Here is a 72,089-nt window from a genome sequence, read left to right as displayed (position 1 = left end):
TAAGGGAATTCTTCGATAACCCGAACCAGAACTTTGGAGGCCGAACTTAAAACATAAGTTTGCTCAACACTATTCACTGGTTCATTCGCAGGATGCTTTTGCACATAGGTTTTGGATGGTGTTCTTATGCACTTTTTTAGTGGTGTTTGCTGCTCCTGCACAAAACCGCCACCTCCAGATGTTGGCTGAAGGTCTATGTGAAATCTAAAATGTAGGACACACAAGCATTTTGTAGTTACTAGCTTTTTTGTTAATTAGGTAAAGTTTTTTGGCATCTTTTCAAAGACATAGCATCATTATCTGTGGCGGTTTTTCCAGGTGTTTTCACATCACCTTCTATAGGGTAAAACACTGTGAAAAAAACTCCTAAAATCCACCACTAAAAACGTGGCAAAAAATGCATGTGGGCAAAAAAATGTAAGCAATTATTTTAGGGTTTTTAACGCCCCCAACAAACACCACTGCAAATTTGTGTGTGTAAGGGTCCTAAAGCCTCATTCACATGTCCGTGATGTAATCCGTGATAAGATGGTTGTTGTTCATCCGTGAAGGATCCCGTTGATCGGCCGTAACTGTATTGTGGCCCGCAAACAGCGGGTCCACAATAAACCGGCACTGGCCATTTGTGCACCACATGAAAGATGCTGACCCATTCAATCCAGAAGGAGCAGTGTGGAACGAAGGCACATGTTCTATTTTTTTGCGGTGCAGATGGATAATTCAAGTTGAATGGGTCTGGATCCGTTGCGGCAGCTGCACAGTTGTTACCCGTGCATTGGGACCACAAACTGCAGTCCCAATACATGGAATGGCTGGGCAACGGCCGTGTGCATGAGCCATAAAAGTGTGTGTGACTACAGACACTGCGGGCATATCGCTGGACTAGCCTTCAGTGTCTGATCCCTGGGGGGCTGACCCCTAGAAAAAAAGGGGATGCGCTAGTCAATTGCTGACACAAAGGAAAGCATTATGCAATATTTCATCTTTTGTGGTGTTTTTTGTTATTGCATTTGTGGAGCTTTTTTGTGGAAAAATGTCAGCATCAGATGCTAGCTAAAAGTCTATCTATGGGAAATATGAAATGCAGGACATACTGTACAAGCATTTTTGGCTAGTGCCATTTTTTTCAATTTGGTGCCTCTTTTTGAAACTGCTTATGGCATTTTCTTTTTAGAGTCGTTTGCCCATTTCCCTTTACATATGACAATAAAAAAACACTGGGCGACAGGGCGGGCGGCTCTTGAGCCGCCCCCAGCGCCGTTACAGGGGGGCCAGGAGGTGGAGGTCCTTCTTAAATATGGCAGAGCAGGCATCTGCTTACCCTGATGACAGGTGCCTGCTCTGCCAGTAAATTACCGGAGGAGAGGAGGCGGGCAGCAAGGGAGGCTGTTCTAGCAGCTCCCCACTCCTCCCTCGCGCGCCCTCTGTGATGCCGGAATATGACGTCATTCTGGCCCCGGCATACTAAACGGCGCGCTGGAGGACTGAGGAGTTGCACCACACTGGACCCCAGGGAGGTGAGTATTTAAGTGTTTGACTGAGTGAGTGTCTGCCTGTGTATTTATGTCAGTGAGTGTATGTATGTCTGTCTTTCTGTCAGTAAATATACAGTATGTGTGTCTGTCATTGAGTGTCTGGGTGTGTATGTCAGTGAGTGAGTGTGTGTCAGTGAGTGTGGATGTCGGTCGGTCAGTAATTGTCTGTGTGTTTGTCAGTGAGTATGTGTATGTTTGTCAGTGAGTATATGTGTGTGTTTGTCTGCCAGTGAGTGAGTGAGTGTCAATGAGTTTCCGTGTGTGTGTATGTTTCAGTGGGTAGGTGTATGTCAGTGAGTGTCTGTCAGTGAGTGAGTGTGTGTCTGTCTGTCAGTGAGTGTATGTGTGTCGGTCAGTGAGTGTATGTGTGTCTGTCAGTGAGTGTATGTGTGTCTGTCAGTGAGTTTCTGTGTACATCATTCAGTGAGTGTCTGAGTGCGTGTCTGTCTGTGTGTGTGTATGTCAGTGAGTGAGTGACATGAGGGGGCGGCGAAATGGATCTTTGCCTAGGACGGCAAAAATCCTTGCACCGGCCCTGCAAAGAGCCCAACATCTGAAGGTAGGAGACGCATACAGCAGATGGTGCAGTACTACGCAGGAAGGGGTGCACCTAGCCTTTCTGCTGCCTGAGGCTAAAACTGAAACGGCGCCCCCCTCCCAATGCCAATTTCTTAACCTACCCTTTTGTCACAATGAAAGCGCTCATTGCCCGTGGCCCTTCCACTGCCCCCTCTTGCCCCTACCTGGTGCTGCCTGAGGAGATTGCCTCACCTGGCCTCATTGGTGGGGCACCCCTGTACGCAGGAGAGACTCAAATATTGTACCACTGCCTCAGCGGATGTCTCCGCTGCGGCTCTGATTTGTAACTTTGGTGGAAGGTGAGAACCCAGCAACCCTGGAGGTACCCTTTAAATATTAGAATTGCCAGAACAACATACAAACCGGATTCCCAAAAAGTTGGGACACTAAACAAATTGTGAATAAAAACTGAATGCAATGATGTGGCGATGGCAAATGTCAATATTTTATTTGTAATAGAACGTAGATGACAGATCAAACGTTTAATCCGAGTAAATGTATCATTTTAAAGGAAAAATACGTTGATTCAAATTTTCACGGTGTCAACAAATCCCAAAAAAGTTGGGATAAGTAGCAATAAGAGGCTGAAAAAAGTAAATTTGAGCATAACGAAGAGCTGGAAGACCAATTATCACTAATTAGGTCAATTGGCAACATGATTGGGTATAAAAAGAGCTTCTCAGAGTGGCAGTGTCTCTCAGAAGCCAAGATGGGTAGAGGATCACCAATTCCTACAATGTTGCGCAGAAAGATAGTGGAGCAATATCAGAAAGGTGTTACCCAGCGAAAAATTGCAAAGACTTTGCATCTATCATCATCAACTGTGCATAGCATCATCCGAAGATTCAGAGAATCTGGAACAATCTCTGTGCGTAAGGGTCAAGGCCGTAAAACCATACTGGATGCCCGTGATCTCCGGGCCCTTAAACGACACTGCACCACAAACAGGAATGCTACTGTAAAGGAAATCACAGAATGGGCTCAGGAATACTTCCAGAAACCATTGTCAGTGAACACAATCCACCGTGCCATCCGCCGTTGCCAGCTGAAACTCTACAGTGCAAAGAAGAAGCCATTTCTAAGCAAGATCCACAAGCTCAGGTCTTTTTAACTGGGCCAGGGATCATTTAAAATGGAGTGTGGCAAAATGGAAGACTGTTCTGTGGTCAGACGAGTCACGATTCGAAGTTCTTTTTGGAAATCTGGGACGCCATGTCATCCGGACTAAAGAGGACAAGGACAACCCAAGTTGTTATCAACGCTCAGTTCAGAAGCCTGCATCTCTGATGGTATGGGGTTGCATGAGTGCGTGTGGCATGGGCAGCTTGCATGTCTGGAAAGGCACCATCAATGCAGAAAAATATATTCAGGTTCTAGAACAACATATGCTCCCATCCAGACGTCATCTCTTTCAGGGAAGACCCTGCATTTTTCAACAAGATAATGCCAGACCACATTCTGCATCAATCACAACATCATAGCTGCGAAGGAGAAGGATCCGGGTACTGAAATGGCCAGTCTGCAGTCCAGATATTTCACCTATAGAGAACATTTGGCGCATCATAAAGAGGAAGGTGCAACAAAGAAGGCCCAAGACGATTGAACAGTTAGAGGCCTGTATTAGACAAGAATGGGAGAGCATTCCTATTTCGAAACTTGAGAAACTGGTCTCCTCGGTCCCCAGACGTCTTTTGAGTGTTGTAAGAAGAAGGGGAGATGCCACACAGTGGTGAAAATGGCCTTGTCCCAACTTTTTGGGGATTTGTTGACACCATGAAATTCTGATTCAACATATTTTTCCCTTAAAATGGTACATTTTCTCAGTTTAAACTTTTGTTTCGTGATTTATGTTCTATTCTGAATAAAATATTAGAAGTTGGCACCTCCACATCATTGCATTCAGTATATATTCACGATTTGTATAGTGTCCCAACTTTTTGGGAATCCGGTTTGTAAAAAGCCTCTTTGTGTGTATGGCACAAGTATATGCTTCTCCGGATCACAGCATCTACAGCACACAAGGCCAGCTGTAGGAGAAATGAATTTTGAGTTCAGGTTTCAAGCGGCTTGGGAAACTGAGAAAATACTGAATTTCATAACAATTTTCTAAATGAAGCATATGATGCATTTTCTTCATTTATTTTCTTGTCATGACTTCTGCTATTAGTTTTATCACTCAGACTGTAGATGTACATCACATGCTTAAAGGGGTCTTCATGCTTGCTTCCCCATCCTATAAAATAATCATTTATGAAGGTAGCTGTAATTTGTAATGTATTTCTTTTACCTTTATCTCCCCTATCTTCTGTTCTGGGCTGTGGTCACATGACCATGTCCATGCAGGATTTTCTTATTTCCTTAGGGTGGGGCAGTGATAGGGGAGTGTATATGTAACTAGCTGGGTGGGAGGAGCTATAAACTAGCTGTGTGTTGTTAGTTGCAGTGATAGGGGAGTGTCTATGTAACTAGAAGGTGGGAGGAGCTACAAATTAGCTGGGCATGGTTAGGGGCGGTGCAGGAGCTGTGGTAGAGAAAGGAGAAGTGCATCATGGGTTCGGTGGGATACAGCAACAGGATGTAAACCAGCCAGAGTGATCTGTTTACATGGTGAAAACGAGTCAGGAGAATACAAATTGGAAAAAAACAAAAATGCATAGAGAAGATGTACATGGGGTAGGCAACTACATGAGCATATCTGTTAAAAAAAACATAGTAATGCTGTAAGTCTAAAGGTCCATTCACACGTCTGCAATGTGTTTTGCGGATCCGTGGATCCGCAAAACACAGACAGCGGCAATGTGCGTTCCGGCACACATTGCCGGCACTAATAGAATATGCCTGTTCTTCTCCGCAATTGCGGATAAGAATAGGACATGTTCTATTTTTTTCATTCACATTCTGCTGACCCATAGAAATGAATGGGTCTGCAATTCCGTTCCACAAAATGCGGAACGAAATTGCGGATGTGTGAATGGACCCTAAGAGGGTCATTTCTTTTCCAGAAATATGCCTATATTAGGTTAGTTGTGCTGCAATCTGCAACTTTTTCTCTCTGACGCCAGGTCCAAAAAAGTGGGTGGGGAAGAGGAGGGGCAAGCAGGCTCATCTCATTCATCATTTTCTATGCCTGTTTTAGGTGTAGAAAATGGTCTAAATTTAAGCAAACAAGGAAGCTGGTGTAGATTTAGACCAGTGATGAATGCGCCAAAGTCCATCGCCAGATATTTGGGTTATTAAGACTGGCGTCTATAATGCTATTGATGCATTTCATAAGCTAAATTACCTAAAGTCAACCTTGTCAGGGGACAGTTTTGGGCATATAAAGGGACAGACTGGCTATAGACCCTACAGGGAAAACTCCTGTGGGACAAAACCCAGGAGGCCATCTGAGCCCCATTCATTGCTGCTGACTGGGTACATAAAGATCTAATGCTTCCAGTGGCATTTAACACTGGGACCATAGTAACATAGTATATAAGGCTGAAAAAAGACATTTGTCCATCCAGTTCGGCCTGTCATCCTGCAAGTTGATCCAGAGGAAAAAAATACAAAAAACCTGTGAGGTAGAAGCCAATTTTCCTCACTTTAGGGGAATAAAAAATTCCTTCCCGACTCCAATCAGGCAATCAGAATAACTCCCTGGATGAACGACCCCTCTCTAGTAGCTATAGCCTGTAATATTATTACACTCCAGAAATACATCCAGGCCCCTCTTGAATTCCTTTATTGTACTCACCATCACCACCTCCTCAGGCAGAGAGTTCCATAGTCTCACTGCTCTTACCGTAAAGAATCCTCTTCTATGTTTGTGTACAAACCTTCTTTCCTCCAGACGCAGAGGATGTCACCTCGTCACAGTCACCGTCCTGGGAATAAATAGATGATGGGATAGATCTCTGTACTGACCCCTGATATATTTATACATAGTAATTAGATCTCCCCTCAGTCGTCTTTTTTCTAAAGTGAATAACCCTAATTTTGATAATCTTTCAGGGTACTGTAGTTGCCCCATTCCAGTTATTACTTTAGTTGCCCTCCTCTGGACCCTCTCCAGCTCTGCTATGTCTGCCTTGTTCACAGGAGCCCAGAACTGTACACAGTACTCCATGTGTGGTCTGACCAGTGATTTGTAAAGTGGTAGGACTATGTTCTTATCACGGGCATCTATGCCCCTTTTGATGCAACCCATTATCTTGTTGGCCTTGGCAGCAGCTGCCTGACACTGGTTTTTGCAGCTTAGTTTGCTATTTATTAAAATTCCTAGATCCTTTTCCATGTCAGTGTTACCGAGTGTTTTACCATTGAGTATGTACGGATGACTTGCATTATTCCTTCCCATGTGCATAACTTTACATTTGTCAGTGTTAAACCTCATCTGCCACTTCTGTGCCCAAGCCTCCAATCTATCCAGATCCCTCTGTAGCAGTATACTGACCTCTTAAGTGTTAATTACTTTACACAGTTTAGTGTCATCTGCGAAAATTGATATTTTACTATGCAAGCCTTCTACAAGATCATTAATAAATATATTGAAGAGAATAGGGCCCAATACTGACCCCTGAGGTACCCCATGTCCCGAGGGTGTCAAGAGCCACGCCTGACTCCGTTGTACCCGGGGTCAGGAGGTCGCAGCGGTTGGCTGCACGCTCTATGTCAGATAGGGAAGTTTCCTTATTGTAGCTTTCTGGGTTTGCTTTACAAACCCTTTTGGCTCACTCGGGGATCCGTAGCTCCTTCTCTCAGCTGTTCCTTGTCCAGCACTCCCAATCCTCCTTATATTCCCCTCTCACACTTCTCTGGTTGCCAGATATAGAGCTTCCTGCCTGGACATCTATTCTGACCCACTGGAGCTGTGTTGCTGCGTTCTCTGAGTGTTGCCTTAGAACGCTACCCTCCGGATCCCTGTTGGACCTTTGTGGACAATTGTTGCCGTCCACCTGGGTGTTTGTGTTTGTCTGTGTTTGTCTGTCCTCTCCCTGGTGTTTCCCTCTTAGTGCAGTGGTGAGGACTAGCGATCCCACCGGCCCGTTCATTATCTAGGGCTCATTTCAGGGAAAGCCAGGGTTTAGGCACGTGATCGCCGCACGGGTGAGGAACCCGTCTAGGGACGTCAGGGCAGGCAGGTGCCAGCTGCAAGGTGAGTTAGGGGTCACCACCTTTCCCTCTCCCTTGGGCAGGGCTTTCCCTGTTTTCCTCCCTGTGCGTGTTGCCGGTCATTACATTATATCTGGCCCTTATTTTTGTGTAGGTAAAAAATAAAAATATATATATTTTTTTACCTACTTAGAATCCAGTATGGATCCAATTGCTGCTCTGTCCGAACAATTTCATGGCCTGTCTTTGGAGGTGGCAGGATTGAAGGCGTCGGTCCTCCAGCAACAGCAGCAATTACAACAGACCGCAAGCCCAGCGGTTGCTACTGGTAACCAGGTTGTTGCGGAACCCAAGGTCCCTCTCCCTGACAGATTTTCTGGGGGAAGGGACAAGTTTTTGACGTTCCGTGAGGCCTGTAAACTATACTTTAAACTGCGTCCTTACTCCTCTGGTAATGAAGAACAGCGGGTGGGTGTTGTTATTTCCCTGCTGCAGGGGGACCCGCAGTCCTGGGCGTTCTCTTTACCTACTGATTCCCAGGCTCTTCGGTCAGTGGATGAGTTTTTCGGGGCCTTGGGTCTCATATATGACGACCCTGACCGAGTCGCACTGGCTGAATCAAAATTACGGAGACTCCTACAAGGAGAGCGGCCGGTAGAGGAGTATTGCTCTGACTTCCGTAGGTGGGCTACGGATACCCAATGGAACGACCTGGCTCTCAGGAGTCAGTTCTGCTCTGGGTTATCCGAAAGGGTTAAGGATGCGCTTGCATTGTATGAGACCCCCTTTTCCCTTGATGCAGTTATGTCCCTTTCTATCCGTATAGATAGACGCCTTAGGGACAGGTTGAAAAAACCGGCGCCATTGGTAACCCCTCCCAAGCAGCAGTTAGTCCTGTACGGACTTAGACGAGCCTATGCAGCTAGGAGGAACTACTCGTCAGGTCCGTCCTCCTGAGGTTCGCCGTAGGCGTGGGGGTTGTTTTTTTTGTGGGGAGAGGGGTCATTTCATTAACGTCTGTCCTTTTTTCCTCAGAAACAAAAAAACCGTCGGAAAACTACTAACCCCAGGCTGTGTGGAGGATGTCAGCCGGGGGGTATACGTTTCCTCCATACGTACATCGCAATTTGTGTTGCCAGCGGTTATTGTTTTTGGTGATAAGACAGAGACTGTTTCTTTCTTTCTAGACAGTGGAGCAGGGGTAAATTTGATAGATGCCCATTTTGCCCGCACTATGGGTTTGTCTCTCTGTACGTTACAGAGACCTATTCCCATATTTGCTATAGATTCTGCTCCTCTGTCTCAGAGAAACCTCACCCACATCGTTCATAATTTACACCTTCGGGTAGGGGACCACCATAACGAGATGCTCTCATGTTATGTTCTGGAGGGGCTTCCCACTCCGGTGGTGCTGGGCCTTCCCTGGTTGGTAGCGCACAATCCAGTGGTGGATTGGCAGGCCAGGGAGATATTGGAGTGGAGTGAGCCGTGCAGAGAAAATTGCTTAAATAGCAATTGCTTAGTCGCCTCCATAACTACCCTACCTACATTTGTTTCGGACTTTGAGGACGTTTTTTCTGAAAAGGGTTGTCAGAAGTTACCACCTCATCGTCCTTATGATTGCCCGGTTAACCTTATTCCTGGCGCAAAATTACCCAAGACCAGGTTATATAATCTTTCAGGTCCAGAGAGACAAGCCATGAAGGATTATATCTCCGAGAGTTTGGCTAAGGGACACATCAGACCCTCTTCTTCACCCGTGGCTGCAGGGTTTTTCTTTGTTAAAAAGAAAGATGGGGGCCTGCGTCCTTGCCTAGATTTTCGTGAATTAAATCGGATAACCATCCGAGACCCATACCCTCTTCCTCTCATTCCTGACCTGTTTAACCAGATTGCGGGTGCTAGGTGGTTCTCCAAACTCGATCTTAGGGGGGCCTACAATCTGATTCGTATTAAAGAGGAGGATGAGTGGAAAACAGCTTTTAACACCCCTGAGGGGCATTATGAAAATCTAGTTATGCCTTTCGGCCTGACCAATGCTCCTGCCGTCTTTCAACATTTCGTTAATGACATTTTTAGTCATCTAATCGGCAGGTTTGTGGTAATATACCTAGACGATATCTTAATTTATTCGTCTGATCTGAAAACACATGAGGAGCATGTCAGACAAGTACTACAGGTCCTACGGACGAATGAATTATATGCTAAAATTGAAAAATGTGTTTTTGCCGTTCAGGAGATACAATTCCTAGGTTATTATTTATCTGCGTCAGGTTTCCGTATGGATCCTAGGAAGGTCCAGGCAATTTTGGATTGGGATCTTCCTGAGAACCTCAAAGCACTACAACGGTTCTTGGGCTTCGCGAATTTCTATAGGAAATTCATTAAAAATTATTCGGTGATCGTAAAACCCCTTACTGACATGACTAGGAAGGGGACTGATTTTTCTAAATGGTCTGACGCCGCTAAAGTTGCTTTTTCCTCTCTAAAAGAGAGGTTTACCTCAGCACCTGTACTAGTCCAACCTGATGTCTCTCAGCCTTTTATTGTTGAAGTCGATGCATCAGAGGTGGGAGTGGGGGCTGTGCTGTCTCAGGGTCCGTCTCCTGGCAAATGGCGTCCTTGTGCTTTCTTTTCTAAAAAACTATCTGCAGCAGAACAGAACTACGATATTGGCAATAGGGAACTGTTAGCTATTAAACTTGCGTTTGAGGAGTGGCGTCACTTTTTAGAGGGGGCAGTCCACCCCGTTACTGTGTTTACGGACCACAAAAATCTCCTGTACCTCGAATCAGCTAAGCGTCTCACCCCTAGACAGGCTAGGTGGTCGCTATTTTTTACCAGGTTTAACTTTGTGATTACCTATCGTCCTGGGGTAAAGAATACCAAGGCTGATGCACTATCTCGTTGTTTCCCTGGAGGGGGTAATGTGAGTGATCCGGTACCCATTCTACAAAGAGGAGTGGTTGTCTCTGCGGTACACTCTGCTTTGGAGGGGAAGGTGTTAGAGGCCCAGGGGGACGCCCCGGTCTCTTGCCCCTCAGAGAAATTGTTTGTACCGTTGAACCTACGTCTCGAATTATTAAAGGAACATCATAATTCGGCACTTGCTGGGCACCCGGGTAGTAAAGCAACCTTAGAGCTATTGTCTCGTCGTTTTTGGTGGCCAAGGTTGCGTCAGGATGTATTGGATTTTGTGTCTTCTTGTTCTACCTGTGCGCGCGCAAAAGTTTCACATACACGTCCTGCAGGGTCTCTATTACCACTCGTCATTCCCAATAGACCATGGACACATCTGTCTATGGATTTTATCACTGACTTACCTTTGTCTGCGGGTAAAACAGTGATTTTGGTAGTAGTGGACAGGTTTAGCAAAATGGCACACTTTATTGCGTTACCCGCACTACCTAATGCTAAAACTCTTGCTCAGGTATTCGTCAGTGAGATCGTGAAGCTTCACGGGTCCCCTCCGATGTTGTTTCGGATCGGGGAACCCAGTTTATTTCTAAATTTTGGAAAGCTTTTTGTTCCCGTTTGGGGGTTCACTTGTCCTTTTCCTCAGCTTTCCATCCTCAGTCGAATGGACAGACTGAGCGTACCAACCAAAACCTGGAGACATATCTAAGATGTTTTGTGTCTGAAAACCAAGAGTTGTGGTCGTCATATTTACCGTTAGCTGAGTTTGCCATAAATAATCGCCGTCAGGAATCCACTGGCAAGTCACCTTTTCTTGGTGCATATGGTTTTCATCCCCAATTCTGTACTTTCAAAGAGGGGGGGTCTTCTGGGGTTCCCGAAGAGGAACGGTTTTCGTCATCTCTTTCATCAGTATGGCAGAAGGTGCAAGCTAACTTGAAAAATATGGGAGGTAAATACAAATGCATGGCTGATAAGAGACGGTCGCCAGGTCCGGACCTAGGAGTGAATGACTACGTGTGGTTGTCTACTAGGAATATCAAGTTGAAGGTTCCCTCTTGGAAACTGGGTCCTAGGTTTATTGGTCCTTACAAGATTGTAGCCATCATCAACCCCGTGGCTTTTCGCCTGGAGTTACCTCAGACTTTTAAAATCCATAATGTCTTTCATAAGTCGTTACTCAAAAAATATGTTCCACCTCTAGAACCGTCACCGCTGCCACCCCCTCCTGTTGTCGTGGATGGTAGTTTGGAATTTCAGATATCCAAAATTGTTAATTCTCGTCGGGTCCGCCGCTCTCTCCAATATCTGGTGCACTGGAGAGGTTACGGTCCCGAGGAAAGAATGTGGGTTCCTGCGTCTGAGGTAAACGCCGACAGGCTAGTCCGGATTTTTCATGCCTCTCATCCTGAGAGACCTGGTCCTGAGTGTCCGGAGGCCCCTCGTAGAGAGGGGGGTACTGTCACGAGGGTGTCAAGAGCCACGCCTGACTCCGTTGTACCCGGGGTCAGGAGGTCGCAGCGGTTGGCTGCACGCTCTATGTCAGATAGGGAAGTTTCCTTATTGTAGCTTTCTGGGTTTGCTTTACAAACCCTTTTGGCTCACTCAGGGATCCGTAGCTCCTTCTCTCAGCTGTTCCTTGTCCAGCACTCCCAATCCTCCTTATATTCCCCTCTCACACTTCTCTGGTTGCCAGATATAGAGCTTCCTGCCTGGACATCTATTCTGACCCACTGGAGCTGTGTTGCTGCGTTCTCTGAGTGTTGCCTTAGAACGCTACCCTCCGGATCCCTGTTGGACCTTTGTGGACAATTGTTGCCGTCCACCTGGGTGTTTGTGTTTGTCTGTGTTTGTCTGTCCTCTCCCTGGTGTTTCCCTCTTAGTGCAGTGGTGAGGACTAGCGATCCCACCGGCCCGTTCATTATCTAGGGCTCATTTCAGGGAAAGCCAGGGTTTAGGCACGTGATCGCCGCACGGGTGAGGAACCCGTCTAGGGACGTCAGGGCAGGCAGGTGCCAGCTGCAAGGTGAGTTAGGGGTCACCACCTTTCCCTCTCCCTTGGGCAGGGCTTTCCCTGTTTTCCTCCCTGTGCGTGTTGCCGGTCATTACACCCCACTAGTGACAGTGACCCAATCTGAGTATGTACCGTTAATAACCACCCTCTGTTTTCTATACCTCATCCAGTTACTTACCCACATACAGACGTTTTCTTCCAGTCCGAGCATTCTCATTTTATATACTAACCTTTTATGTGGTACAGTGTCAAATGCTTTGGAGAAGTCCAGATATACGACATCCATTGATTCGCTGCTGTCAATTCTAGAACTTACCTCCTCATAGAAATTGATAAAATTAGTTTGGCATGACCGATCCCTCACGAAGCCATGCTGATATGGCGTTATTTGCTTATTTCCGTTCAGATGCTCTAACATAGCACCTCTCAGAAAACCTTCAAACAGTTTACCCACAACAGATGTTAAACTTACCGTCCTATAGTTTCCAGGCTCTGTTTTTGGACCCTTTTTGAATATTGGGACCACATTTGCTATGCTCCAGTCCTGTGGTACATTCCCTGTCAGTATAGAGTCTGCAAATATCAGAAATAAGGGTCTGGCTATGACATTACTTAATTCACTTAGGATCCCGTCAGATTAATACTTTTTAAAATTTATATATTTGAAGAACATTTTAGGGTTAGTTTTACTCTCTTTGGCAATTAATCTCTCGGTCTCTAGTTTGGCCACTTTTATTTGTTTTTTACATGGTCTATTTTTTACCTTATAGTTTTTCAGTGCTTCCGTGCTACCCTCCTGTTTTAGTGATTTATATGCTTTCTTTTTGTCATTTATTGCTTTCTTTAAAGTTCTATTTATCCACATTGGTTTCTTTTTGTTCCCTTACCTTTTATTCCCATACAGTATGTACCTTTCACAATTAGATTTTAGGATGCTTTTAAAGATATCCCATTTTGTGGCTGTATTTTTATTTTTGAGGACTTTTTCCCAGTTAGTTAGGCCTATGACCTCTCTTAGTTGGCTAAATTTAGCTTTTTTGAAGTTTGGTATTTTTGTTACTCCCTGTAGAAACACTCTTTTGAATGATAATTGGAAGGTTATTACTTTATGGTCACTATTTCCCAGGTGTCCCCCAATCTGCACGTCTGTTGTTCTGTCCAGCCTATTGGTTAATACTAAGTCCAGTATGGCCGTCCCTCTAGTCGGGTCCTGAACCAGTTGGGAGAGGTAATTGTCTTTGGCTATTGCCAAGAACCTGTTTCCTTTATGAGATATACAAGTTTCAGTTTCCCAGTCTATAGCTGGGTAGTTGAAGTCCCCCATAATAACCACCTCATTTCAAATTTTCGGCCTCGTCTATCTCATTTAGTAGTAGATTTTCTGTGGACTCTGGTATATTAGGTGGTTTATAGTAAACTCCTATTAGTAATTTATTATTGTTTTTTGCTCCATGTATCTCTACCCACAGTGACTCCACATGTTCATGTCCCTCACTTATATCTTCACGGACTGTGGGCTTTAGACAGGACTTTTCATAAAGGCAGACTCCTCCCTCTCTCCGGTTTTGATAATCCTTTCTAAACAGACTGTAACCTTGTACATTAACTGCCCAGTCATAGCTATCATCCAGCCATGTTTCCGTTATTCCCACTATGTCATAGTCCTCACACATTACTAATTCCAGTTCCCCAATTTTATTAGTCAGGCTTCTGGCATTAGTATACATACATTTGAGAGGTTTATGTATATTTTTTACCCTACACCTTTCCTTCTGAACTGTTCTAGTCCCTCCTTCCATTCCTCCCCCAGTCCCACTACCTTGCCCCCATCCTCTATCTGCACTATCTTCCCGTCCTATAATGTAATTTCCCTCCCCCCCAGTCCCTCGTTTAAACACTCCTCCAACCTTCTAGCCATCTTTCTCCCCAGCACAGCTGCCCCTTCCCCATTGAGGTGCAGCCCGTCCCTACGATAGAGCCTGTAGCCGATAGAGAAGTCAGCCCAGTTCTCCAGGAACCCAAACCCCTCCTTCCTACACCAATTCTTGAGCCACTTGTTAATCTCCCTAATCTACCGCTGCCTTTCTTGTGTGACCCGTGGTACAGGCAGTATTTTGGAAAATACTACCTTTGAGGTCCTTGCCCTAAGCTTTTGACCTAAATCCCAGAAATCATTTTTAAGGACTCTCCACCTACCTCTAACTTTGCAATTGGTTCCGATATGGACCATGACCGCTGGATCTTCTCCAGCCCCTCCCAGTAATCTGTCAACCCGATCCGCGATGTGTCGAACTCTAGCGCCAGGAGGACAGCACACTGTTCGGCGATCACGGTCTTTCTGACAGATTGCTCTATCTGTTCCCCTAATAATTGAGTCTCCCACTACCAGCACCTGTCTGGCCTGCCCTGCTCTCCTGGTCCCCTGCTTACTGGAGCTGAAATTCCCCTAACTGGCAGAGGAAGTGTCTGGTTGCGGCAGTGCCATCCCTGGACTGACATCCCCCTCATCTGCCAAACGTGCAAACTTGTTGGGGTGTGTCAGATCAGGGCTAGCCTCCCGTGCACTCTTCCCTCTACCCCGCTTTATAACTGTTACCCAGCTAGCTACCTGACTTTCCTGAGCCTCCTCGCTACCACCCTCCCCCTCATCTACCCCAAAGAGTGCTTGCTCGGTGAGAAGCAAACTCTTTTGTCATCTCCTAAGCCCCATACTCCATATCTTAATTAGAGACAACTGGGGAAGGAGGAGGACTGAACGTGGCAGCTATTGATGACCACAACAGTGGGACAGCTTCTGGGGAGGTATTTTGTGCTGCACTGTTTGGTTCTGCTGAGGCAGTATTTTGTGCTGCACTATAGTATTGCTGATCCCGCTATTGATGCCCCTAGCCACTTCTGTTGGACCCCCCACTTGTGTTGCCCGCATTCTGTCAATTTAGACCCACATTATAACATTTCGTATAACATTGAGGCTACTTTTTGTTTTTTTCCGGAGCCACTTGAAGTTCCCAATCTGCGCCTGGGCACATAGCATTTTTAGAAATAAGACCTAGCATCAAAGAGAACCTGTTTTTATTGTCAGGGAGTAAGCCAACACCATCGTAATCTAGTGTAAGACCTTTCTATTCACACCCCTGTTAAATTCAGTACCTTTCTTTATGCTGGATAAAAAGAACTTACAACACACGCACGCACCGTGCTGGCAGAAGTCCGCTCTGGCCCTATTCATTATAATGGGGGCGGGCCGAAGGTCCGGCAGCAGCACGACAAACGTCCCAATAGGCGGCCGGAATAAAACTACAGCATGCTGTGGTTTTTGTCTGGCCGGCTCTCGGCATATTTGTCCGGCCGCCTCTCAGCAGAGCGGACTTCCGCCAGCACGGTGGACTTCTGGTCGCATGGATCCGGCACACTGCAAATGTGAAAGAAGCCTAAAACGATGCTTATTGTTATAGTTAGTGGAATTTGAATGCCAAAAGACAAAAATGACCACAACATTTTTTTAAAATGGCAGGCTTTTATTGAGGTGTTCTCAACTGATTAGGAAATACATATGATAGTATCACCATTTCGACTGTCAACATGGTACCAGAGAAGCAATCTAGCACTCTGGGTAGACTTCAGTTAGATTGACGGCGATACCTTATCCACATATCACTAGACAGTGGGCAAGCTGGACACGCACACACTATCTGCCACGCAGTGCATGCGCATCATTCACAAATAGGATTCTTGTAGTAGATCAATGAATCAGTAGGCCTAATGAGGATTAAACTAATAGAAGAATCTCAAGATACAGTAGACTCTAGTGGAATACCTGTGCTGGGAGAGAGAGAGGGAGGGAGGGAAGGGAAGGGGGGGATGTTAACCGGAGCAAGTGTCATATGTTCTTTTTTATTCCTAAATGATAATTATACCTATATTATGACTAATTATGACTAAAATGTATGTATACATATGATCTGCTTTGTAAACAATAAAACATTTTTAAAAAAAACAACAAAACAGGTGGTCTTGTATTATTTGAAAAAGTTTTCATATTAAGTAAGCAAGAACTTACAGAAATGGTTTATAACAATGGGTGAAGAAGATGTAGTTACTACATTTGGTATATAATAGAATCATAACTGTGGGTATTCAGCTTTATTTCAGTGTTACAATTATAGAATAGTGCAGGTGATGTACTATGTCGTGAAATGTGTGTTAAATTTACTTTTGTTTTAGCTTTTTTTATTTATTTTTTATCCCTCCATTGGTACCTGAGAGATAAAGCACTCCTGGTCCTGATAGGCAACTTTTTCCTATGCTAGGGCGGACACTAAGGCCCCTGTGCATCAACAATTAGTGGGACCACTTCCCACATAAAATACCTGCAAATTACCGTACAGCTTCAAAGAGAAAATATTCTAAGCATAACAGCTGGATATTCATAATCCCTGGTATTCTTGGGTAGTAAAGGTATTATTAATAACTTCCCTGATGGTCTAGGGCAGTGAAGGTATTATTAATAACATCCCTGGTGTTCTAGGACAGTGACAGTATTATTAATAACCCCCCTGGTGGTCTAGGGTAGTCAAGGTATTATTAATAACATCCCTGGTGGTCCAGGACAGTGAAGGTATTATTAATAACATCCCTGGTGGTCTAAGGCAGCGACTGAGCTAATAATAAAAAAAATTCATGAATAGGTCCACCTCCAATCTACAAAAAATGCAGATTGGATGGGGGAGAAAAAAAACAACAACTTTTGTTTGCATGGTCTATTTTTATGAATTGGAGCATTTAGATTTTTTCCCCAATCTCTAGAACCCTTAAAGTGAGCCAAATAAACTGGATTTTCAGAAGATAGAAAACATCTATTGCTGAAACAAAGGCACATCTACAAATAAGGTACTTACTGGTCCACGTATCTGTGGTTATGTGGACCTTGCCTCAGATGGCGATGTGCAGTGCACACCTGATTTTGTCCGCCACTTGGTTGTGCAGGGCAGGGGTGGCTCGTCTGGAAAAGTTGTGGCGGCTGGGAACCACGTACTGTGGGATAGCCACCCCCACAAGGTTTTTAAAAGTCTCAGCATTTCAAAGGCCAGGAATCTTTAAATGCTAGCATTCTGGGCCAGGGATTGCTGGTGGGTAGGGGGGTACTTCCTCTTTCTGTCCAGTGTTTGGGGGATGAACAGCTGAATGCTTCCATGGGACAGTGTGGAGATGCTTGTTGACGGTGATGGCGGAGGAGGTGGTGGTGTTGCTGCCACATCCTGTTTGCGGGGTGGCAGGTGCTACTGTCACTCCAGAGGGGGAGGAAGAGGCTGAGAATGCAGTAGAAGAGGGATCAGGAGGAACCTGAGATTTTTTGTGGTTTTTAAGGTGTGTACTCCACTGCAGCTCGTGCTTTGCATTTAGATGCCCGGTCATGAAGGTGGTGCTCAGGTTTAGAACATTTATGCCTCGCTTCAGGCTCCGATTGAACAGTGTGCAAACCACTCGCATCTTCTCATCAGCACATTGTCTGAAGAACTGCCACGCCAGGGAACTCCTTGGAGCTAGCTTTGGTGTGCTCAGTCCCTTTGTGCGGTGGGCAGTAGCAGGCGTACTGGCTAGGGGATGGACACTCTGCTTTTGCACCCTGCTCCCTCTTTTGCTGTGCGGCTGGTGCTGTGTGACCACCACCTCTTCCTCTGAACTGCACACATCACTCGCATGACCTTGATTCCATGTGGGGTCTAGGACCTCATCATCCCCTGCCCTCCTTGCCGGTCTGCACATTGCAGAAAGCTGCAGCAGTTAGCACCTGTGTTTCACCATCATCAGAGACGTGCTGCGGTGGTCCTCCCATATCGACATCCTGAAACATAAGGGGTTGGGCATCAGTGCACTCAATCTCTTCCACTTCTGGGGCAGGGCTAGGTGGATGGACCACGGAAACCCTGCTAGCAGAGTCATCAAAAAGCATAAGAGACTGCTGCATGACTTACGGGTCAGACTGCTTGGCTGATTTGCAAGGGGTTGAGGTGAAAGACAGATGCCCTTGGGCTGCCGGTGCCAACTCTGGACTTTCAGCAGGGGAACGGGTGGGAGACAAAGTGAAGGAACTGGAGGCACTGTCAGCAACCCAATCTACTACCGTCTCTGGCCCTCTACATGTGGCCGCCGCACATCAATGAACCGCGCTGCCACACTCCCTTCTACTGATGAAGGTATGATAACAACTGACTGGCTCTGATTATCATTAAAATTGTGACTTATCAATTTTAAATAGCCAATATGTTTCTGGTGAATATTATTAGCCCGGGCACTTTGGTTAGACATTTGTATTTTTATTTTTTTATTTTAGGCAAACCCCTGTCCCCTGATGATTCTGGGGTGATGAAACGCGCCGGTAAATTTGGTATTGAAGACATCTATCTCTCAATTTGAGTTGAGTCAGATACTTTCAACTAGATAGGAGATAGATAGCCTATCATTTTTCCTCCCCCTGACAGGGATGTGTAGGGACTAATAATAGGGACAGGTTTCAGGTGGGGCCGCTCTTCTCAGGGCGATGACTCTGCATTAGTTGGGACATTCAGGGTGTAATAGTACTGAGAGGGCCACATAGGGACAGGATACCTATTACATTAAATACCGTACCTTCCCCTTCTGGCCCATGTCCCCGTCTGCCCTTGTTAGTTGTGTACTATACCCGACCATCAGGACACCAAGTGAATAATCCATGCGGTGTCATCCATTTTTTTTGTGTGTTAAGTGATCCATTATTTTAGATTATTCTACGAAAAGTGAAGTTTTAGGTTCTATATTCTTTTCCATTTTCATATATATTTTGATCTGAATTCAAAGGGATCAGTACGAGTATTTTTTGTACTTATATCACCCATATGTGTTTACACAGGTTACTGGCTTGCAATGAGGTTTCACTGGCTTGCAATGAGGTTTCAAAGGTGAAAGAAGCTTTTCACACACTTGGAAAGGATATACGGGAGGTTGCATCAACTGTTTCATTCTCTGCAGTTTTGTCTGTGCATAACCTTCAGCATGACAGGAAGATGCGCATTAAGGAATTCAATGTATGGCTTGGTGAATGGTGTCTGAACCAAGGGTTTGGCTTTGTGTCTCATGTTAGCTCTGGTTGGAATGGAAAAGAACTGTACAAGAAAGATGGGTTGCATCTTTCTCTCAAGGGAACGAATGTCCTCGGTGAACAAGTATTTGCTAAGGAGCAGTTAAACTAGGAAAGGGGGGAAAAAGAGTGATAATCCAGCAGTCCGACTGCCCCCCGGAACAGGTTAAGAAATGACAAGCTCAGATTCTTGTCTACAAATGCTTGCAGTTTAGGGAATAAGATCAATGAACTTGAGGCTATAATGGCATCTGAGAATATAGATGTAGTGGCTGTTACTGAGACGTGGTTCAATGGAAGTAATGACTGGGATATAACAATACCAGGGTTCTCTCTATACAGGAAAGATAGAGAAGGCAAAAAGGGGAGGGGTGGCCCTGTATGTGAAAGATAGCATAAAATCTAATTTGATGCAAGTTAGCGAGAACAATTTAGAGGCAGTTTGGGTAACCTTGCAGCTTGATAATCATAAGATAACTCGTGTAGGTGTGATATATAGACCACCTAGCCAAGTCAAAGAATTAGATGATCTACTAGTTGAAGAAATAGCTAAAATGACATTGAAGGGGGAAGTTATCATTATGGGAGACTTCAAGCTTCCTGATGTAAACTGGAAAACCAAAATAGCTAGTTCTGCCAGGAGTACAGATATTCTAAATTCCCTACTGTGATTATCTCTACAGCAAGTAGTTGAGGAGCCAACCCGGAAGGAGGCCATTTTAGATTTAGTATTCACAAATGGGAATTTGGGATCTGATATTACTATAGGGGAAAGCTTGGGATCTAGTGATCACCAGTCAGTGTGGTTTACTATAAGTACAGTACACCACACAAAAACAAAAGTTTTTGATTATAGAAAAACGGACTTTTCTAAAATTAGATTAGTGGTATACGAGTCCCTATCAGACTGGAACAGTTTCATTGGAGTCCAGGAGAAATGGGACTACTTAAAAGTGGCACTATTGAAGGCAACATAAAATTGTATTAGGCTTGTCAGTAAAAGCAAAAAAAGGAAGAGACCACTGTGGTACTCAGCAGAAGTGGCCAAAATCATTAAAAACAAAAAGATAGCATTTAGGAATTATAAAAAAACCAAAAAAAAAAACGAGGATGACAGGCAAATTTATAAGATTAGGCAGAGATAGGCCAAACAAGTTATAAGAGCTTCTAAAGCACAGTCAGGGAGAAAAGGCGATAAGGCATTCTTCAGATACATAAATAAAAAAAGGAAACTAAAACAAGGAATTACAAAATTTAAAACAAAAGAAGGAAGGTATATGGAAGAAGATAAAGAACTAGCGGACTGCCTCAATGAATACTTCTGTTCAGTTTTTACAAAGGAAAATGAAGGAAAAGGACCTCAGTTAGGACGGAAGACTAATGAATCTTTTGATGCATGTGTCTTTACAGAGGAAGAGGTTCTAAGTCAGCTGTCTAAAATTAATACAAATAAGTCACAGGAGCCTGATGAGATACACCCAAAGCTATTAAAAGAGCTCAGTGGTGAACTAGCAAAACCATTAACAGATTTATTTAACCAATCACTGGCAACAGGAGTCGTCCCAGAAGATTGGAAATTAGCAAATGTTGTGCCCATTCACAAGAAAGGTAGTAGGGAGGAATCGGGCAACTATAGGCCAATAAGCCTGACATCAATAGTGGGGAAATTAATGGAAACCATACTTAGATTATAATCTAACTAATTATATACAATCATGAACTACTAAAAAGTACCTTAGATGTATTCATTTACTGGTGTGACGGATGGTTACCTCATAATATACACACAAAGATGCCGCATGCTAATGAGCTGATTTGAGTCCAGCGTGATGTCAGTGAGTCCAGCGTTTATTTAATTCAGAGATATAGCCACTCCCCTGCCCACCTGCTGCTGATTCATATGGAAAAAACTGTCAATCAGCAGCAGGTAGGCGGGGAGAGTCAGGAGCTCATAAATATTCATGACTCATCATTATCAGCTGGAGCTTTTCAATACAAGATGTTGGCAGATTGACTGGGTCAATTAAAGAAAGTGACCCAGCATTTTGCTAAGAGAATCAGTCACTTATTTATGTTGCCCTTAGTTAGGACACCATAAAACTGGTGACAGGTTCCCTTTAAGGAGAGGATTGTGGAACATCTAAAATCCCATGGATTGAAAGATGAAAAACAGCATGGGTTTACTTCAGGGAGATCATGTCAAACTAATCTTGATTTTTTTGATTGGGTAACTAAAATAATAGATGGCGGAGGCAGTAGACATCGCTTATCTAGACTTTAGTAAGGCTTTTGATACTGTCCCACATAGAAGGCTTATCAATAAATTGCAGTCTTTGTGCTTGGACTCCCATATTGTTGAATAGATTAGGCAGTGGCTGAGGGACAGGCAACAGAGGGTGGTAGTCAATGGAGTATATTCAGACCATGGTCTTGTTACCAGTGGGGTACCTCAGGGATCTGTTCTGGGACCCATATTGTTTAATATCTTTATCAGCGAAATTGCAGAAGGCCTCGATGGTAAGGTGTGTCTTTTTGCTGATGACACAAAGATTTGTAACAGGGTTGATGTTCCTGGAGGAATACACCAAATGGAAAAGGACTTAGGAAAACTAGAGGAATGGTCAAAAATCTGGTAACTAAAATTTAATGTTGATAAGTGCAAGATAATGCACCTGGGACGTAAAAACCCAAGAGCAGAATATAAAATCAGTGATACAGTCCTAACCTCAGTATCTGAGGAAAGGGATTTAGGGGTTATTATTTCAGAAGACTTAAAGGTAGGCAGACCATGTCATAGAGCAGCAGGAAATGCTAGCAGAATGCTTCGGTGTATAGGGAGAGGCATTACCAGTAGAAAGAGGGAGGTGCTCATGCCGCTCTACAGAGCACTAGTGAGACCTCATTTGGAGTATTGTGCGCAGTACTGGAGACCATATCTCCAGAAGGATATTGAAACTGCTACAAGAGGACATCGTTTTAAATTAGAGGGTCAAAGGTTTAAAAGTAATATCAGGAAGTATTACTTTACTGAGAGAGTAGTGGATGCATGGAATAGCCTTCCTGCAGAAGTGGTAGCTGCAAATACAGTGGAGGAGTTTAAGCATGCATGGGATAGGCATAAGGCCATCCTTCATATAAGATGGGGCCAGGGGCTATCCATAGTATTCAGTATATTGGGCAGACTAGATGGGCCAAATGGTTCTTATCTGCCGACACATTCTATGTTTCTATGATTGACGATGGATCGAAGGTTAGATATTCATTCTCATACTTGTTAGAAAATTTTAGCCACTTACCTATCATGAAGTATAAAGAGGTGTAAGTCTTCCTTATGCATACTGATGATGGAGGTGCAACTTATGTACGTCAATGGTTATGAATAGTAAAGCATTTGTAACGTCACATGTTATGTATCATAATGATGTAATTTAGGTGTGTCACCATTCACTCCTATGGACTGTGGTACACTGCGACAAACCTGAATTATAATACTAATTATTCCTTTGTTTTCTGGGGTATAAAAAGAAGCGTATTTGGGGACATAAACACACACACAGCACGGCCATTTTTCTTCTGTTGCTTCACAGTTCCATCTATCTCATGTCATATTCGGCCTGACTTTTATATTTATTTCAATGCTGTCTTGCTGCTCTTGTCTCTGAATAAACAAAAGAATCTTCTCAAGAAGAAATTGTCTCAAGAAGTTTTGTGTTGCTGGGGCCAATTTCCAAAACCCTTTCCAATATATGCATAAATGTCCGCCAAATGAGTGTTCGCCAACAGTTATCTAATGGCCGCCCTTAAAGTCGCCGTCAGTAAGCAACTATACTTTTCTCTGCATCTCCCTCGTTTAGATATATGTCAGGGCTGCAGGATGTGGCTGACAACACCAGTTAGCTGAGCCTTTGCTGACAACTATGTGTGTCACTTGCACTTTGAAATCTCTTATCCAAATTTTACTTCCACTGTAATCTGAATACTGACCTTCCCAACCAAAGCCCACTACTTACCACTACTTACCTTTACCAAAGGGAGTCCTTAGCATGGTTGGTGCTGTTTTGGTGTTGGTCGAAGGTCTCACGCAGTGTCGGACTGGGTGACTAGGGCCCACTGGTAAAATGTATAATGTGCAGCTACATGCAAATGCCACCTGTTCACACAGCAGCAACATGCTCAAAATGATTGATTATGGGGGGTCGCTGCAGCGATTCTGAGAAGGCAGGTCATGAAGAAAAAGGATACTGGCTGGCGTGCCTCTGTACCCAGAAGTTATGTTAATAAACTGCCCATCTATATGTAGTGGTACTGTGCCTCTAGTGCAGAGAGTGGGGACTAAGGCTACTTTCACACTTGCGGCAGAGTGATCCGGCAAGCAGTTCCGTCGCCGGAACTCCCTGCCGGATCCGTCAAAACGTATGCCAACTGATGGCATTTGTAAGACTAATCAGGATCCTGATCCATCTTACAAATGCATTGAAATGCCAGATCCGTCTTTCCGGAAAAACGGATCCGGCATTAATGTTTTTCAATTTTTTTTCGATCTGCGCATGCGCAGACCGGAAGGACGGTGCCGGCATTGCGGTATTTTGAATGCCGGATCCGGCACTAATACATTCCTATAGAAAAAATTCTGGCAAGTGTTCCATTTTTTTTGACCGGAGATAAAACCGTAGCATGCTGTGGTATTATCTCCGTCCTGAACAGTCAAAAAGACTGAACTGAAGACATCCTGATGCATCCTGAACGGATTACTCTCCATTCAGAATGCATGGGGATATACCTGATCAGTTCTTTTCCAGTATAGAGCCCCTGTGACAGAACTCTATGCCGGAAAAGAAAAACGCTAGTGTGAAAGTACCCTAAGGGCCCACCTTACTCAGGGGCGCACTGGGGGATTCACCAGTTCTCCTGTGGGCCAGTCCAAGCCTAGTCTCACGTTATAACAAAAAAACTCTCCGGTATCACGTATCGTAAGTGCGGTAGCAATATTCCTTGCAGACTAATGGATCCAAAATCCCGACCTGGAGCGCTTTAGTCAATAAAACGCATTCGTAGATCCCAGGTATTATTTTTTTTTTTTAAATAATTGATACTTTATTGATGAGCGTTAACAACACATATATTGGGTGCAGTAATAAAAAGACCAAAAATGTTGATTACGGGTTCACACAAACATGTAAAAATGTATTTAGCTCCAATACGTTGTCTATGGTATGCTGCAGAGATTCCCAAAAGTGAAGTGGGTACAAGTCACAGTTCAGTACATGCATTTTTGTGGGACCGCGCGTTCCCTATCCAGAAGAATAAAACCTCTTCAAAGCTTGACCCATCCAATTCTGGAGACATAAGCAAATTATCTGGTTCCACTATCACCAATCCAGGGTTCCTGACGAAGCGTGGAGCGAAACCCGGGTCGGGCAGGATTGTTGCGATTGCTCTGACTGTTTGTTATCATCTTGCGTTTGTGAGTATATTACATCTTTTATACGCTGACCTTGCGAGCGGTGCTTTACTATTAGAGCGATTAAATGTCTTTTTAACGGTGGTGAAAAGAAGACTAAAGATAAGAAGGAAAGCCTTGGAGGTTGTGTGATGTGCCTGTATATCAAGCTGCGCTTGTGAGTATAGCTACGTGAAAACTATTGCTGGTGACATACAATACAGTACTTCACTATTGGCGTATTTTCTGACACCCCACAGGAACCCTGGATTGATGATAGTGGGACCTGATAAATTGCTTATGTCTCCAGAATTGGATGGGTCAAGCTTGAAGAGGTTTTATTCTTCTGTATAGGGAACGCGCGGTCCCACAAAATTCACACAAACATGTGCCTACTCATAGCATAACAATCAAAAGGCATAATGGTGGATTTAAAGGGCTTTTGATATTGATGACCTATCCTAGGGTGCAGGGGTCTGACACCCAGCACCCCGCCGACCAGCTGTATGAGGAGAGGGCACACGCCGTCTCCTGTCTCTCTTCCTGCTCGCCGCTGCTCTGTCTATGGCAAGAAGGAAGATAGATAGGAGATGGTTCGCATGGCTGTTGGACCCCCACCAAACTGATATTGATGACCTATCCTATTATGTATATAATAGATGGCATATATCATTGTATGTATATAATAGATGTCGAACATAATATATGTAATGGTATATACATAAGAGATGGTATATATAATTGCATGTATATAATAGATGGTGTGTATAATGGTATATGATCGATATTACATATAATGGTATGTATAGAATAGATGGTAAATATAATGGTATGCATATAATAGATTGTGAATATAACTTTATGTATATCATAGATGGCGTATATAATGGTAGGTATAGAATAGATTATATATAATAGTATGTATATATAATTGCATGTATATCATAGATGGCGTATATAATGGTATATGATCGATATTACATATAATGGTATGTATAGAGTAGATGGTATGTGCGCTCTCAGTCAGTTTGTACCGACAGCTACTTTCACACTAGCGGCAGGACGGATCCGACAGGCTGTTCATAAGGGTACATTCACACGACCGTATTATTTTTTCCGCGTCCGATCTGCATCCGTTCCACATTTTGCGGAATAGAAGCGGACCCATTCATTCCTATGGGTGAATAAAATGTGCGGACAACATTCAGTATGTTGTCTGCATCCGTGTGTCCGCATTTCTATTCCTCAAAAATATTAAGCATGTCCTATTGTCCGTACAGATTGGTCCGCAGCACCATTCAAGTCAATGCATTCGCAAATCGCTGATGAAATACGCAATGGTTTCCATATGTCATCCGTTTTTTGCGGATCCGTTTCCGTATTTTTGAAGGCCATAATTCTTTTTTTTCCTCTTTTTTTTCTTCAGTTTTTTTGCGGACCGTAAAAAACGGAAGACATACGGAAGACACACAGTTCCGTTATTTGCGGACCGCAAATCGGAAAGGATTACACACGGTCGTGCGAATGTACCCTTTTATGGGGACGGGGCGGAGCTCCGGCGCAGCACGGCAGTTCGCGGTGAGAGACTAAAAAGTCGGACAGTCCGGCAGCCTTTCGCAGTGCACCGCTGTACTGCGCCAGAGCCGCGAAATAGCAGCAGGACGGATCCGACAGGGTGAACAGCCTGTCGGATCCGTCCTGCCAAAAGTATAGTCTGTAGCGCCTGTAATCAGGATGACGCCATCCAGCACAGCGTTACTTGGCTCCTCCCCGTCTCCCCCTCCAGTCACGTGATGAGGACTGACTTGTGTAACTTTCGGTTTCTTGAGTCCCCGTCAGCTGAGGGGCTATTGATGGATATCCGGACACGACGACGGGGACATGGGGAGTCCATTTCTGCTGCTGGTAGCTGCACACCTGGTGAGCGGGGCAGGGGGCGGAGTCTGCCCGGGCCTGGGGACATTGGTTTTTGCTGTGGTCTATGCCCTGCTGTGTAGATGACACATACCGGAAGCAGTACCGTGTCTGCTGCCTCCTGCACTGTGTCCTGGGGGACATTTCCTGATCTAGAAAAGTTGTGGTTTTCAGCAGGAGCCGCATTTGTGCAAAACCTTGAGCTCTGAGTACGATGCATGACGTGCTGGTCTGAGCTGTGTTCAGCTACCTGTCCCAGTGCTGTGTCCTCCACACTGCGTGTACCTACCTACCTGTGGTGTGAGGGCTTTCTAGTCTAGTGCTTCCAGCAATATTTAATCTGGCCGTCCTCTCCGTTTCAGTTTGTAAAGCTGCAGAGAGCAGAAGGACACATACCCAGTGTATACGGAATTCCATGTGCTTTATATATGAGGAATGAGCAGGATATACAGGAATGAACACATGTAGCGCCTCGAAAAAGTATTCACACCCTTTGAACTTTTCTACATTTTTTTTACACACCGGCAAATTTGAATTGGGACTTTATGTGATGGATCCAAGTTAGGCACTTTCCTTGGGACCAATTCGCATTCTTTTATTCCCTGCACAGCGCGTACGTATCGCTGTATAAATATAACCTGATCCACACAAATCAATGAGAAATTGCCTGCTGACGTGAAACCGCCGTACACGTTATACGAATGATACGTATCCTCCGTGGAGCGGAAAAAAGAATGTGAATTTGTCCCAAGGCAAGTGCTCATGCACACGGCCGTTGTTTTGCGGTCCGCAAATTGTGGATCTGCAAAACACAGATACCAGTCTTGTGCATTTTGCATAACGGAACGGCTGGCCCCTAATAGAACTGTCCTATCCTTGGCCGCAATGCGGACAATAATTAGAGATGTTATATTTTTCTACGGAACGGATTAAAAGTGAATGGTTTCGCACACAGGCCACAATAAAAACGAAACGGACACGGGGAAAAATTACTTTCGCGTGCATGAGCCCTAATTTGGATGTATTGTATTGTCTTCTGTTGAGCACTGAGCACCCATGGACATTGTGGAACCACAAGTCTCAGGATAGCCATTGAGGTGAGCGGTAGTGCCGGCTGTAAGTCTTTTTACTGGATTTTATGTGATAGACCTACAGAAAGTAACAAGTGTGTGTGTGTGAAGTGAAAAAAGTTACACCTGGTTTTCAAAATTTTTAATAAATAAAAATCTGGAAGGTGTGGCGTGCATTTGTATTCAGCCCCCTGAGTCAATACTTTTAGGACCACCTTTCTCTGCAATTACAGTTACAAGTCTTTTTGGATATGTCTCTACCAGATTTTTACACAATTAGGCCTCATGCACACAACTGTTGTTTGGGTCCGCATCGGATGTGGACCCATTCACTTCAATGGGGCCGCAAAAGATGCAAACAGAACGGTCGTGTGCATGAGGCCGAACTCTGATTTCCACTTGGGCTGTTGTTTCATTAACCTCTTAAGGACACGGTTGATTTTCCATGTTTTTTTGTTTTTTTCTCCCTGCCTTCCCGAAGCAAAAACTTTTTAATTTTTTAATTCACGAGGGCTTGTTTTTTGCCGGACAAGTTGTACTTTCTAATAGTACAATTTACGGTAATATTTCATATGATGTAGTGGGAAGATGGCATAAAATTCCAAATGGGGTGGAATTGGAAAAAAAAGGCAATTACACCATAGTTTTGTGGGTTTAGTCTTTACTGCTCTCCCTACACAGTAAAACCGACCTTCATTCTACAGGTACCACATTTATATAGCTTTTCTTGTATTTTATTACTTCGCATCGCCATATTTTGACCCCATAACTTTTTCATATTTACATCTGGAGCTGTGCGAGAGCTCCTTTTTTGTGAGGCGATCTGTAGTTTTTATTGATACAATTCTGGAGTGTGTACGACTTTTTATTACTTTATTTTGTTGGGGGGGTTTGAAGCAATGAAAAAATGGCAAATTGGCCATTTAGATTATTTTTTCGCTACAGCGTTCACTGTATGGGATATTTATATTTTAATATTATGGGCATTTTAGGACATGGCAGTGCAAATGATTTTTATTTTACTTTTATTTTTATTATGGGGGAAGGAGGTTATTTGATTTTGTAAAGTATTAAGGCCCCTTTCACACTGGGGAGTTTTCTGCGCGGGTGCAATGCGTGACGTGAACGCATTGGACCCGCACTGAATCCGGACCCATTCATTTCTATGGGGCTGTGCACATGAGTGGTGATTTTCACGCATCACTTGTGCGTGGCGTGAAAATCGCAGCATGCTCCTCTTTGTGTGTTTTCCACGCATGCAAGCCCCATAGAAGTGAATGGGGCTGCGTGAAAATTGCAAGCATCCGCAAGCAAGTGCGGATGCGGTGCGATTTTCACACACGGTTGCTACGAGACGATCGGGATGGGGACCTGATCTTTATTATTTTCCCTTATAACATGGTTGTAAGGGAAAATAATAGCATTCTTAATACAGAATGCATAGTACAATAGCGCTGGAGGGGTTAAAAAAAATAATAATAATTTAACTCCACTTGCTCGCGCAGCCGGCATCTTTTATGCCTGCACAACATCTAACCCAAACCCGAACTTCTGTGAAGAAGTCCGGGTTCGGGTCTGGGTACCAAACATTCAGTTTTCTCACGCGCGTGCAAAACGCATTACAATGTTTTGCACTTGTGCGGAAAAATCACGCATTTTCCCGCAACGCACCCGCATCTTATCCGGGCCACAAACATGACCCGCATCTTTTTCGGGCCTAAGTCTCCTTGCAGGACTTTAACACGTGATCTGATAGCTTCTTCCATACCCTGCAATTAGAAGTCATTGCAGTCTATGGGAGTTTCATTATGCTGCTATGGAACCCTTAAATGTCATAGCGGTGGCAGTCGTCCGAGCCTTTAAAGGCTGCCATAGCAACCAAACGGCTCCCTCGATGACTGACTGAGCGAGGAAGCCATTCTGGTCTTGGGAGCTAAGCCCTCCTGGACAAAGCCCAAGGAAGTTGGGCAATGTGTTTTGGGGTGTCTTTTTACATATACCCGTGCTAGGTGAGCGAAATATCTCTCTAAAATGACAACTTTGTATAAAAAAAATTGAAAAGTTGACATTTAGAGAGATATTTCTCTCACCCAGCATGGGTATATGTAAAAATACACCCCAAAACACGTTGCTCTACTTCTTCTGAGTACGGCGATACCACATGTGTGACACTTTATTGCAGCCTCGGTGGGCAAAGGGGCACAAATTCTAAAGAGCACCTTTAGGATTTCACAGGGCATTTTTTACACATTTGGATTTCAAACTACTTCTCACGCATTAGGGCCCCTAAAATGCCAAGGCAATGCCACAAGTGACCCCATTTTGGAAAGAAGACACCCCAAGGTATTTCGTGATGGGCATAGTGAGTTCATGGAAGATTTTATTTTTTTGTCACAAGTTAGTGGAATATGAGACTTTGTAAGGAAAAAAAAAAAAACAATAATCATTTTCCGCTAACTTGTGACAAAAAATAAAAACTTCTATGAACTCACTATGCCAATCAGCGAATACCTTAGGGCAGAGGTGGCCAACCTGTGGCTCTTTGCTTCTTCAAGTGAGGCTCTAGCTGTGAAGCCAGGAAGCAGTCAGGCGGCTCACTCTCCACCCCAGGCTCAGATCTCTTTTCCTGATAGGGCACTGTTACTACTTTGCAGTTCCAGCTTAATCTTCACTATGTCCTGATGCACACAGTGTGTGAACGTAGTATGTGGAGACACGCACTATGACCTGACATCGTGCTCATCAGGTCACAGTGGAGAGCGTGTCAGACCTGCAGAGTAGCAGGAGCCCAGTGCCTGAACAGAAGGGAAGATATCTTTTTTTAAATTATAGAACTGAGCATGGGGGTCTGATCTTAGCATGGGAGGTTCTGATCTGAGCATGGGGGGATCCTGATCTGGACAATGGGGGTCTGATCTGAGCATGAGTGGGACGATCGGAGCATGAGGGTTCAGATCATGGGGGTCTTGTTTGAGTATGGGTTGGTCAGGTATGTTCATGGGAGGGGGGATCTAAGCACTGGGGGTCTGACACAGAGTCTGATTTGTGTTGCCTGATCCAAGCATTGGGGGTCTTATTTTGGGGGTCTGATTTGGAGGTCTGATGAGGTTTAGGGATCTTATTGTAGGTCAGATTAGGATTGGGGATCTGATTTAGGAGTCTGATCTGAGGTCTGAAAAATTATATTTTTTGTATTTTTCTCTTCTAATGAAAAACAAAATATTTTAGCAGACCTCAGATCGGATGAAAAATATTTATTTTATCTTATTTTTCTTTGTAAAAAACTAGGTGCATCTTGTAGGGCGAAAAATACGGTGACTCGTGTGTAATTGTATAGCTTGTGGCTCCTGGTAGTCATATGTTGTTGTTTTTTGGCTCTTTGTGTATGTAAGGTTGGCCACCCCTGCCTTAGGGTGTCTTCTTTCCAAAATGGGGTCACTTGTAGGGTAGTTATAATGCCCTTGCATTTTAGGGGCCCTAATGCGTGAGAAGTTTGAAATCCGAATATGTAAAAAATGCCCTGTGAAATCCTAAAGGTGCTCTTTAGAATTTGTGGCCCTTTGCCCACCTAGGCTGCAAAAAAGAATCACACATGTGGTATCGCCGAACTCAGAAGAAGTAGGGCAACGTGTTTTGGGGTGTATTTTTACATATACCCATGCTGGGTGAGAGAAATATCTCTCTAAAAGTCAACTTTTCACATTTTTTTTATACAAAGTTGTCATTTTAGAGAGATATTTCTCTCACCCAGCATGGGTATATGGAAAAAGACACCCCAAAACACATTGCCCAACTTCTCCTGAGTACGGGAATACCACATGTGTGACACTTTTTTGCAGCCTAGGTGGGCAAAAGGGCACAAATTCTAAAGAGCACCTTTAGGATTTCACAGGGCATTTTTTTACACATTTGGATTTCAAACTACTTTTCACGCATTAGGGCCCCTAAAATGCCAGGGCAGTATGACTACCCCACAAGTGACCCCATTTTGGAAAGAATAAAAAAATATAAACTTCTATGAACTCACTATGCCCATCAGCGAATACCTTAGGGTGTCTACTTTCCAAAATATGGTCATTTGAGGGGTGTTTCTACTGTCTGGGCATTGTAGAACCTCAGGAAACATGATAGGTGCTCAGAAAGTCAGAGCTGCTTCAAAATGCGGAAATTCACATTTTTGTACCATAGTTTGTAAACACTATAACTTTTGCGCAAACCAATAAATATACACTTATTGCATTTTTTTTTATCAAAGACATGTAGAACAATACATTTAGATAAAAATGTATATAGGAATGTAGTTTTATTAGAAAAATTTTACAACTGAAAGTGAAAAATGTCATTTTTGGGCAAATTTCAATTAATAACAAAAAAAGTTAAAATGTCAGCAGCAATAAAATACCACCAAATGAAAGCTCTATTAGTGAGAAGAAAAGGAGGTAAAATTCATTTGGGTGGTAAGTTGTATGACCGAGCAATAAACGGTGAAAGTAGTGTAGTGCAGAATTGTAAAAAGTGGTCTGGTCATTAAGGGGGTTTAAGCTAGGGGGGCTGAGGTGGTTAAGGACCAGGCCATTTTTTGCAAATCTGACCAGTGTCACTTTATCTGTGAATAACTTTAAAATGCTTTTACTTATCAGGGCCATTCTGAGATTGTTTTTTCGTCACATGTTGTACTTCATGACACTGGTAAAATGGAGTAAAAAAAAAACATTTTTATTTATAAAAGAAATACCAAATTTACAATTTTTTAAAAATTTTTTGCAAATTTCCAAGTTTCAATTTCTCTACTTCTATAATACATAGTAATACCTCCAAATATTGTTATTAATTTACATTCCCCATATTTTTACGTCATGTTCTGATCATTTTAGGAATGCCATTTTATTTTTTGGGGACGTTACAAGGCTTGGAAGTTTAGAAGCAAATCTTGAAATTTGTCAGAATTTCTCCAAAACCCAATTTTTCCATTTCATCCACCATGACGGCCCACATTGAGATTGACCCTTGACCTCTGTAGGGGCAGGAACACATAGAGAGTTTAAGAACCCCCCACCCCTCCACCTCCTCAGTGCTTTCCTGCCCCTACAGGGGCCAACAAGTGGAGAGGATCCTCCTCAAGGAGGATTACATCGTTTGTTTCACTTTGCAGGTTCTCCAGCTGGCCTCCCGCGGCATGGGCTAAGGCTGGCCAGCTTGGAGCATCGAGGACCCTCGTCTCGGCCTATGCTGAGGCCTGTGGTCCTCCCCCATACCTCTCGTACTTCCTTCCCTCCTTAGGGAAGCAGTCGGGGGTGCCGGATTCGCGGGCGCGCGGTGTGCGGTGTGCGGCGTTCCTCCTCCGCATGCTGTGGGCTTGTGACCGGCTGGGGGAGCAGGTGCGGCGCATGGAGCGCTCAGGAGGCAGGCCGGACGCTGCACGCATCCTCTCATAGGCTCGGGAGGCGCCGGCTCTTGCCGTCACTAGGGGGCGCAGCTTGATGACGTCAGACGCCGGGAAATTTGAAAAGGGTTGTAGACCGCGGTTCCCTCCAGCTCTTGCCTGCTGCACCGCGATGTCTGAGACACCTGCTCCCCGCCAGGAAGGCCCTGATCCCACTACTGCCAGTACCGTGAGTCCCCTTCTGGGGGGTATATATTTCAGTCTTTGGTCATTGAAATTCTAATTGGCATATCTGGTTGCTTCCTCACTCCAGGGCAGCAAGGAGTCAAAGCCAAAGTCCAAACTCCTAAAATGCTGCGCTTGCTCTAAGCGTCTCCCTGAGAACTACAAAAAAAGGTTGTGCAAATCTTGCACATCGGAAATTTGGAAAGAAGAACAACCAGATATTCTGTCGGAAATGAAATCTTTTATTGCGGACGAAATTAAGTCCTCTTTAGCCACCATGACAGCCCCCGCTAGTACTCCTATCCCCTCCAAGAAACGCAAGTTGTCCGCTATCTCCTCTTCTGAGGGCGAGGATGTTGAAGTGGCTTCCACCTCGTCCAGACAATTTCCTAATGAGGAACCCTTGTCTGACGGGGAAATTCCGGACGAGGATAAGAAATATTTCTTCTCCGCTGATGAGATGGAGGAGCTGCTGAGAGCAGTTAGATCCACAATGGGTATCGAAGATACCCCTAAACCTCGTACGGTACAAGACGAAATGTTTGGGGGCCTTAGATCTAAATCCTCTATAGTTTTTCCCATTAACGAAAATATAAAGGAGATGATAATGGAAGAATGGTCAGACCCGGAGAAAAGGTTAGGCGTTCCTAAGGAGTTCAGAAACAGGCTCTGCTTTGATCCGACCGAATGTAAACTTTACAATCAGACCCCTAAAGTGGATCTACAAGTGGCTAAGGTAGTAAAGAAGACCGCCCTACCCTTTGAAGACTCCTCACAATTGAGCGATCCTATGGATAGAAAGGCGGACGGGCTCCTAAAAAGATCCTGGGAATCAGCCATGTTTGGGGTCAAGACTAATATCGCTGCTACTTCTGTTGCTAGGGCAATGTATATATGGCTAGGGGAATTGGACGTACACCTGAAAAATAAAACCCCAAGAGAAGAGATCAGAGACTCGCTCCCTCTTCTTCGCTCCGCCACAGCATTTCTGGCCGATGCTTCTGCAGAGTCGATCCGCTTCTCAGCCAAGGATGCGGCTCTTTCTAATGCAGCCCGTCGGGCGTTATGGATGAAGGCCTGGTCCGGGGACAAGGCTTCCAAGGCTAAACTCTGCTCCATCCCCTTCTCAGGGGAATTTGTCTTCGGTCCCACTCTGGATAAGATCCTAGAGGGGGCAGCCGACAAGAAAAAGGGGTTCCCAGAGGAGAAGGATTCTAAAAAGAAGCCCTTTCGTCAATTCCAGCCTCAGCAGAGATCCTACAGGGGGAAAGGGAAAACTGGCCGATGGAGCTATCCCAAAGGAGGGAGAGGAAGAGGCTTCATCCTCAATCCCCAAAATAGACCAAACAAACAGCAGTGACGCCAGAGTAGGGGGGCGACTGATGGGTTTTCTATCTTCCTGGAAACAGGTAACTTCAAATCCCTGGGTTCTAAATGTAATCTCTCAGGGCTACAAGATAGAATTCACATCAGTCCCCCCAAGAAGATTCTGCATCTCACCCCAGCGCAGGTCAGAACTTCCAAAAATTTGGCAGGGCGTCCAAGACCTCTTGGACCTAGGGGTGATTCAAAGGGTCCCTATCCCAGAGGAAAGGAGAGGGTTTTATTCCAGCCTTTTTCTAATAAAAAAACCAGACCAATCCTTTCGCACCATTATAAACTTAAAACCCCTAAACAAGTCCATTCTATACAGGAGGTTCAGGATTGAAACAATCCCATCCATAATTCCCCTGATCCAGAAGGGGGCGTTCATGTCATCGATAGATTTAAAGGACGCCTACTACCACGTCCCCATTCATCATCTCTCTCAGAGGTATCTAAGATTCGCTATAAAGGGTCAAGACGGATCAATCCATCACTTTCAATACGTGGCCCTTCCCTTCGGTATCTCCTCGGCCCCCAGGGTCTTCACAAAAGTAGTAGTAGAGATGGTGGCCTATCTTCGTCAAGAGGGAGTTACTATCATCCCATATCTCGACGACTTCCTGATTCTGGGCAAGACAGAGTCCGAGAACCTCCGAGCAACGCAAAGATTCTTGGAATTCTTAAACAATCTCGGCTGGATCATAAATCTAAAGAAATCCACCCTAATCCCATCCAGGAGAATAAGGTTCCTGGGAGTGGAACTGGACTCATCCCTGTTAAGAACTTTCCTCCCTCAGGACAAGGCCATGACTCTAACGGAAAAGATCCGAGCATTCCAGAGGTCTCGCAGTTGCTCCATCCGGAAGGCCATGAGTCTCCTGGGCAGCCTAACAGCCTGCATCCCTTCGGTTGCCTGGTGCCAAGGCCACACAAGGGTGATCCAGAGTTGGATCCTAGGCATCTGGGACGGGAAGCAGGTAAGTCTGGACAAGACTTTCCGGATCCCGCAGGCTGTAAAAACAGACCTAGACTGGTGGAAAGAAAGAGGAAGACTGCTTGGAGGCCTACAGTGGCAGAACCATCCGGCCGTTCAGGTTATCACGGACGCAAGCCTCGGAGGCTGGGGTGCAAAGATTGGAGACCATCTTCTACAGGGCTCCTGGCCAGCCGAGATACGAGTCAAATCCTCAAACTACAGAGAGCTGTATGCAGTCCTGGAGGCGTTATTAAGGGGAGAGAGTCTCTTAAAAGGGCAACACCTAAGAGTAATGTCCGACAACACCACAACGGTGGCCTATCTGCGACATCAAGGAGGGACAAGGTCACGGCCTCTGGGTGCGTTAGCAAGAAGAATCTTCTCCTGGGCAGAAGAGAACGTCTTATCTCTCTCCGCCATCCACCTAAAGGGCTGCGAAAATACGATAGCAGATTTCCTGAGCAGGAGGACGATAGATCCAGGAGAATGGTCTCTGAACAGGGACATCTTCCGGAAGATCTCGGAAAGATGGGGCCATCCGGAGGTAGACTTGTTCGCCTCCAGAAAAAATGCGCAGGTGGAATGCTTCTGCTCCCTAAACCGGGAGGACAGACCCTGGGCAATCGATGCCCTATCGATTCACTGGAATTGGAACCTGGCCTACGCCTTCCCCCCAATACCTCTTCTTCCCAGGGTCATCCAGAAACTCCTAGGGGAACCAACTACTCTGATCTTAATAGCCCCTTTGTGGCCAAAGAGGAGTTGGTTCTCCACTCTAAAACAGCTATCGCTGGAGGATCCATGGGAAATCCCTTTCCAGAAAGATGTTCTAGTCCAGGGCCCTCTACTTCATCCAGACCCCGGGATATTCAAACTGTCAGTCTGGATCCTGAGAGCGAGACATTAAGAAACAGGGGTCTTTCAGAAAAGGTGATATCTACCCTAAGGGCCAGTAGGAAAAATGTGACGTCTGCCATCTACCTAAAGATCTGGAAGAGATACTGTTCCTGGTTAGGAGTGGAGCGCCCAGACACCTCCTCCCCTCCCATCAATAGGATCTTGGACTTTCTGCAGTGCGGCTTGGAATTGGGCCTAAGACCTAGTACCCTGAAAGTCCAGGTTTCTGCTCTCAGCTCCTTTTATGACTGCAGCCTAGCTAGCCACAGATGGATCAGGAGGTTCTTTAGAGCGGTTTCAAGATTGAGACCCTCTCTGAAATCGAGGGCTCCTACTTGGGACCTTAACATAGTCCTTGAAGGCCTAACAAAACCTCCCTTTGTACCGTTATCAGAAATCTCTTTAAAACACCTTTCCCTAAAAACTGCCTTTTTAATTGCTATCACCTCAGCCAGACGTATTGGAGAGATCCAGGCCCTTTCTTGTAGGGAACCCTACCTCCAGATCACCCAAGATCACATCCGTTTAACTCTCGATCCAGGTTTTCTCCCAAAAGTAGTCTCCCCCTTCCATCGGGAACAGGAGATCTTTCTACCTTCCATCCCCAGATCTGAATCTTCAGGGTCTAGTGTTAATTTACATCTCTTAGATGTCAGGGATACAGTGATCCAGTACCTGGATTCTACCAGGGATTTTAGGGTTGATGGCAATCTCCTTGTTCAGTTTTCGGGGAAAAATAAGGGAAAGAAACTAGCTAGGTCTTCCATAGCCAGATGGATCAGATCCACCATTGAATATTGTTACAGGTTCCAGAATATACCCAGTCCTGATAATGTTAAGGCCCACTCTACCAGGGCCACTGCCTCCTCTTGGGCTGAGAAAGGAGGAGTCTCGCTGGACCAGATTTGCAAGGCTGCAACCTGGTCAAGCACCAATACTTTCGTAAAACATTACCGTCTTAATCTTCCGGATTCGAATGAAACTCTTTTCGGCCGGAGGGTTTTACAGGCGTTATCCCCACCCTTTTAGTTATCTGTTATGTCTCAATGTGGGCCGTCATGGTGGATGAAATGGAAAAACCGCAATTAGACTTACCGGTAATTCCGTTTCCTTGAATCCACCATGACGGCCCATACTATTCCCCTTCCCAAAAAAAAAAAAAAAAAAATATATAAAATTAAAAAAAAAAAAAAAAAAAGGGGGAGATATATGCTTACGAATATATATTTTCATATATACGTACTTTAAGATAAATAGGAGTTTAAGGGTATGGATTAATATCCTTTTACTTTTGTTCCACCTTTTCGGGTAATTGTAAAGCACTGAGGAGGTGGAGGGGTGGGGGGTTCTTAAACTCTCTATGTGTTCCTGCCCCTACAGAGGTCAAGGGTCAATCTCAATGTGGGCCGTCATGGTGGATTCAAGGAAACGGAATTACCGGTAAGTCTAATTGCGGTTTTTCCAAAGCCCCCAGTCTTCTTAGTGCCAGCCCAGCAGCCAGATTCATCAGACCACTGGCTGTGTCTATGGGGGCGGCAAGAAGTGGCGCAGCAAGCAAGGAGAACCTGCTTCCAGCTCCATAGTAAATTTTAATGGTGGACAGCAGTGAAGGGCAGTGGGCACTCAATCAGAGCAGCAGTGGCAGAGAGACTCACTGAGGCCAGCAGCAGCCATTTTAGTCTGATTACAGCCACTCTGCAGCTTTGGCTCTAATCTGACTGAAATGGCTGCTGCTGGCCTCAGTCTCTCTGCCACTGCTGGTCTTCCTTTTTTTTCACAGATGCCACTGCCCAGCACACCAAGTGTGTCTGAGCATATGGGCGGTCATCTGAGCATATGGGCGGTCATCTGAGCATATGGGCGGTCATCTGAGCATATGGGCGGTCATCTGAGCATATGGGAGGTCATCTGAGCATATGGGCAGTCATCTGAGCATATGGGCGGTCATCTGAGCATGGGGCAGTCATCTGAGCATGGGGCGGTCATCTGTGCGTGTCTTTTGCGCTGGGCTTATACCTGCCGTTATGTGATTATGCTTGCTCTCTTGTCCTTCATTGTTGCTAGGTCTGTGGGAGAATCCGGTTCTTCCATGTCTTGGATGAACCAGTTTTTTTTCTCCTTACATTATCATCAGGGTGAATCCGGGTATGAGCCCTCCCACCATCAGGGTTGGCTCATACAGTCAGGAGGTCAGGGATTGTATTTAGGGATGCATAGGAGGTGACCTGCTCCCTTTTCCTGGCTTCCAGGCCTAGTGGCATGGTTTATATAGACATTGTTTGGTGGGGGGTTTTCCCCCACTCTCTATCGTAACAGGTAACCCTTGACAATTTTCTCAAGCACAGATGAGGTTCTCCACCACCTGAACCTGCTCCGTGTGTTCATGGTGCAACTTGCAGAAGAGAAAATAGAGGGTGTATTATCCAGTAACCTCTAGATCAGACCTTGTGATAGAAGGTGCTGCCATACAGTGGGATGTCTTCTGCTCCAGTTGTGGCAGTATAACAATAGGTTAGTTAATACTTTATCTAATCCATTTTCTCTTTTGTTTTTTTAGCTCATTAACGTGGAGATGTTGGCATGGGCCTGTCTTCCAGGAGAATATCAAACCAACAACATCTGCTGTCCAATGTGCGATAAAGGTGGGTGGGTAGACCCCACAATTATATTTTTTGTATTTTTCCGCTTGAGAGAGCACATCTCTTATACTGAAGACACCTAGCCAGCAGGCCTCTCCCCCCTTTAGACATTCCAATACATGGGTTTTGCCAGAAGGAATATTTTTCTTCTTCCACAGATGTATAATGTCTGATTGCTGAGGGATCCCTGGCCCCACGGCTCAGGGGTTATGTGTCCCCCTATAGTTTCATATCCACTAGCACAGCGAACAGTAAATCTGCACCAGTTAGATTTCTTTTATCAAAGGTGCCATGATGGTGCTTAAAGGGGTTCTTCTGGGAATTAAGAAAATAAAACTACCTAAATATTACTTTATAATAAATAGATTCCCAAATACCTTTCATTAGTTATAATGTCTATTGTTTTGTGTGGGGAGCAATCAATAGGAGAAATAAAAAGGCCTCCTTCCTATTAGTACACACAAAACCTGTCCTGATCACACAGGAGGACAAGTTACTTCAGAGCAGGGAGCTAAAGAGCTGCCTCATCCTCTCTACTCTGCTTGTCAGGGATTATAATCCTAAATACAGCTGATAAAATCTTCAAATTAATCTCTGTGGGAATGGAGTTCATGAGGAGACATGAACTACAGAGAGGACGGACAGGATAGACTGTGGTAATGGAGACTGCATACAAGTGCTTCTGCTCATCAGATACATCCCACCTCCTCTCTGTACTTCATGTCTCCTCATGAACTCGAACTCCATTCCTACAGAGAGTCAGCTGAAGTTCATATCAGCTGTTTTCAGGATCATAATCCCTGACAAGCTGAGAGGAGGATGAGGTATCGCTTTAGCTCAGTGTTCTGAAGTAACTCGTCTTGCTGTGTGATTAGGACAGTGTGATTTGTGTGTACTGATAGGACGGCAGCCAACCAACAAGCCTTTATAACTAATGAGAGGTAATTGGGGATATATTTATAAAAAAAAATTAAAAATAGTTATATTTAAGTATGTTCATTTTTCTTAATTCCTGGGTAACCCCTTTAAAGGAAATGTGTAACCAAAAATGTTATCTGCCAGTTAAAACCAGTTAGCAGCACATCTCCTTTTTTCCATCCTGTTTTTATTTTCTGATTGCGTATTGTTTTTTTATTTTCTGAACATGGTTATGGGGGCAGCCATCTTGCCTGAGCTGTTCTTAACAGCATTTAGAAAGCATAAAAAGAATTGCTTTACAGCAGCCCCATGGTCCATAGACACAACGGTCTGGAGCTGATCCTATTGACTTCTAGGGAAGAGTTTTCAAGGCATGCTCTGTGACCTGTGCAGAGGTCATTGTACAAGGAACGAATAGAAAAGCTTTGACAAACACCATTCACAATAGGTGAATCATGTCATATCTTAACACATAGGTGATATCATTACAGGCAGGATTAGAATGATAGATAAGCAGATAACTGCAGTAAAGTGATCTGTACAGACCAATAAGTGGAACCTATTTTTAAGCTTAGTGGCCAGTGCGAAAACTGCAGGATTTTATGGTTTTGGTTTTAATATATTTTAACATAAAAACATAATTTAAACAACATGTCATTTTCTGATGACACATTCCCTTTAATGTAACGCAGTATCAGTGTGATTAGTGCCACCTCTACCTTTTTATTATTATTTCTATAAAGAGGTTTTCCAGGTTCATGTGTTTCTACATTTCTTCTTGGCCCTCTGTTTACGATAAATGTCCTCCCTACTGACCCGTCATATCTGGCACATTATCCGGGCGTACCTATGACCAACTCTCTCAGAAAAGTTTAACATTTTCCAGAAACATCAACAATTGACACCCCCATCCCAACACTAACCCAAGCTGATATGTTCCACTTGTAGAGTAGATTTTCTCATTATTTTCTGCCAGATTTAGGGCTCATGTACACAACCATATGTATTTTGCAGTCCACAAAAAAAGGATCTGCAAAAAATACGGATGACGTGACTGTGCATTCCGTATTTTGCAGCTGGCCCCTAATAGAACAGTCCTATCCTTGTCCGTAATGTGGACAATAATAGGACATCTATTGTTTTGTGGAACAGACATACGGAAACGGAATGCACACGGAGTAGTAACTTCAGTTTTTTTTTGCGGACCCATTGAAATGAATGGTTCCGCATACGGTCCGCAAAAACGGAACGGAAACAAAATACGTTTGTGTGCATGAGCCCTTAAGGTGGCTTTCCACAGGGCTGCTTCAATGCATCTGCCATGTGCAGCCAAAACCCCACCCAGGCGAACGAACACATGAATTTGAAGGTAAGGCCTCTTTCACATTTCCATGTCAGTGTCATGTCCGTGAAAAAAGTCTACGTGTTTCATCCGTGAAGGATCCATGGTTGGTCCGTGTGTCCGTTTTTACCATCTGTGTTTCATCTGTAGATCACTGATGTTATTCAGCTTAAAATTAATTTCCAAAGAATCTCCTATTAGTCATCAGTGATTTTCATGGACCCATAGACTTCAATGGGCGTACTTGGTCCACATCACGGCTTAAAGTAGTGCATGTCCCACGGTCAGTAAAAAATGACAAAATTGTGAACAGACATATTTAAATCAATGGGTGCGCGTGCTGTCCACAGAAACTGAAATGTGAATGAGGCCTAAGGGCTCATGCACACAAACGTATTTTCTTTCTGCTTCCGTTCCATTTATTTTGTGGACCGTTTTCTCAACCATTGACTTCAATAGGTCCGCAAAAACAACAGAAGGTACTCCGTGTGCATTCTGTTTCCGTATTTCCGTTCCGCTAAAAAGTAGTGCATGTCCTATAAGTGTCCGCAAATCACGGTCCGAGGCCCCATTCAAGTCAATAGGTCCGCAAAAAATACGTAACACATTCGTATGTCATCCATATTTTGTGAATCCATACTGTAGAAAGGCTATGCCCAGCCCATATTGCTCATGTGTTTGGTGATTAATAAGTTACTGTTTCCATTTCCGATCCGCAATTAACGGATCGCATACTGAAACGATACAGATATGTTTTGTGGAATAACGAAACGAAAGAGGACTTAAATCAGAGGGAAAAAAAACTCCGATACGGAACAACGGATCCGTGAAAAACGGACCGCAAAACAGCAACGGTCATGTGCATGAGCCCTAATACTCACAAATTCACGTTGTTGTGGGCGGGTTTTCAGATTGGAAACCTAGCCTGCAATTGGTGCAGTTTTGCGATGTGGTAAACATGATAGATAAACCTATAAAAACCTTGTAGGCAACATCATCATTATGATCACATTGCAAAACTGCTAAAAATTAAAATCAAAATGTAGGAATACCGACGAGGATTACCGCTTATTTCCTGGCCACACCTATTCTTGTAACTTAAACCCGGGCAGGTGCAGTCCAGCAGCTAGCAGCTGTCCACATGCAGTGACCGCAGGGTTACTACACACTGTCCAGCCACACCGAAAATTACTACTAGGTCTAGTATCTGCATTCAGAACATAGGTTATAGTAAGCAGATTCAAAGCACAACGGTCACACTATAGGAAAAAATTTCAGCCTCTCTGGTGGCCGGGACCGTGGGAGCTCACGTAGGTTGGTGTTTTTTTATAGTATGCAAGCACGGCCACCACTGATGAATTGCAGGGTGGTCGTAACCATGGAAACGAGCAGCGTATAATGTGATGGAAAATTTAATCCAGCCAGCAAAGGTAGCAATATTGGTAATAACAATACATTAGTAAGTGACTTGTATTGACTTTCTCTACATGATAAATGCCACTTACTGAAGTGAGACAATCCCTTTAAAGAGTATAGAGGGACTTGGGTCAAAAATAGGGACTATCCCTCCAAAATAGGGAACATTGGGAGGTCTGGTGTAGAGATATCTTCTAAGAAAAGCTGTCAGTTTACGTTATGTGATCTCCGCTAATAGGAGACTGTCTGATGTCTGCCAGTAAGCTTGCTGACTGTTTCAAGTGTCAGCAGTGTAATTGTAGATCTGTTCTATAACACAGGTGACTCTGTCTTATTAGTGGTGTTTGAAGGTTTGTGCTTTGTTTGCTTCTGTTTCCTGTAGGTCGCTTTGTAAAAGCTCATTGCACTCTGGAGTCAAGTAGCAGTACTTGTGTTCTCTGTGCGCCTTCCACATATATGGATCATGCGAACGGCCTCACTGAATGTTTCAGATGTAAAGAATGTGATCTTGGTAAGTGCAGCACCGTGATGTTTTTTTTTTTTTACTGGTATACTCCGCAGCGCTTTACACACATTACCGTCACTTGCTGTCGTCAGTGGAGCTCACAATCAAAGTTTCCTATGAGTTTGGATTGTGGGAGGAAGCCGGCACAAACACGGGGAAGAACATACAAACTCCTTGCAGACCATGTCCTTGGTCAGATTTGAACCTAGGACCCCAGTGCTAACCACTGAGCCACCATGTAGTTATAAAATTCTTACCACTGAGGATTCCTGCACACCTCGCAGGACTGTGCCACCACGCCAAAACACGACTAATGTTTGTAAGGAGCATCTGCCCTGAATTTGCTATGCTAGAATTTTTTTTGCTGTTTATTCCTTAAAGGGTTTGTGCAGACAGTATATATTGATGGCCTATCCTCAGAATAGGTCAACAATATCTGATCGGCGTTGTGCAGGCAGTATATATTGAAGAGCTATCCTCAGAACATCTGGGTTCCCCGCCGATCAGCTGTTTGACAACAAGGCGGCGCTCAATGCGATTGCGGCTTCCTGTTCACTACACTCATCTCGGAAGCGTAATTACTCTGCACTGCTGAGACAACAGGCAGTGTAGTGAACAGGAAGCAGCGTCCCATCGAGCGCCGCCTCCTCTTCAAACAGCTGATCAACGGGGAATCCAGGTGTCCTGAGGATAGGTCTTCAATAAATACTGCCTGCACAACCCCTTTAAATTTGCAAATTAACACTATTAAAAAGTATTGGAATGGATTCCATATTTGGATTTTGTCATTTGCCGAAACAAAACCATCACTATAGTGACTCTGGGTGAACAGAGTGGCTATAGCTGTTGTTTGTGTTGGCATTGGGTGTGTTAATTTTTATTTTTGGATTGTAATTTTTAAAAATATTTTCCATATACCGGTATATTATTTTTTACATATAATAAAGACCTAGGGCACATTCATTCTTTAGAGTTTTTTATTTTGCAGTTTTTCATTGTAACAGGGGCATCAATAGGAGGCTGGTTGCAGGGTAAGGCCCCCCTGTGATGAGTCACTAGCATTGGCAGCCTGGGTCTGCTGTGCCATGCCTGGCATCATGTCATCCAATAGCGGATCACCACTGCCTATGTTCACTGGATAGCGTTCACTGAACATTATGTAGACTGGAGAAGAGAAGACCTAGGCGGTTATAAACGGCTTCTGTCTTATCTCGGGGTCCGACCTGCTCCTGCTAGACTCTGTACATTCACAGGGGCGCAGGTTTAGATCCTTGGACCACTGTTCATTCACAGTGCAAGGTCTCCTACAGGTTAAGTCTACATTGACACGACCGTAGTGTTTTGCAGATCCACGTATTGCGGAACTACAAAACACAGATACAGGCCCGTGTGCACCACACATGGCCACAGCTCCATAGAAAATGCCTATTCTTGTCCGCAATTGCGGACGGAACAGATGCGGACTCATTCATACGGTCGTGTGAATGTGGCCTAACTCTGAAAGTGTTCAGCGGCAGAAAGACTAATGTTGTTGTGTTATTCTTTAGGGGCTGGCCTGGTCGCAAAAGTAACTTGCACGATTACGTCAAATACAATCTGCGAGTGCACAACCGGTCAGTTTTGTCTAAATGAAGACTGTGATTTATGTCACGATCACCTACGGTGTCCGCCCGGTCAATATGTAAAGAAACCCGGTAAGAAGATTGGGATGTGTGAGTGCAGTAACTGTCAGCGCGTGTGTCATGTCATTACACAACTAATCATTGCGCAGGACTGGCGATATCCTGTATGATAAAATCCTAAATAAAAAGCCCCGCTCCGGTTTCACTTTCATGTAACTATATTCCTTTCACTTTCATTTCTGCTTTACTGTTCCATCAAATGTGACCTCCTCTGGTTGAAGGGTAATGCAAAAAAATGGTGGATTCCTATGGACTTTTCCAACTGTTTTGCTGCTGATTATGACTGCTTCATCCATTAGGCTACATTCCGTTTTTTTTTTTTTGTATGAGAACCCATTCATTTCAATGGGTCCGCAAAAAATGCAGACAGCACATCGTGTGCTATCTGCATCCGTATGTCCGTTCCGTAGACCTGCAAAAAAATAGAACATGTCTTATTCTAGTCTGTTTTGCGGACAAGTATAGGCATTGTTACAGTGGATCCGCAAAAAAAAAAAACAGATGCCATACAGACGTCATCCGTTTTTTTTTTGTGGACCGCAAAACACATATGTGTAGCCTTAGTTCCATAATTACTTCTGTCAGTTTTTCCCCTGGCCTGGAGTGGCTGATATCAGGGAACAATAGATTACATTCTATAGCAAAGCAAAGACAAAGATCATGGCTCTCACCAGCATCTTACTCCAGACAGACAGAGTAATCAGATGCAGGGCGCCCCACGTCTGACTACCCCAGGGGAGCACCCAGGAATTTTGTCTAGGGGGGGTCCGAAAGGCAAAAAAATGTGGCATGTGTAGTGCGCTGTGCTAATTAAATTTTTCAAAGCCCCCTTTATATTTAAAAATGCAGGGAAGGGGTGTAGTGTGTTGCACTGATTCTTTTACTTGGCGATTCTAAAAGCTCTGTAGGAATTATTTTTGGCCCCGCCCATTATTAAAAGCCCCTCCTACATATAATAGGCCACTCCCAACAAACACTGTACAGCTGACATTCTATAGTTGCGGTCTGTCTGTACACATCATACGGAGAGAGGGGAGGTCTGTCCTGGCTGCACTGTCTGCTTCACATTATACAATAGACAGCAGGCTACAGCCAGGAAGCTCCTCCGCTCTCCTCCCTCCCCAGATCCTGCTCAAGGCCTGTGGTTCCCCCCACCATCTGCCACCCGCCCGTGGCCTGCTGCCCCCTTTGACCGTCCTCACCCAGCTCTGAATCCTCCTTCTGCAAATGGCAGGGGGAGGAGCCGGAGCATCTCCTCTCCTACATAGCGCCACCTACCTCTTACATCCAGTGATGTCACCTTTGTTGTAGACGTTCTCTTTCCTCATCTTCTCCATTCAGATCAGACCGCCATAATGATTTTTCAGCCATCTCCCATCTCTGCAGAGGTTAACAAACAGACATTAGTTTCCCACATTTCCATCATCTTCACATCTTCTCTACACCCTTTCCTGCCACCCCCAATACTGTGCCCACTGTGCCCGCTGTGCCCCAATACTATACTGCAGAAACAGTCCCCCTGAAAATACTGTTACCACACAGATAGTGCCCCAATACTGTGCCCGCTGTGCCCCCAATACTATACTGCAGAAACAGTCCCCCTGGAAATACTACTACCACACAGATAGTGCCCCCCTCAACAATTATTGGCACACAGTGCTCTAAAAAAATAACTGCGCCCAAACACTAATAGTATAAAGATAATGTCCCCCAAAAATTATTGTGCTAAGCTGATACAGTGGCAGGGTGCCCCCAAAGTAACAGGGCTCCCCAAAATAGAAATCATTCTCTGCCAGAGCACACTTAGTAGTAATAATGCCCCTATAGTGCCCATACTAGTAATCATGTTCCTCATAGCCCCCCAGTATTAGCAAAGCTCCGTATAATACCTCCTAGTACTAATAATTCTCCCTAGAATATGACAGTACATGAAATACCCCCGCTTAGTGCCCGCTGTTGAGCTAATGTCCCCATAATGTATGCCAGTATAAAATACCCCTATATAGTGCCCCAGTAAATGCCCTCATAGTGCTCCTCTCCCCCTTCCCCATAGTGTCCCCCATAATATGCCAGTAAAAAATGCCCCTTCTAAGTGCCACCATATGCCCCAATAGTGCTCCTCTCCCCCATAGTGCCGCTCTCCCCTATAGTGCCTACCATAATGTGCCAGTAAAAAAATGCCCCCTTAGTGCCACCAGATGCCATAATGCCCCCATAATGTGCCAATAAAAAAAATAAAAACATATGCTTTTATTGTCCTGACGAAGAGGGCTGTGCCCCCTTGAAACGCGTTGACAAAAAGAATAAATAAGCTATTTTAGTTTAAAAAAAATATTCTATAAGATCTTGCCTCCTGTTTTCAGCGCCACAGAAAAATGGTTAAAAAAACCACCATTTTTATCTCAATAATAATAAAGGCCCCTTTAGAGCCCCCACTTCCCCTTAGTGCCCCCAAATATTGCCCCTATAGTGGCACCAGATGCCCCATAGTGCCATTCTCCCCTATAGTGCCCCATAATGTGTCAATAAAAAAAAAGCCCCTTTAGACCCCTCAGATGCCCCCATAGTGCTCCTCTCCCCCATGGTGCCGCCCCATAATGTGCCAGTAAAAAATGCCCCTTCAAAGTGCCACCATATGCCCCAATAGTGCTCTACTCCGCCCTCCCCTATAGTGCCTCTCATAATGTGCCATTAAAAAATGCCCCCTTAGTGCAACCAGATGCGATAATGCCCTCATGTGCCAATAAGAAAAGAAGGCCCCTTTAGAACCCCCACTTCCCCATAGTGACCCCAAATAATGCCCCTATAGTGCCACCAGATGCCCCATAGTGCCGTTCTCCCCTATAGTGCCCCCTATAATGTGTAAAAAAAAAGGCCCCTTTAGAGCCCTCATAGTGCTCCTCTCCCCCATGGTGCCCCCCAAATAATGCCCCAATAGTGCCACCAGATGCCCCATAGTGCCGTTCTCCCCTATAGTGCCCCCCATAGTGTGTAAAAAAAAAAAAAAAAAAAGCCCCTTTAGAGCCCCCATAGTGCTCCTCTTCCCCATGGTGCCCCCCCCCCCCATTATGTGCCAGCAAGAAGTGCCACCCAAAAAAATGTACCACCAGATGCCCCATAGTGCCGTTCTCCCCTTTAGTGTCCCCATAGTGCCAGCTCCCCCCTCCAAAAAAAGAATAAAAAATACACTGATACTTACCTCCATCAGCAGCGATGCGATGCAATGCAGGCCTCTTCCCGCCTGTGTCCCTGCTGTGTGCTGCCCGGCTCAGGCGGCGCGATGATGACGGAATCGCGCCGCCTGAGCCGGCCTCTGATAGGCTGCAGGCATTAGTGCCTGCGGCCTATTAGAAGAACAGGGGAGGGACTCACCTCTCCCTCCCCTGCTCTGCCGCAGCACAGGCATCTGTATCACTGTTCTAAGGACGGCGATACAGATGGATTAGATATGGAGATGAGTGCTTCCACAATGGAAGCGCTCATCTCCTTCTGCCCCCCCCAGCCCCCCACCACCACCGCCGCAATTACATCCAGGGCCGCGCCGCCTGTGGTGATCGGCGGTGCGGCCCTGAAGGATAAAAAAAATAATAATTTTGGCTGGTTGTTCTAGGGGGCGTCCAGACCCGCTGGACCCCCCCTGTAGGTGCGCCACTGGACTACCCTGTGTGTTTTTATGTTTTTTGCTGGTGATTGCCATGACCATTTTCTTTGGATATATTATTGGGACTTGGTTCTAGCATAGAGCACCACCGCAGCAACTATACAACACAGACTCCGTGAGCAGCGCAATTGCTCTTGTGCATATGTTTGACATATCCGCTCCGAGCAGTGCCGATCACTGCCTTCTTTGTTTTTAGGCTTGTTTCACATTTGCGCGCAGCAGTTTTCATCCGGCCACCTCTCAGCATATTTGCCGGGTAGCAGCCGAATCTCTGCCAGTCCCCATTATAGTGAATGGGGCCAGACGGTATCTTGGCAGCGCACAGTAGCGCCCGGTATTCACGGATCCCAGCCGGAACAGCCTGCCAGATCTGTTTTAACGCAGATGTGAAACCTGGCCTTACTGACATAGATCACATTCTGCTTGTACAGTAAAGGCATATCATTTAAAATGAAGGACTCATGGACAAAATCATATATTTCTTCAGTGTGCTATCCATTTTGAAGACCCATACAACTCACTGGAGCCGGGCAGACTTTTTTTATTTTTCATCCATGTGGGATGGTCATCAGGAAAAAAATTATCAAGGATCGAAACTCTAATATGGCTGTGTGTATGAACCCTAAGGTTTAGAGTCATTTAAAGAAGACCTGTCGGCTCTCCTATCACTTCTGTTTTACAGTAGCTTAGGCTGGGTGCTTAACCCCTTCAAGACCAAGTCAGTTTTCACCATAAGGACCAAGCCACATTTTGCTAATCTGACATGTTTTACTTTATGTGGTAATAACTCTGGAACGCTTTTACTTACCGTATTTTCCGGAGTATAAGACGACAGGGCGCATAAGACGACCCCCCAACTTTCCATTTAAAATATAGGGTTTGGACCTTTACTCGCCGTATAAGACTACCCCTGCCTGCCCAGCCCTCCCTGTCTCCAAGACAATCTTTTCCAGTCCAGGGAACTGACCATGGCAGCCAGGGCTTCAGTAGCGTCCTGGCTGCCATGGTAACATATCTTTTTCATTTCACATTCTTAGTTTCCCACATAGAAACTACTAGGGGCTGGGGAAAGATGGTGGGTCCATTGCCATGGGGGATCTGTGGATGGCACTGTTATGGGGAGGGGGATCTGTGGATGGCACTGTTATGGGGAGGGGGATCTGTGGATGGCACTGTTATGGGGAGGGGGATCTGTGGATGGCACTGTTATGGGGAGGGGGATCTGTGGATGGCACTGTTATGGGGAGGGGGATCTGTGGATGGCACTGTTATGGGGAGGGGGATCTGTGGATGGCACTGTTATGGGGAGGGAGATCTGTGGATGGCACTGTTATGGGGAGGGGGATCTGTGGATGGCACTGTTATGGGGAGGGGGATCTGTGGATGGCACTGTTATGGGGAGGGGGATCTGTGGATGGCACTGTTATGGGGAGGGGGATCTGTGGATGGCACTGTTATGGGGAGGGGGATCTGTGGATGGCACTGTTATGGGGAGGGGGATCTGTGGATGGCACTGTTATGGGGAGGGGGATCTGTGGATGGCACTGTTATGGGGAGGGGGATCTGTGGATGGCACTGTTATGGGGAGGGGGATCTGTGGATGGCACTGTTATGGGGAGGGGGATCTGTGGATGGCACTGTTATGGGCAGGGGGATCTGTGGATGGCACTGTTATGGGCAGGGGGATCTGTGGATGGCACTGTTATGGGCAGGGGGATCTGTGGATGGCACTGTTATGGGGAGGGGGATCTGTGGATGGCACTGTTATGGGGAGGGGGATCTGTGGATGGCACTGTTATGGGGAGGGGGATCTGTGGATGGCACTGTTATGGGGAGGGGGATCTGTGGATGGCACTGTTATGGGGAGGGGGATCTGTGGATGGCACTGTTATGGGGAGGGGGATCTGTGGATGGCACTGTTATGGGGAGGGGGATCTGTGGATGGCACTGTTATGGGGAGGGGGATCTGTGGATGGCACTGTTATGGGGAGGGGGATCTGTGGATGGCACTGTTATGGGGAGGGGGATCTGTGGATGGCACTGTTATGGGCAGGGGGATCTGTGGATGGCACTGTTATGGGCAGGGGGATCTGTGGATGGCACTGTTATGGGCAGGGGGATCTGTGGATGGCACTGTTATGGGCAGGGGGATCTGTGGATGGCACTGTTATGGGCAGGGGGATCTGTGGATGGCACTGTTATGGTGAGGGGGATCTGTGGATGGCACTGTTATGGGGAGGGGGATCTGTGGATGGCACTGTTATGGGGAGGGGGATCTGTGGATGGCACTGTTATGGGGAGGGGGATCTGTGGATGGCACTGTTATGGGGAGGGGGATCTGTGGATGGCACTGTTATGGGGAGGGGGATCTGTGGATGGCACTGTTATGGGGAGGGGACCTGTGGATGGCACTGTTATGGGGAGGGGACCTGTGGATGGCACTGTTATAGGGAGGGGATCTGTGGATGGCACTGTTATGGGGAGGGGATCTGTGGATGGCACTGTTATGGGGAGGGGGATCTGTGGATGACACTATATAGAATCCACTGCTTTATGTGTCATCCACAGATCCACCCCATGACAGAGTCTCCCAGCAGGCAGACATGTCACTCAGGGCAGCTCTTGTATTCACTCCCTTAGCAGTGCAGGGGGAAAGGCAGAGATTGTTTTTATTGCATGTAAACAAAGGGCCAGAAAAGAACCAGGGAAATGAGGAAATATATATATTATATATTATATTATTTTTTGCATAAAACTTACTTAGTTATACTTGATTAATTATATATTGCTGCCCATCAGATTTTCAGTGCTATATATATTTTGTTTTTCATAACTCGGACAACCCCTTTAAGGGTTAGATCATGTGTGTTTTTTTATTTTTTTATTATTTTTTTTTTATTTTATTTTTTTTAGAGCTGGTTGTTACTGAGTCGGTGATACCTAATATGTCTACTTTTTTATGTATTTCAGTTTTACACAATAGAAGCATTTTTGAAAAAAAAATCATGTTTTAGCATCTTCATTTTCTGAAAGCCATATTTTTTTATTTTTTCGTCGATTGTCTTATTGTCTTATGTACGGGCTCCTTTTTTGCAGGAAGAGATGACGGTTAGATTAGTGCTATTTTGGATTGCATATGACTTTTTGATCGCTTGGTATTACACTTTTTGTGATGAAAAGTGACAAATTACTTTTTTTAACATTTTTTTTATATTTTTTTGTTATGGTGTTCACCTTAGGGGGGTAAGTCATATAATATTTTTATAGAGCAGGTCATTAAGAATGTGGAGATACCTATTGTGTCTACTTGAAAAAAATGTATTTCAGTTTTACACTATAAAAGCATTTTTTAAGAAAAAAATATCATGTTTTAGCATCTCCATTTTCTAAAAGCCATATTTTTTTTTTCTTTTGGGCGATTGAGTTTAGGGGCTCATTTTTTGCAGGAAAAGATGATGGTTTGGTACCATTTTGGGGTGTGTTGTGTTTTTTTTTATTTTTATTTTTTTTATCGTTTGGAATTATTTTTGTGATGAAGGTGACAAAAAAATGGCATTTTTGGCACAGTTATTATTATATTTTTTTTACTGTGTTCATATATTTTACTGTGTATTATATGATATATTTTTATAGAGCAGGTCATTACGGACGTGGTGATACACAATATGTCTACTTTTTTATTTATTTCAGTTTTACACTATAAAAGCATTTTTGAAAAAAAATAAATCCTGTTTTAGTGTCTCCATTTTCTGAAAGCCATATTTTTTTTTTATCTTTTGGTCGATTGTCTTATGCAGGGGGCTCATTTTTTTGCGGGAAGAGATGACTGTTTGGTACTATTTTGGGGTATGTATATTTTTTTGATCGCTTGGAATTACACTTTTTGTGATGTAATGTGACAAAAGTTGCATTTTTTTCTCAGTATATATATATATATATATATATATATATATATATACACAGTACAGACCAAAAGTTTGGACACACCTTCTCATTCAAAGAGTTTTCTTTATTTGTATGACTATGAATGCCAAGAGTGTGCAAAGCAGTAATCAAAGCAAAAGGTGGCTACATGGAAGAACCTAGAAGATGACATATTTTCAGTTGTGTCACACTTTTTTGTTATGTATATAATTCCACATGTGTTAATTCATAGTTTTGATGCCTTCAGTGTGAATCTACAATTTTCATAGTCATGAAAATAAAGAAAACTCTTTGAATGAGAAGGTGTGTCCAAACTTTTGGTCTATACTGTGTATGTATATGTATGTATATGTGTATATATATATATATATATATATGTATATGTGTATATATATATATATATATATATATATATAATTTTTTTTTTTTTATGGCGTTCACCTGAGGTGGTAGATTATGTGCCATTTTTATAGAGCATGTTATTTTGGACGCGGCGATATCTAATATGTCTCTCATTTATTTATTTATTTATTTATTTATTGTTAACACTATTTTATGGTCTTGAGGGGTCTTTTTTTTTTTTACTTGAAACTTTAATATTTTTTTTATTATAAAAACACCAGGTTGCATCTTCAGGGCTTCCGTAGCTGGCCGTCTCTGATGCCTGTGCAAGGCATCGGAGCTGCCATGGCAACCATCGTCCCCCTGTCACCGCAGCGCAGGGGGCTGGTGGAGTGAAAGGGAGCCCCGTCCCTCTGCAAACCCTGCACATGCCGCGGTCAGCGCTGACTGCGGCATGTGAAAGGGTTAATCCGCTGGCATGACTGCATACAGCGATGTCGGCGGATGCAGCAGGGGCCCGGCTATCAGTAACAGCCGGGCCCCTGCTGCTGATCGGGTGGGTGCAGCTCCTGCACCCTCCAGATCACATCACATACATGCACGTGAGGATGCGGCAAGACGCCACATTCCTTCACGTACATGTACGTGATTATGCGTGAAGGGGTTAAATGGGTTGTCTGGGCTTTTTCATATTGATGACCTATCCTCAGAATAGGTCATTAATATCAGATCCGCAGGGGTCTATCATCCGGCACCCCCGCCGATCATCTGTATGAGGAGGCAGCGTGCGTATTGCGCACGTGCCATCTCCCTTCTCTCTTCCTGCTCGCTGCTGTCCCATAGACATACAGCAGCAGAGCAGGAAGGGACCCCCACTTAATACCCAGATGCTCATGATCTTTTAGCAGTAATAACGGAGGAATTGCACAACATAGCGTTAGAAGAAAAGATGCTCCAGAATTGTCATTGCATGTTGTATGCAATACGTTACTAGAACAGACCTATATCCGGACTGGTGACGGTCCTTTTTAAAGTTATATGCAACCCCTGCACGTACTGTAAACTCTATTACATATACTATACCATATTTAGAACAATACCTCTTTACAATCATGTATGTATTAGAAGAAGTGTATTAGTGTCTTTGCCTTTGTATAAAAAGCTGTGATAGGCCTGTGGCTTTGGATAACGAGCTTCTCTGGAGCTGCAAGAGCCCTTTAGGCTCTGCAATAATAAAATAGGAAAATATTCTACTCCCCTACCCCCACCCCGCCCCAAAGCAAAAGCGGTATTTTCTGTGAGTGGGGAGCAGGACCTGTGACGATCAGCTGATCCTTGCCAAAGAGAAAGCTGATAAGACTCCGGGTGAGGAGATGAAAGAGGTCCATAGTTCATCGCCGCACAGGACTATAACTGTTAGCGGTCTGCCTGGTATCCGTGCTGCTCACAAGAGCTGTAATATCAGGGCATGGAAGTATGGACGCTTCAGTATGCAGAAGGATGGAGCTGCTTAACCCGCACCTCTAGATCATGCACTTGGAGAAAGACAGGACTTTGGAGGACAGCATGGAGGTCCCCCATTACAGACCTGTGCTGGTGAATAGGACCAACCTAGGCAAACACTGGGAATGACATGGAAAGTTTCTGGAGCGATCTCCTCTCATGGAGGCATTTTCACAAATAAAATGCATTTTAGAACATAATGATCTAGGTATAAGGAGACCAATCAGATGTTATGGTCTGTGCTCCTTCTGGTCATTGTAATAGTGTAGAATAGGACCTGACACAAGAGTCAGTACTGCTCACGTAGGAGAGAAACGAACCTGGAGGTTCAGGCTGCCATGATGTGTGATACAGCCGAATACTGCGCTCTTTTTCCTAAACCTACACGACCATGTCTATAGATCATTTTTACTTTACAATTTTTGACTTGAGTACAGAGACCCCCCTCCATTTACTGATTATCCACTCTCTATGGTTCATGTGATAAGTATTTTACTTTTCATGTTGAAGCCTTTATTTGGTCGGAGGAAATAACCCTTAATACTTCTGTGTCTTTCAGTTACTGTTCCCCTTTAATTTGAAGAAACGTGAAAACTGTTTGTTTTACTAAAGCAGGGCTTTGCTAGGAAGCTGCCCTAAAGTGATCTCCAATATACCGCCATACGTAAAGGCAGCCTAGTATTGTATACAGCAGGTATGGCCAACCTGCGGCTCTCCAGCTGTTGTAAAACTACAACTCCCACTATGCCCTGCTGCAGGCTGATAGCTGTAGGCAGTCTAAGCATGCTGGGAGTTGTAGTTTTACAACAGCTGGAGAGCTGCAGGTTGGCCATGCCTGGTATACAGCATAGCAGGGAGCGGACAGGGAGTGCTCTCCTGATGAATGTTTTACCATTGGCTTTTAGGAGAGCTGATAGTTTAAGTCTGGTGTAGACATGGGGAGAGCGCCTCCACACAGTGATTAACTGGTTGCTGTGCATACAAAAACAGCCAAGAGGTTAGGGGGTGCTCCCCTCATGAATACTTAAAACTATGGCACACGTTTACTAATGTCAGTGCCCCTAGAAACACTCCCAAACTGGACAAAAATGGGGCACATCTAGTTCTTGAGAAATCCTCTGCACCCAGCTTACCAAGGGGCGTGGCTTATCTGAAATGGGTTTGGCTTCACTGGAAGGGGGAGTGACCTAATATGTGCCATCTAGAGCCATAATTGTGCCGCTATTCTGGCGGAAAATTATTTTTCAAACTAGACTAACCAATAGCTGGTGTAGAGTTAGATACAAGTGTCTATCCCTGCACCACATTTACTCTGAGCCCCTGTGATGAATCTGGTGCAGGTCTAGACAGCCTGTCTACATGTATGCCATCTACAGGAGTAGTAAAGCTGTCCCTATGTGTCCTGTGTAGTCTTTCAGCTTCTTAGTCCCGTCTTTGCTAATAGGAGAGTGGGCATGTCCTCAATATTATGCTTCCCTTACTTAGAGCTGGGGTTGGGCGATATCAAAAATATTCAGACAATAACTATATATATCGCGATAAATACCCGTTTAAAAGAAAAAAAAAACAAGGAGACATTATACTGTGTGGGGGCAGCCAGAAGAAGAGGTTATACTGTATGGGGCAGCCACAAAGAGACGTTATACTGTATGGGGCAGCCACAAAGAGACGTTATACTGTATGGGGCAGCCACAAAGAGACGTTATACTGTATGGGGCAGCCAGAAGGAGACGTTATACTGTATGGGGCAGCCACAAAGAGACGTTATACTGTATGGGGCAGCCACAAAGAGACGTTATACTGTATGGGGCAGCCACAAAGAGACGTTATACTGTATGGGGCAGCCACAAAGAGACGTTATACTGTATGGGGCAGCCAGAAGGAGACGTTATACTGTATGGGGCAGCCACAAAGAGATGTTATACTGTGAGGGGCAGCCAGAAGGAGACGTTATACTGTATGGGGCAGCCACAAAGAGACGTTATACTGTATGGGGCAGCCAGAAGGAGACGTTATACTGTATGGGGCAGCCACAAAGAGACGTTATACTGTATGGGGCAGCCACAAAGAGACGTTATACTGTATGGGGCAGCCACAAAGAGACGTTATACTGTATGGGGCAGCCAGAAGGAGACGTTATACTGTATGGGGCAGCCACAAAGAGACGTTATACTGTATGGGGCAGCCACAAAGAGACGTTATACTGTATGGGGCAGCCACAAAGAGACGTTATACTGTATGGGGCAGCCACAAAGAGACGTTATACTGTATGGGGCAGCCAGAAGGAGACGTTATACTGTATGGGGCAGCCACAAAGAGATGTTATACTGTGAGGGGCAGCCAGAAGGAGACGTTATACTGTATGGGGCAGCCACAAAGAGACGTTATACTGTATGGGGCAGCCACAAAGAGACATTATACTGTATGGGGCAGCCAGAAGGAGACGTTATACTGTATGGGACAGCCACAAAGAGACGTTATACTGTATGGGGCAGCCAGAAGGAGACGTTATACTGTATGGGGGAGCTACAAAGAGACGTTATACTGTATGGGGCAGCCAGAAGGAGACGTTATACTGTATGGGACAGCCACAAGGAGACGTTATACTGTATGGGGCAGCCACAAGGAGACGTTATACTGTATGGGGCAGCCAGAAGGAGAGGTTATACTGTATGGGGCAGCCAGAAGGAGAGGTTATACTGTATGGGGCAGCCAGAAGGAGAGGTTATACTGTATGGGGCAGCCAGAAGGAGAGGTTATACTGTATGGGGCAGCCAGAAGGAGACGCTATACTGTATGGGGCAGCCAGAAGGAGACGCTATACTGTATGGGGCAGCCAGAAGGAGACGTTATACTGTATGGGGCAGCCAGAAGGAGACGTTACACTGTATGGGGCAGCCAGAAGGAGACGTTATACTGTATGGGGCAGCCAGAAGGAGACGTTATACTGTATGGGGCAGCCACAAGGAGAGGTTATACTGTATGGGGCAGCCACAAGGAGACGTTATACTGTGTGGGGGCACAAGGTGACATTATACTGTGTGAACAAGTTTTGACACCCTCCTCCCCCCCACACCCAGTATAATAATATCATGTTGCTCATATATGGAGGACTCATTATTATTCCCTAATGCCTGCTATTATAGATCAGTGTGCAGACTGCAGGTGGAAGGAAGGAAGGACCAGGCTGCAGAAGACAGGCAGATATAGGACCTTTTATGTATGACACCCGGGCCCGTTTTATTCTATGTTTAAGGTCTCGTCTCTCTCACTCCTTGCAGGCCAAACTCTGTGTGTGGGAGTTAGAGAGACTTTTCCCGCCTGGCTGTTGTGCTCGCCTCTGCTGTTATCCAATTCCAATGTCGGTGGGCGATGACATGAATATGGGGAGCTAGGAGGAGCCGGGGCGGCCTTTGCGGTCAGTAATGTGGTTGTGAGTACTGTTATTCAGGATGCAGGGGCACAGATTTAGAAACTGTCAACGCACATTTGACTGCGTCGATAATGTCACAAAATACCGCGGTTATTAGGAAACAGTGACACCGGTTTACCGCTCAACCCTACTTGGAGCACAACAGATCTGTTTTGAAAGCCAAGACTGTATTAGGGAATGGAAATCTCATGCATCTCCTAATATAATGATTGATGATAAAGCTATAGTATTACCACATAGAGAAGCATATTTATTCTATGCTTATAAGATATCACATATTACTGGTGTCTTTTTATAATCATATATTGTGCTGGTGAATAAAGTATGTAGATTAGCTTTCTGACCAGATATCAGTGTGGTGAAGCTAGATGTTAGATGTTCTTTTGCAAATTTATGATGCTGAATTTTGTGGTGGTGGTGACGCAAGAGAGGTTTTCTTCTGATGACTCGTCCACGAAGGCCATATTTGTGCAGGTGTCCCTGAACTGTAGAACAATATACCAGAACTCCAGAGTTTGCTAAATCTTCCTGAAGGTCTTTTGCAGTGAAGTGTGAGTTATAATTTTCCTTTCTAGCAAACCTACAAGCAGCTGTCTTGCGAAAAAACGCAGATACCTCTGCAGCTGTTTGTGATACAGACAAAACAAAGGTATAGTTTTAATCAGCATGATGAGCCCTACCAGGCAGTATGCCTGGTTTAATATGGTTGATCCTGGTGACAGAAGCGCTTTAAAGCGAACCTTTCACCTGCATTTTACTTAATAAACTATCAAAAGTACCTTATAGATCATCCTCATTGTGTTATCATACAGTCTTGTCCCGCTTTTCTGCCATGTATATGCATGAAAAAATCGCCTTATAAAGTACTCTTCTCCAGCTCCACAAGTCACGATAGAAGTCAAGGGGGTAGCCCTTCCCTCACTCCAGGCTGTAACTCCCCTACCCTAACCCCGCCTCTATGCAGTCTAATTGACACCCGGCTCAGTCGCCGGGACCACGCTTGTACAGGCGGCGCATGCGCCGTCGGCCTCAGTAGCAGCGCGATCCCGTCTATCGCGCGGGCTCAAGCGTGATCCTGTAATTCAGTTTATTAAGTGAAATGCAGGTGAAAGGTTCGCTTTAAAAAGGCAGTCCCAATGGGCATCAGTCTTTTTCACTTCTATCATGATCTAAGTTTATAAATGCCATATGCATTGCACAATGGACACTTATAATGGTGTCCCTCAGGTTCCGCAGAGTTGTCCATTTTCCCCTCACAAACAATGACATCTGCGACTGAGGCCTCTTAACAGACACTAAACCCAGCCTAATATCTGTATTATTGGTTAATATTTGTAACAGTCGTTACTAAGCCGTCACAATGAATAATCTCTTATATTAACATTTAAGAAGCTGAGAACCTGTACAACAGCACAGTCCTGTATGGCTCCGTAATGCTCCGCCACATGAGACTCTATTTGCTGTCATGTAGTGCTCTGCTGGATGCTGCAGATACAGATCAATGCTTTTAGAGAGAAAAGCTTCCAGTATACAATTGAGCAGAGACCAATTTTAATTTTTTTGTGGATTCATATTGAATCTGATATTAAAGGCTTGTGTGTGGAATCGAAGGCATATGGATGTGCAGTAATGCCCTAATCACCTCTATGGGTGTCCTATTATGGCTCCAATGAAAACAGAGCTGTAATGCGGCCATGTCTTAATTAATACGTGCATTGATTTAATCAGCTGAGGTCCTTAATTATGTAATTTCTCCTTTTCTTTCCAACAGGAACTCCACGAATGGACACAGTGTGTGAGAAATGTCCACCAGGTCACTACAGCAAGGAAAACAATTCTGCTGAATGTTCCCCGTGGACGAAGTATGTTTCCTGTTATGTTACAAAGTATTAGAAAGTATCATACAGTGGCATTCAAAAGTTTGGGCACTTTGTATAGTAGAAACGTCCAGCTCTCTGGTGGAAGTTCATATTACCCACTCAGCACGGATCTGGGATGTGTTCACACCCTTCAAACCAAATCAGGTCTTAGTCATCTATGACTAAGACCTGCATTGGTTGAAACGCGTTAGGTTTTGTTAAGCTATAGTTTTTATTGTTTTGATATGAAGAAATAAAGACTTTAAAGATTTTACTCGCTGGATCAAACTTTTTTTTCTCTTAAAAGTTTGGTCACCCCTGGTCACAATTACTGATACTGTGGACAGTTAAGCAAGTTGAAGATGAAATGATCTCCAAAATGCATAAAGTTAAAGATGACTCATTTACTTTGTATTTTAAGCAAAACAATGTTTTTATTTTAATCTTTTACATTTTCAAAATAAAAATAAATAAAAAGAGCCTGAAGCAAATGTTTGGGCACCCAGCATGGTTAGTACCTAGTAGCACCACCAAATATCACAGCTTGTAATCGCTTTTTGGAGCCAGCCAAGAGTCTTTCAAATCTTATTTGAGGGATTTTCATCCATTCTTCATTGCAAAAGTCTTCCAATTCTGTTAGATTCCTGGGCCGTCTTGCATGCTTTTGGGGTCTATCCACTGATGTTCATTCAGATCAGGGCACTTTGAGGGCCATGGTAAAAACATTATCGCTCCACTCCAGACTTAGACCTCATGCACACGACTGTGCCGTTTTTTGTGGTCCGCAAATCGCGGATCTGCAAAAAACGGAAGGCGTCTGTGTTGCCTTCCGCAGTTTGCGGAACGGGTGCCGGCAATATAAATGCCTATTCTTGTCCGCAAATCGCGGACAGGAATAGGACATGTTATATTTTTTTTGCGGTGCCGCGGAATGGAGCCACAGATGCGGACAGCACAGGGAGTGCTGTCTGCATCTTTTGCGGCTCCATTGAAATGAATGGGTCCACATCCGAGCCGCCAAAACGCTGGCTCTGATGCGGATCCAAACAATGGCCATGTGCATGAGGCCTAAGTGTTTAAAGCGGTTGTCTCATCTCGCCATTACTAAAGCGAGCTGAGATATTACAAGAAAGTTTAGACTGGCATATTCTTATTCATAATCATAGTCATGGGTGCACATCCATAAGGCAAACATAATAAATAAAAAAATAATGGCTGCACACACATATAAGCAGTAATGCTGAGAAATGGGGATCATTTTAAATTCAAGTGGTACTATACCTACTACTACCACCTAAGGCGAGATGAGACACAGTCCTGACCACCAGCCGGCTGGGAACCAACGTTGGCAGTTTTTGAACGGTTTCTATGTAATGGGCCCACACCGCCAGTCCACACGTTGCTAGGATCTGCTTTGGCGTTTAGCAAACCTTATGGCATTTTCCCTTCTGCCTTCTTATTACAGGGCTGTGCACTCAGTAGACAGATCAGGCCATTGTATGACTGGCATTATCCTGGCAGATTTCTAGACCATCTTCCAGCTTTCCCCTTTCATTCCCATATAAAAGCTTTCCAAATTGTGTGCTTCACGGCTCGCCAACTATGTGCTGCTGTGCTGCGGTATGCATACTGTGTTATCATCCTCCCGGCCAGTTCTTTTGCACATGAATTGCAAATTCACCAATTTGTGAGCATCGTTCTTTGACTCTGATATCATGTTGTGTATTTGCTTTCTGTAGATGCCAGGAATCGGGCCTTATTCCATATAGAGAAGGAACATCGACCACTGATTCGGAGTGTAAAGACAAGAGGAGTCATGTACCAATTGCAGTAGCAATATTTCCATTATCAGTTATTGTATTAGTAATACTGCTTTACTACTTTATTTTAAAGCGAAATAAAGGTAAGTCCAAATTCACAACTTTAACAGCACATTAGACCAAGTTCACATGTGGCTGATTTGTCCTGGGTGTACGGTCTACATTCTACACCAGATGTCTGCAGTAAAATAATGATCTTTTTTAAAACACTATTCACATGTGGCTAAAAAATCCACACTCCTGCAAGTGCACAAGCTGCAGATTTTAAAATGGAAACGTCATTAGAAGTCTGGCCGGGGGCAGAATGGCCATAGACTCTGCAGGGACCGCCCAAGCCCCTCTCATGCTATGCTATGAGAAATAATTAATGCTAGGAGCATCAGGTACTTATGTACTTGGCCGACGGCCGCAGATTCCTCCTGAATTCAACTGTATCACCATTCTCAGGATACAGTTGAAAACTGAGGTGAGGGCAGCATTATTTTGTGCTGCACTGTGATATTGCTGCCCCTGCCTACTTATGTTGCCTTCTGTCAATTTGGATCCACCTACAACGTGAGCCTAATTTTTTCCAGGCCACCGTAAGTTCCCAGTCTGTCTCTATTATGCTGATTATATGCAGGTTTACTGCCTGTATTCACTGATGTGAACCCAGCCTTATATCGGAGAATTTCTCAAACTTGAGTAAATGGATAGGAAGTTACATGAGATGCCCTTAACTACCACTATTTTATGTCCTGCATTATGTATTGTGACTTTTCTCCAAGCCATATGACATGATGAGCCAGGTTTGGAGGGACATGGGTCACACTAATATCTTTACATTGAACTTCAGACATGATACCTTTTTGGGGTCTGTTTTCTCTCAGTGGCTGGCACTTTGCCAGGAAAGTGCTGCCCTGGAACAGTTCTGAAAAACAGACAGAGGTTTCTCCTAGTACTCCAAGTCCCCTGGTGGCCAGCTTTTCTATAGATTACACATGAATTATATAATGGCATCTGAATAAGGTGCACACACAGTTTTTGCACCATATTGTTGGCTTTAGGATTTGATCTGAAAGAGTTACCCATCTACTCATAAAATTGGGTGCAAATTAGCTTGCCCATGCATGATGTGCCTTACACAAGGCTGCTGGTATTTTGAATTGAATATTAAGACTTCTTTCTTGTCTGGATATTTCAAGCAGAGGACCTCTTCATTGTGCAATGGCCTGCTTTCACAAGTGTGCAGGAATTGGCAAGGAGGGTCTTGCGTAGATGCTTTTGCATCCTTTTTTTGGGGGGGACCAGTTCACACACACACCAGGGTTTATTTTTTCCACCAGGCATTTGAACAGGGGTACACCAATTAACCGGGAACACATGGTGACCTTGATCAAATGGTGGGTGCAGAAGGTTTTACACATTCTTGACACTTGCGGATATGAAGGGTTGTTATGCTTAATTTGTCGTGTACACTTAACCAGTCCTGCACATTCACAATTACGTCATTTTTCACCTGGAAGTAACAGCCATCACCGCTTGCGCAGTATAGATGATTTCATACGTCATATGCGCAGATATGCAAAGCTATGATGCATGAGCGAGAACACAGGGCCAGGCAAGAATACATCTCCACTGCCAGGCCCTGTCATTCACTTCAGGGAGAGAGGGGCTGGACGCTAAAAGGAGTGGCGCTTTGGTGCAACAAGAGCAACACTGACGTCCTTGTTGCACCAAACTGCTCACCTGCTCATTTGAGGGCTCGCAAGTGCCCAGGCCGGCGTCCACCGCGTTGGTGCCCAGGCAGCTCTGCCTCTTCGGCTCTTATCCCCGCCCAGCCTCTTCCTCTGCCCGCCCGTTTTCTCTCCCCCTCAGCGAGATCCCGCGCCTTCCTGAGATACAAGAGGCTCGTATCTCAGGAATGCAGCCTTGGATTTGGAAGCAGAGAAAGTAATGTTCTTCTCAGGTGACCAAATGCTATCTGTCTGTCCCCTTGGCTTGATACAGAGGTTTCTGGTGACAGATTCTCTCTAACTGTAACAAACTATAACAGTTGTATAACATAATACAAACACTATGACTGCCTGACGAGCTACCCTCACTGTAGCCACTATCGAGTGATTTTTTTTTTTTTTTTTTGTCATTTATGGTGAAAATTAAAACACATAAAAAGCTCTCTAATAGAATGGGAGGTGGAGGGGGGGGGGGTCAAACATTGGAGTACAGAAGGAGGCAATCAAGGGGTTAATATGGATATTTTCTGCTATGAGGGGACAGACACTGGAAGCAACCCCCGATCTCACCTGATCACCAGCTGACAAGATCAGAGCCTGGCACCAGTTTCTTCCCTACACTCTGCGTTGTGATGGCCGTTGTGGGACCACTGTTTTCCTTTTTTGGGTTATCAGGCAGTCTCAGCCAGAGGAAACAGCTCAAATTGTGTTCCCCAGACACTTAGCTGCGACAGTCAGCTCCAGAGGACGCAACGTAACTCTATACGTTGTGATGCCACAATGTACAGTGATGTTGTTTGCATTAGTATACTATGTATACCTATTCAACTAGACACTTTGGATGCACCCGTTTTGCCTGACAATCTTAAAGGGACCTGAATTGACAGCCTTCATTATTACATTGGTGGAGGTCATACTCTCGGTACCACTGCCGAGCAGCTGTTTGAAAGCGCTAGGGCAGTCTGGCCTTCCACAGCCCTCAGCAATTTCTGTAATTCTATCGCCTTCGGAGAAGTCTCCCCATGGAAGGAGAGTGTAACACTCGGCACCAGACCCCTCACAGAATCCCAGAGAGACATCTAGCAGGTATTTAGAGGACTCGCCTCAACCAGGTATTACATTTTTTGCCCATAGACTTCTAAGTGTACCATGTAATACTACATTACTCCTGCTGTGAAGTTCGAGCAGCAGAACACAAACCCTGCTGCTTTTGAGGAAGATGTAAATTTTATATTCAGGGAAAATGCTAATGTTCTATATTACTGTATTATTTTTTCATCAAAGGAGTTATTCCATAAATAATGTCGCCAAAAAATGAACCATAATCTTCACAAAGTGAAAATCGAAAAGCATTATTAATTATATATAATAAATACATACATAATAATAAAAGGCAGCACAAAGGTGGAACAGAAAGATGAGGAACAGGACCCAAGGAGGGGCCGGGAGGTCAGCACACCAAATAATAGGGAAAAGAATGTAAGATGAGAAGCACCAAGGCACCTCTAGACAATAAGCCCCAAACAGACTGCAATGGAGGCAAATGTGAGGATAATAAGACTTGGTGAATGAACAGAATAAGCATACCCTGAGTGGTGTGTTGATCTCTCAGCCGCCCCCTGACCAAACGCCGTTTCGCCAGTAACCTGGCTTCTTCCGGGGATATGGAACAATAGGCAAAAGCCTCCCCTATTATAGTGCCCACACAGGTGTGTAGAGAAATAATTAATGGCACATGCACCAATGGCATTGGAGCTCCAAGTGTTGTGAACCAATCAGCGGTGACGCATAAGCATGGTGGGGGTGGGGCCGGACTGACGCGGCGGTCACATGACAAGGCACGTGACCGCAACGTCAGAGACACATCATAGCCAACGCCTGTGCCGGGGAGGAATAGCCAATCCATGGCCTGTGAGGTCATGTTGGGGGAGTGGTGAGTGTGGCACAACCGTCATGCGACAAAGCACATGACCGCGGCGCCACAGAATCGACAAATGCCCATCAGCACCGGGGCGGAGCACATGACCGCAGCTCAAAAGACAAATGACTGCCACCGCCTCCACCAAAAACCAGCAATCGGTTAACAACACATAAACGGAGCACCAGGGGCGGAGAAAGTATGATGAGGCGGTCACGTGATGCAACACATGACCGCAGCGCCACAGACACATCGAAAACACAAACACACATCTCCCTCCGACCATTCACAGGTAATGTGTATAATGTAATATAATAAAGGTGGAATAAGTTATAGCCAACCAGGGGCTAAGGGACCGCATAACCATGGATACAAATCATGATTTTCCACAAATTGAACTGATAAGCAACCGACAGCAAGATGGCAATGTGGTCATGTGGACAACCACATGACCAGATTGCGGTGTCACATCACATGATCAAAGGCGACCTTATTGTATACAGGTACAATTATTCAATCAGTGCAAACATACATATAAATATAAGGGAGCAGTAGCAATAAAGTGCCAGTGCATCGGAACAAGCGCACTATTGGCGTAAAGTGCAATGTGCAGTAACAGTTATATATAAACTATTATGTTACTATTATGTATTGTCCATATCACGGAAACCCAAGTTAGAGGACTTGACATTATGTATATATACACAAGGCGACAAAGCATTGACAAATAATAATTATGTGCATGATAAAAAAAAATATATATATTTTTTAACCATGAGAGGTAATGATTATAATTGGAAAAAAGATCGACACACCACTCAGGGTATACTTATTCTGTTCACTCACCAAGTCTTGTTATCCTCACATTTGCCTCCATTGCAGTCTGTTTGGGGCTTATTGTCTAGAGGTGCCTTGGTGCTTCTCATCTTACATTCTTTTCCCTATTATTTGGTGTGCTGACCTCCCGCCCCTCCTTGGGTCCTGTTCCTAATCTTTGAGTTCCACCTTTGTGCTGCCTTTTATTATTATGTATGTATTTATTATATATCATTAATAAAGCTTTTCGATTTTCACTTTGTGAAGATTACGGTTCATTTTTTGGTGACATTTATGACTCCGTGTGGGTCGTTTTTTTTCGAGATTATTTCTGTCCATAAATAATGTAAAACTTGAAAATCGGACATCATGACAATCACTCTCTGAAAAAAGCTAGAACCGGTCCTGTACCTCACATGGGTCCAGAGATCTCCCCATTCATTGCTCTAATTGATCTGCAAGATTTATTTCACGCTGGCAGCTCTGGGTGCATGCCTTTTCTGAAGGGGTTGTGTCCTTTCAACTGAAGTTCTCCCTGTAGCTGTCACAGCTTCTAACCAATATAGCTGTTGGCAGGTGAAAGATTGAACTGAGCGTGTGTGACCACCTCACCAATGTTACTGCAGTGGACAAAGTAATAAGAAAAATAATAAATAGGAGGTGGCGCTATACAGATACATTTTGTTAAATAACTCTGTGACTATACAAAATGTTTAATTTCATGCAATTACAGGAGTATCGTGTCCAGGTACTGGTTTACAAAATGTTGAATGTTTTTCATGCCTTTCAATGTAATTCATGCTTATATGTAATCATTCTAACAATTTTACCATTGTTTGTGGGTCTGTGCACAGCAAAGCCCCAGCAGACATCAGATGTATCTAATCTTTGATCTGTCTGTCATATAACTAACACATCTACATCCTTTGCTTTTATTTAGAGGAAATTGGACCAGAAAGCACACCAGTACAAGAAAAAGGAGATGTTGGCAGTGAACGCCTATGCGAGGAAGGGACGTGAACATTTGTTTGGAAAATTTTGTCCAGGAAAAGCATCACTTGCTCTACATTCCGATATTTGTACCTAAAGTCAATATTCTGGAAGGTGGCAGACGCATTTTCTAATCTGCGTAACTTCTTTAAAGGGAGTCTGTCAGCACATTTACCCCTTTTTAACAGTTCCCATAGCGCTGTAGCCGCAACACAGATGACTAAAACGGTACCTTTATATGCTTTTGTGGACTTGTAAAACTGCCAAAAACGAACTTTGATGCATATGTAAATGAGGGCTCGCAAGTGCCCAGGGCGGCGTCCACCGCGTTGGAGCCCAGGCAGCTCTTATCCCCGCCCAGCCTCTTCCTCTGCCCGCCCCATCTGTTTTCTCTCCCTCTCAGCGAGATCCCGCGCCTACGCGCTGACTTCCTTGGTCGGGGCATGCACACTGTGATGCCCATTGCTAGCACGGCATTGCAGTAGCTTATGCGCATGCACCGGCCAACAGCGCGAAAACTGCCGAAAGGAGGCGGTCAAACGGCGCTGGAGAAGAGGAAGAAAGCCGAGCGAGCAGCTGTCACTGCAGACACAGATAGCCAAGAGAGGTAAATTTATCTGTTTGATCCGTTAGCCGGCGTATGCACATAAGCTACTGCGATGCTGTGCCAGCAATGGGCATCGCAGTGCGCATGCCCCGGCCAAGGAAGTCATCGCGCAGGCGCGGGATCTCGCTGAGGGGGAGAGAAAACAGATGGGCGGGGATAAGAGCCGAAGAGGCAGAGCTGCCTGGGCACCAACGCGGTGGACGCCGGCCTGGGCACTTGCGAGCCCTCATTTACATATGCATCAAAGTTTGTTTTTGGCAGTTTTACAAGTCCACAAAAGCATATAAAGGTACCGTTTTAATCATCTGTGTTGCGGCTACAGCGCTATGGGAACTGTTAAAAAGGGGTAAATGTGCTGACAGACTCCCTTTAAGACCAGTGAAGAAAAGATAATTAGGAAGATTCTAGAACATTTGTAGAAGGAAAAACTCTTTGTTGACCATAGCAACCAATCACAGCACAGATTTCATTGTTGACCACACTAGAAGCTGTGCTGTGATTTGTTGCTGTGGTCAACAAGACAGTTTTTCTTTTCATCGACAGAAAAAAAAAGTCAACCGTTGACTTATAGGCTGCTCCATCCACTTCCACCACATGCTGTGCTATTCTTGCCTTTAGATATAATGGAATTTTTTCATCGTTCAGAGTGGCATTAAAAAAAAATGTCTCCTCCACTGATTCCACTCCCCCCTCCTGTCTTCCGATTTACTTCAAGTTCTTGCTAGTCTAAGCTTCCTGGTCCTTCTCAACTCCCAGGTTATCACTGCAGCCAGTGAGTGAGACTGTGTGAAGGAAGTCTATCCCAGGCTTTCTCCACTGCAGTCACTGCCGTGTGCTTGGGGCCCTGCATTAAACATTTTGTAAACCATTGTATTTGGCTATGCTTGTCTACATAGCCAAGGTTCTGTTTCTCTTTTTTTGGGAGAACACCTAGTTGTTGTATAGCACCTTTTATAGGGTTTGGAAATAGCTAATTTTCTTATCTACATAGTGTAGTCATGCTGATAACCCTAATACCAGGCTGCTTCTGTTCATATAAAGCTCTGTATAATTATAGATGACTAAAGGCTGTATTACACTGGCCTAAAAATCAGCGCTTGCTGTTGGCAGATTGTGCTGCCTAATAATTATCTGGTGCTGGCATACCACTAGACAGTAGGGGGACGAGTGCTGGCGTAGCAATCACTCCTCCCTATGCTGTGGAGGAGATCACTGCATGTTTCCTCCGCTAGCTAGCAAGCAATTGCCGGGACGGAACACTTCCCTCCCAACAATCGGCCTGTGTAGTTGTTAGACCGTGAACTAGGGAGGACCCCCAGGATACAGCGAAGTCACAGATGAGGAAAGCGACAACACACAGCTTTGTGCAAAACAGAAACTTTACTAAAACAGTAAAATAGACATAACAATGTGAAGGTGCACCAAAGATCTTATACCCTGGGCCCACAGTCACTGTCCGGTTGGACAGACCTATCGCGATGGTGTGCACAGCAGAGCCTGCAAGTCGATGCTGTGCCGCAAAAGAGAACAAACCTAGCGATGGCGCACACAGCAGAGCCTGCAAGTCAATACTGTGCCGCAGAACAATTCTGTAAAGCCTGCCAAGTATGCAAGTCCTAACTATTTGCAGGCCTAAATTTAGTCTCTGATGCTTCAGGCACCACTAGTATAAGGTGATGAGTAAACGGATTTACTGACCTGCGTTCGTTCTGTCAGAGGATGTCTTTTAACCGTGATGATCACCAGGCCCCCAGTCCTCATGCGGCCTTGCTTGGTAATTAAACTTCTGTTCAAACGCTGTAAACAATCCTCCTGGAACAATACCTCTTCTAAAAAGCAGGATCTAGGTGAGGGACAATGACCAGTCCCCCTCCACTGCGTCCCCGAACACTTCAGGACACTCTCACACCAGGATAGAACCGGATTCTATTTCGCACATCCAGTGCTTTCACCATCTCAGCTCTCACTTCCTGGTTCTTCTTTCAGCATAAGTCATCCTCTACTTTGCATATTTAAGTCCAGCAGTAACTTAGGCTACTTTCACACTTGCGGCAGAGGACTCCGGCAGGCAAACTGATGGGATTTGTCAGATGGATCGGGATCCGTCTCTCCGGTGTCATCCTGAAAAACTGATCCGGCATTTTTTTTTATTATTTTTTTTTTTTGCGGTCTGAGCATGCGCAGACCGCAATGCCGGATCTGTTTTGCCGGAACACTCGGGGCAGGATCCAGCATTAATGCATGTCAATGGGAAAAAATGTTCCGGAATTTTGGACGGAGATAAAACCGCAGCATGCTGCGGTATTATCTCCGTCCTGAAAAGGCAAAAAGACTGAACTGAAGACATCCTGAACGGATTTCTCTCCATTCAGAATACATTAGGATAAAAGTGATCAGTTATTTTCTGGTAGGACGGAAAAGAATAACACTAGTGTGAAAGTACCCTTAGCTGTAACAGAGAATCAGTGGCCTCCTGTGGCCAAAATGCAAAATGACAAAACTAAAGTTCAACTATGCATAGCATTATACAGGAAGATCTGTTCCACAATTTCACATAATAAAGGGTTTACAAGTCTACTGAAATAAATGTTCCTTTCTAAACTAGAATTTTGTGTGAATTTAATACATGTATATACACTTATTGGCAAAAAAATACCACACCAAGAAGGAGTTGTTGGAACCAAATGAAACTTTCTATGTGTGTTGGAATTATGATATACGGTATGTAAGTGATTGCAATATGAGTGGGAAAGGATAAGTTTATTGGAGAAAATTGTACAATTATAAGGAGGCTGCAGGGCCCCCTCTAGTCTGGATACAAGATGAGACGGTTGGACATGGAGGCACACAGGTTCTGCAGCACATTTGCCCACAGATTTTGTAGCTGGGCCTGTAGATCCTCCACACTCATAGTTTGCTGAGGCTGGTGTCTCGAATGGGAAGACCAAGGAAGTATTGAAATCTGGAGGAGACATTCCTGGGAATCCCTTGCTGTGTGTGGGCAGGGCCGTCATCAGGGGAATAAAGCCGATACCCCAGTAAGGGGCCCGGAGCCCGGCCGGTCCCGAGCCATATTTTTTTTTTTTTTTTGTGTTTTCAAGCGCCGCCCAGCTCATCAATATTCACTTTGCTGGGCGGCTTCTGTTGTCCCCGACGCTCCGAGATCCCACGCATGCCCAATGGAAAGCTATGGGCATCGGCCTCACTTGCAGCTTCTAGGCATGTGCGAGATACCTTGCCCGGCACTCCCAGTGCCCACAATGATACTGCGCCCATAAACATCGCTGATGCGGCTTCAGCTGCGCCGGCTTTGTGATCACAGCCACTACATGTCTTGCTGCAGATATGTGTGAAAAAGCGCCTGCGTCGGGGACAGCAGAAGCCGCCCAGCGAAGTGAATATTGATGAGCTGGGCGGCGCTTGAAAGCGGCGGTTGGGCACAAGTGGAGCTGAAACGTCACCCCTTGGACGCAAAGGAGAGCAATTATATCAGGTTATCAAACATGATTTTAATGTATTTATAAGGTGGACAGGGGGTATACTTATATGTTTTTAATACACATTAGAAGACCTGTGCATTCCTATATATAGCTAAAAATGCTTATTGGGCCTGACAGTGTCCCGTTAAAGTTACTGTCTGCAGGATACCGATTACAGTTTATAAATGTATACTACTGTGAGCGGCGGGGAGGGGGATCTATGGATGACGGCACTGTTATAGGGAGGGGGATCCGTGGGTGACACTGTTATGGGGGGGGGGGGTCTGTGGATGACACTGTTATGGAGGGGGATCTGTGGATGACACTTATGGGGAATCTGTGGATGACATAGCATAAGATGCTATATAAAGTATGTGACATCCACAGATCCCCCTCCATAACAGTGCCATCCACAGATCCCCCTCCATAACAGTGTCATCCACAGATCCCCCTCCATAACAGTGTCATCCACAGATCCCCCCCCATACCAGTGTCATCCACAGATCCCCCATACCAGTGTCATCCACAGATCCCCCATACCAGTAACTGGAGCAGACCTGCTCATAAACACACCTAGGCCACCACCAGTCAAGGTAAAAACTTACAGTTGTCAATAATGTAATGTAGTGTAGGGGACCATGTAATGTTTTGAGGCCAAAATGGCACAGATGACCACCAAGAATATCTAGAATATCTAAAATTAACTGGTCAAGTAAAACGTTGCATAAAACAATCATTAAATAGGTGGCCGACAAAAAGGGACGGGTTAAAGGGTGTGGTCAATGGGCTGAGTCAAGGGGGGCAGCAAAATTAGCTTTCGTCTGGGGGGAAGGGGGGCCCAGGCCTTGAGCTGTGTAAGGGGCCCCAAAATTTCTGATGGCAGCCCTGTGTGTGGGAGAGCATGATCCTGCTGAATAATTGTTGGAAGCCCTGCCATGAGAGACAACACGTGGCGGCAAACTGTCCTGCACATATCACTGAGCTGTTAGTGTTCT

At 44.8% G+C, this 72,089-nt stretch overlaps 2 protein-coding genes across 3 annotated transcripts; both read left to right on the top strand.

Moving 5' to 3' along the window:
• Window positions 1–26,479: 26,479 nt before the first annotated feature.
• On the top strand, window positions 26,480–67,205 carry TNFRSF14 (TNF receptor superfamily member 14). Of its 2 annotated transcripts, XM_044281840.1 has the most exons (8): window positions 26,496–26,615; window positions 27,565–27,706; window positions 39,083–39,167; window positions 43,223–43,351; window positions 44,893–45,039; window positions 59,662–59,752; window positions 61,489–61,652; window positions 66,959–67,205. In XM_044281840.1, the coding sequence occupies exons 3-8, from the start codon at window positions 39,098–39,100 to the stop codon at window positions 67,036–67,038; spliced, it is 681 nt and encodes a 226-aa protein (XP_044137775.1). In that variant the 5' UTR covers window positions 26,496–26,615; window positions 27,565–27,706; window positions 39,083–39,097; the 3' UTR covers window positions 67,039–67,205. The 2 variants fall into 2 exon arrangements, with proteins under 2 accessions (XP_044137774.1, XP_044137775.1); XM_044281839.1 differs by lacking the exon at window positions 27,565–27,706 and having other exon boundaries at window positions 26,480–26,615.
• Window positions 35,758–37,687, top strand: LOC122928704. Its single transcript, XM_044281838.1, has 2 exons — window positions 35,758–36,955; window positions 36,987–37,687. Exons 1-2 carry the CDS (start codon window positions 36,115–36,117, stop codon window positions 37,052–37,054), a joined length of 909 nt encoding a protein of 302 aa, XP_044137773.1. The 5' UTR covers window positions 35,758–36,114; the 3' UTR covers window positions 37,055–37,687.
• Window positions 67,206–72,089: the final 4,884 nt, after the last annotated feature.

The sequence above is a fragment of the Bufo gargarizans genome, chromosome 2 (assembly GCF_014858855.1).
Source record: "Bufo gargarizans isolate SCDJY-AF-19 chromosome 2, ASM1485885v1, whole genome shotgun sequence".
Lineage (NCBI taxonomy): Eukaryota > Metazoa > Chordata > Amphibia > Anura > Bufonidae > Bufo > Bufo gargarizans.
The sequence above is the reverse complement of the archived record's forward strand: the minus strand, read 5'-3'. Positions and strand labels throughout refer to the sequence as shown.

What these genes read in the sequence shown, in the direction of transcription:
- TNFRSF14 (XM_044281839.1), top strand. Translation starts at nt 26,577, where the DNA reads ATGGGGAGTCCATTTCTGCTGCTGGTAGCTGCACACCTG. An exon ending in CTGTCCAATGTGCGATAAAG is followed by an intron (nt 39,168 to 43,222) that starts GTGGGTGGGTAG and finishes TGTTTCCTGTAG; the next exon opens with GTCGCTTTGTAAAAGCTCAT. An exon ending in GAATGTTCCCCGTGGACGAA is followed by an intron (nt 59,753 to 61,488) that starts GTATGTTTCCTG and finishes TGCTTTCTGTAG; the next exon opens with ATGCCAGGAATCGGGCCTTA.
- LOC122928704 (XM_044281838.1), top strand. Translation starts at nt 36,115, where the DNA reads ATGGTCTCTGAACAGGGACATCTTCCGGAAGATCTCGGAAAGATGGGG. An exon ending in CCTTTCCCTAAAAACTGCCT is followed by an intron (nt 36,956 to 36,986) that starts TTTTAATTGCTA and finishes AGCCAGACGTAT; the next exon opens with TGGAGAGATCCAGGCCCTTT.